The sequence below is a fragment of the Saccopteryx leptura genome, chromosome 6 (genome assembly GCF_036850995.1).
Source record: "Saccopteryx leptura isolate mSacLep1 chromosome 6, mSacLep1_pri_phased_curated, whole genome shotgun sequence".
In the NCBI taxonomy this organism is placed as follows: Eukaryota; Metazoa; Chordata; class Mammalia; order Chiroptera; family Emballonuridae; genus Saccopteryx; species Saccopteryx leptura.
The window spans coordinates 24,546,471-24,597,329 of NC_089508.1; the positions used below are offsets into that span (position 1 = coordinate 24,546,471).

The following is a 50,859-nucleotide window of genomic DNA, read 5'->3' on the forward strand; positions in this document are numbered from 1 at the left end:
TGGCTATGGGAGGGTAAGAGAGAAAGAGAGAGAAGGCGAGGAGGAAGGGTGGAGAAGCAGATTATAGCTTCTCCTATGTGCCCTGGCCTGGAATCAAACCCAGGGCATCCACACGCTGGGCTGACACTCTACCACTGATCAAACCAGCCAGGGCCTACTCAACATATTTTAAAGATCTGCTCGTGCTGTAGCATGCAGCTGTAGTTTATTCATCCATTGCTGTTGCTGTTGTTGAGCTCTGTCCTCGGCCAGCCTCCTGTCTCTGCGCATCAGAAAGTGAACGTCCAGGTGGAGCTGTAAACCACCTGGCCGAGTTTGTTTGTTTGTTTGTTTTGTTTGTTTGTTTGTTTTTTTGTATTTTTCTGAAGCTGGAAACGGGGAGAGACAGTCAGACAGACTCCCGCATGCGCCCGACGGGGATCCCCCCGGCACGCCCACCAGGGGCGACACTCTGCCCACCAGGGGGCGATGCTCTGCCCCTCCAGGGCATCGCTCTGCTGCAACCAGAGCCACTCTAGCGCCTGGGGCAGAAGCCAAGGAGCCATCCCCAGCGCCCGGGCCATCTTTGCTCTAATGGAGCCTTGGCTGTGGGAGGGGAAGAGAGAGACAGAGAGGAAGGAGGGGGGCGTGGAGAAGCAAATGGGCGCTTCCCCTATGTGCCCTGGCCGGGAATCGAACCCGGGTCCCCCGCACGCCAGGCCGACGCTCCACCGCTGAGCCAACTGGCCAGGGCCCACCTGGCTGAGTTTTGAAGGCATGCCCCCACACAAACACAGAGCCCATCTGCAAGGGCCGAGAGGCAGTCTTTCTGTTCTAGACGTTTAGAGAAACCTCTATCATATCACTAGCTGAACACAAAGCTAATGTAAGGACTTCAGTGACCACATACAATAAAAAGTGTAGATTGTACACAATTAGTTCAGAAAAGGTATTCAACACACAGGGAAGTACAATACTACTACAAGAAACAGCAACAACAAACCCTGAAGATAGGAAGAATCTGATTCCCGGAGTTGCCACGTTATTATAATATTTGAAATCTCTAGTTTTTAACAAAGTATTATGAGGCATGAAAAGAAGCGAAGTATGGCCCATATACAAGAAAATAGGTGATTAATAAAAATTGTTCCTGAAAACGCCCAGACATAGGACCACGTTAAAACAATTTTAAGTCAACCATGATAAATATGCTCAAAGAGCTAAAGAAACCATGAGAATGCGGTCTCACTAGACGGAGAATAGCAATAAAGAGATGGAAATTATGAAAAAGAACCAAATAGAAATTCTGAAGTTGAAAAGTACAATAACTGAAATTAAAGTTTCACTAGAGGGGGTCAGCAGCAGAATTGGAGGATCACAGGGTGTTGGGCATCCCTCAGCCTAAGGAGGGTGGGGACCTCTGTGGAGTGTGGCACTTCCTGGGGCATTTACAGCTCCTGAACCAGCCGTGCCGCTCTGACCAGCACCGCCACCCACCCACCTTCTACAAGCAGATGAGGATGGTCAGGGCAGTCAGTCCCGGGCGGGACATAATTTTGGGGATGCCAGTGAAAGATGAAAATGAGTGAGCCCTTGTTCAAAAATTATGAAGCATTTCAAGACAGCAGAGCAGTAGGCCATTAACATGGGTGCTTCTGAGCACGGGGCTCTATGCAACTGACTGCACAGGTGAGAGCTTCCCAGGTTAGGGCAGGGTGCTCTGGTGCCTCCCCCACTTTCTGCCAGCTGGGGAAGGGCTCCTAGAAACTTATTTGAAGAGAGTGTGAGGGGAGAGACTGGCATCCCAGTCCTCAGCTGGGTACCTGATCCACGCCAACCGGCCCCATGTCTTATAGGACGGGAGCTGGGGAGGGGAATGGGAAGAAGCAGGGGCAGTCGAGGTGACCTGTGTGCCTCTCTGTGTCCAGGCAAAGGCGCAGGAGCTTCCTGTGGCTCAGGTGACCCTGGGGAGGTCGCTCGGTGGGGGGAACTACAGTGTGGCTCTCTAGGGTTTGAGTGGTCAGGGTGAGCTGGGAAAAGTCTAGCTGGAGAAGCCCTCTCCCCAGAAAACCCAACTGCTCACCCCATTTGGAAGCCTGCCCCGCCGGAGGCACTGATCACAGGAAGTGCTGGTGGCCCGGAGAACAGGCCCGGAGAACAGAGCTGTCATCCCCCCTCTCACCCCACGTCAGACTCTGGAGGTGAAATCACTCTGGTGGAGGAGGGAGGGGAAAAGCTGCCCCTCCTCAGCCTTGTGAGGCACCGGGGAGAGGGGATCACCTTATATTTGCATATAATGTTTAACTGTTTTTTAATGTTTAACTTTTAAATTGGACTAGCCTAATCTAGATTCTTAATCAGAAAAAAAAGACACACACAAAAAAACCCCCTAGCAAATCTGATCAGAAAACTAAGAAATCTGCCAGGAAGATCGTTCAGGGCTGGAAGGAGAGATCTGACCAAGCAAGCGTGGTTGAAGGCTGTGATTACACACAAAGCAAAAAACATTTCCTGTTTGAATCCTGTCGAATTCAGACTTTTCTATAAACCAGGTCCATATGAATAGAAATATACCCAGAAGGGTATAGAGCCTAGTGTTGTTGTTTTTTTGTTTTTGTTTTTTGGGTTTTTTTTTGTATTTTTCCGAAGCTGGAAACGGGGAGAGACAGTTAGACTCCCGCATGCGGCTGACCGGGATCCACCCGGCACGCCCACCAGGAGCGATGCTCTGCCCACCAGGGGGCGATGCTCTGCCCTCCGGGGCGTCGCTCTGTTGCGACCAGAGCCACTCTAGCGCCTGGGGCAGAGGCCAAGGAGCCATCCCCAGCCCCCGGGCCATCTTCACTCCAATGGAGCCTCGGCTGCGGGAGGGGAAGAGAGAGACAGAGAAGAAGGAGAGGGGGGAGGGGTGGAGAAGCAGATGGGCGCTTCTCCTGTGTGCCCTGGCCGGAAATCGAACCCGGGACTTCTGCACGCCAGGGCGATGCTCTACCACTGAGCCAACCGGCCAGGGCGAGCCTAGTGTTAGATGACAGTCAGATGTTAGGATTTTGTTCTAAGATAAAAAGTGAATTTAAAGGAAGGAAGCATTACGTCCCCCACACAGCCAGCCCTCTTAGTCTCTAGCCGATCCAGACCCCAATCACTGACAGGCAGCCCCATATTGGGGGCCCAGCACCCACCCAGCTCTGTCAGACAACTCCATTCTCATCCTCTTGCCCCTCCGGGCACAGGGACCCGGCCTCACCCATCTCTGTGCCCCACAGCAGCAGAGAGTCTCAGAGAAGTTTGCATCAAAATACCATCTCAGAGCCAGGAAGCTTCCAGCACCTGAGAGGGGTTGGGGTGGGGTGATCGACAGGGGAACCAGACCAGGGGGCGGAGGCAGGATGAGGAGGGGCATGGAGAAGGGCAAGTAGGGTGCCCAGCCTGGCCCCCGGGCTGTCGGTCATCCTGGGCCATCCAAGATAGTGGTCCTAGGGGCAGGATCAGAACTGGACAGAGAGAGGGTGGAGAAATGGCAGCTGGGGAGGGGGGGCAGTGAGAGGGACTTTTTCTTTGTGTGGCTTTTACATTTTCTGGAGAACAAAGCCTCACTCTGCTGGGAAGGGCTCCTTTTTCTTAGGCTGGGAGGGGCGTGGTGTTTGTGTAAGTATGTGCTATGTCTGTGAGTGGTGCAAGTGAGCCTGTCCCCCCCTCTCTCTTTCTCTCTCTCTCTCCCTCTCTCTCTCTCGGCAGGCTGCCCCCTCCTTCAAGGCCCCGTGGGAATGACTCAGCAGGAAAGCCCGGCCTGCTCCTCACTCTGGCTCCAGCGCAGCTGCTAAGGCCCCCTAACGCCCCCTTAACTCACTCCCGCATGTCTTCCCTGTGGCACCCACACTGGGTGGCCAGAGGCACAAATCTCTTCGACCCCAATTACAAGAGTGAGGAACTTCCCAGGCTGAGACCCCTGCATCTAACCTTGGTGGCCCTGAGCAGGGGCAGCCTCCTGCCGGGCAGCACGGCCCTCACTCACCCAGATCCTGGGCTTCCTCCCTCAGGAGCTAACATGGATGGCTCCCGTGTGCCGGGCACTGTGCCAGGTGCTCAGCATGTCGGTTTCACGTCATCCTCACCCTCCAAGGTCCCTGCTCTGATTGTCGTCATCTACAGACTCAGAAAGTGAGCTACAGGAGGCCAAATAACTGGGCCAGGTCATCCTTCATGCCCACTGCTGACAGATATGCACGCCCACGTGGGCTACCACCGTGTGCGCACAGGCGCTCACTAAAGAACAGTATGTAGCAGCAAATAAAGCAAAATGAACAGCTGAAACATCCCATGTTCACCCAGTCAGGCACATTAAATAAATCACAGTGCGCCGGTGTGATGGGACACCAGGCCGCCATTAATAAGGCCGAGACGCTCTGTGTGGACATGACCATGAGCAGTCGCCAGGTACAGCAATCAGGCTGGGGAAGGGTTACAGGCAGCAGCTCTCAGCAGCTCAGAGCCTCATCCACATGCCCCAGAACTGCAGGTGGCCCAAAGGGTACACTTGCTCAAATAAGAACTAAAGCAGAGTGCAGAGCAGTGTGCCAGTGGGCTGCCGTGTGTGTGCGTGTGCATGTGCACGCACACACACACGCATTGAGGTAGAGGCCATCTTCTGAATACCAGCTCTGGAGGGAGACACAGTGCTGACAACAGTTGCCCCTGGGAGGGAACGAGAGACAGGGAACAGGGGTAAGAAGATGACCATGCACTTATCACATGTCCGTGTGGTTCAAGTCTCATGTACTGCCTTCTGAAATGAGAAACCATTGTTTGTTTCTTTGTTTTGACAGGCAGAGAGAGAGACAGTTAGGGACAGACAGACAGTAAGGGAGAGAGATGAGAAGCATCAATTCTTTGTTGCAGCTCCTTAGTTGTTCATTGATTGCTTTCTCATATGTGCCTTGACTAGGGGTGGGGAGGGGCTACAGCAGAGCGAGTGACCCCTTGCTCAAGCCAGTGACCTTGGGCTTCAAGCCAGCGACCTTTAGGTTCAAGCCAGCGACCAGTGACCATGGGGTCAAGTCTATGATCCCACGCTGAAGCCAGCAAACCCTCGCTCAAGCTGGATGAGCCCACGCTCAAGCTGGCGACCTTGGAGTTTCAGAGCCTGGGTCCTCTGCGTCCCAGTCCGACACTCTATCCACTGCGCCACTGCCTGGTCAGATGAGAAACCACTGTTTAAAAACTATATTGCAGAGGCCTGACCAGGCGGTGGCGCAGTGGATAGAGTGTCGGACTGGGATGCAGAGGATCCAGGCTCGAGACTCCGAGGTTGCCAGCTTGAATGCAGGCTCATCTGGTTTGAGCAAAGCTCACCAGCTTGGACCCAAGGTCGCTGGCTTGAGCAAGGGGTTACTTAGTCTGCTGAAGGCCTACGGTCAAGGCACATATGAGAAAGCAATCAATGAACAACTAAGGTGTTGCAACGAAAAACTGATAATTGATGCTTCTTATCTCTCTCCGTTCCTGTGTGTCTGTCCCTATCTATCCCTCTCTCTGACTCTCTCTCTGTCTCTGTAAAAAAAACAAAACAAACAAACAAAAAAACTATATTGCAGAGGGGAAAGGCATTTGTCTGACTTCAGAGCTCAGACTCTGAACCATAAGAGAATACTGCCTTAGCAGAATTCGGACTAAGGAGTATGTATGTGCATGTATGTTTATGCATATGTGTATTTGTGAACATTTGAGTGTCTGAGTACAAGCAGGCTGGCATGTGGGTATGGGTTTGTATGTAGAAGCAGATGCATGCATATAAGCTTTCAGAATATCCAGCTCCTGGTCCCCAAACCTATTCCAGGATGTGGGCTGAGCAGGCCTTCACCTCTAACTGCCTCCCAGTCCTCTCCCCTTCTCTCTCTCCAGATTGATGAATGGAGCTGTGTGGGGAGGACTGCATGCTTCCCGGACAGGCCTCCAGGTGCAGGACTCTCTGGGGAGCCGGCCTGCAGAGCAGGGAAGGCACCTTGCTGCTTTTAGAATCCTCTGGGAAGTTCCCTGCAGACCCTGATGTAGTGGCCCTGGGACTGAAGGACAGGGAGGGAGGAGGAGCCTCCCCCTGTGGAATGGGGGAGCTGAGGGTGGGGGTGCGAGGCCTCCCCCGCTAAGTGGAAGAATGGTCTGGGGAGTTTGGAGAGACAGGAGTGAGGGCAGAGCCCCGGTCCCTGGCGATCAGGGCTCTGAGTGCCGGGGAGCTGCCCAGGGTGCACGGGGCAGAGGGCAGGGATCAGCCAGTGGTGCCTGCAGCTTTGTTTCTCAAGTGTCCCCCCAAAACTTCAGGCTGGTCACGTGGTTATGGTTAACGTTACCAGTAAGGTCATGTTTTCTCTTCCTGCTCCAAGCTTATTTGTCCCTGAAAAGCGAGGCATAGTGGGGACAGTCAGTACTGCAAACATTTTCTTGTCCCAAATGTCTCTTCTGCCGTCTGGAAGCCTGCTTGAAATCCTGCCGGGGACAGATCACTCACGATCCTGGCCCAGGACAGATCACTCACGATCCTGCCGGGGACAGATCACTCACGATCTTGTTGTAGGCCTTCAAGTCAGAGAGCTACTTCCAGCCTCAGGGCTGCCACCTGAGAGCCGGGTGACCGGGGCCACTGGGCTAGCAGCTCTCAGGCTCAGTGGCTTCATCTGTCAAATGGGGAGGCAGCGCCTGAGACACAGGGCTGGTGTGAGGGTGCAGTGGAAACTGTGTCAAACTGTGATCTCTCATCTAGAACCCAGGGAGCCTGAGGACTCGATTTTCCCTTCTTACAGGAATGAATTGATCAGAGTATTTTATTTATTTTTTTTGTTGTTTTTTTTTTGTTTTTTTTTGTATTTTTCTGAAGCTGGAAATGGGGAGAGACAGTCAGGCAGACTCCCGCATGTGCCCTACCGGGATCCACCTGGCACGCCCACCAGCGCCGAGGCTCTGCCCACCAGGGGGCGATGCTCTGCCCCTCCGGGGCATCGCTCTGCCCGACCAGAGCCACTCTAGCGCCTGGGGCAGAGGCCAAGGAGCCATCCCCAGCGCCCGGGCCATCTCTGCTCCAATGGAGCCTTGGCTGCGGGAGGGGAAGAGAGAGACAGAGAGGAAGGAGGGGGGGGGGTGGAGAAGCAAATGGGCGCTTCTCCTATGTGCCCTGGCTGGGAATCGAACCCGGGTCCCCCGCACGCCAGGCCGACGCTCTACTGCTGAGCCAACCGGCCAGGGCCTGATCAAAGTATTTTAAAAGTGGAGGAAGAGAGACCTCAGCCCCCAAGAGGAGTCTCCTAAGCAAGAATGAGAAGGCGGGTCGGGAAAGTGCATTCAGCAGCATCCTAGAAGCCTCTTTGCCCAACTCACCCAGGCAACCGCCCCCTGCTCCCGCTGTGTGCTGTGACAGCGCGTCCCCCTCACTGCTCCCTCGGAGCTGTCAAGTCAGCCAGATTCCATTCTAGAAAGGGAGGAGGGGGCAGTGTTGGGTGAGTAGGGGGTTTGTGTCAGGGGTGATGAGGGTGGGGAGATGCGATAGCTGGACCACAAGGGTGGGACTATGGGCAGCTGAGAGCATGGAAGTTTATAGTACTGAATGTTGGCAATAATGATAATTACAGCCAAACACAAATGTCATTTATACTCAGAGAGCAAATTACCTTGTCACTGCCTTTGTGTAAATCTTGTTTTGGGATCTTAGGTTATTGGGTTATTGTCCTGGTTAATTTATGCTGAGGAGCTTGCTAGGTAGAGCCACCCCCTGGAGGCAGGAGATGGACCCTCGTAGGCAAGATGTGGTCAATAATTCTCATGGTTCTTCAGTAAACATTCTCCTTTTCTTCCCCAGGAATTGGACCTACCTGCAATAAAGAGTAATTTCTCAGCCTTCTTTATTTCTAGATAAGGTTAGGTGGCTAAGTTCTAACCAATGGAAGTATCATGAGTAATTACCAGGGAGTGACCTTAGGCAAAGAGAGTATGCCTTTGCTCGGTCTTCTTTCTTACTTCATGCTGCTGGAAGGTTGACCTGATTACTGGAGCTTGAGCAGCCATTTTGGACCATGAGGTAGAAGCTGTATGCTAAGAATGGTGAGGAAGGGATATATATATAGAAGGCGGCTTGGTCATGAATGGCTTTGCCAGCCCTAAACTGCCATCTCCACCAAGAGGATGAGAACTACATCTGAGGGATGACAGAACGGGGAACTAGAAAGAGTTCCTGACACTGTAGAGTGACCCTATTAGCTCTGGACTGTCTGCCTCTAGACTTCATTTACATGGGAGGGCAATACACATCTACCTAATTTAAGCCATTACTACTATTGGGTTTCTTGTCCCTTCAGAGCCAAACCAAATTCTAGGTGAGCCCATATAGTGTTCGTGGACTTGAGCTTTCTTCAGTAGGAGAAAGGGAGAAGAGGGAAGCCCCTCTTGGTCTGGACCTTGGAGGGTATTACAGTGGTGGGGGATCAAATATAATGTCTAGTCATTAAGTGACCCAGGAACTAGGAAGGGGGGGTTCTGGGCAAGGTTTCTTTCTCCTCAGAATCCCATAAGAATGGAATGAGGTCTGAAGATTCAGAAACAAGATGGTGACTATGCTAACTTTATTGCCCCAGTGGAACTGTAAGCAACCAGAAGAGACTGGCTAAGCCCCCAGCACATAGTAAATGCTCAATGAATATTTGTTGACTCACCAACTGACTGTACTGTACTGTATTAAGGAGACTCAAGGAAACCAAAGCAACCCCTGGGGAGGAATGGTGGTGGAGACCAGGAGAGAGATCCCTTAGAAGACGATGACCGGAGACGGCCGATGACAAAACTCGAGTCACGTGGTCTGCAGCACACGCTTGCCCAGCAGTGCGTAATATCTTCCCGTGGTCACCTGGGAAAGTCCCGTAGTTCATTAATGCAGGATACTCCTGGGCAGAGGTGCTTTACAGCTAGTGATGCACAGCCATTTTCAGGCAGGGATCGCTACTGCACTCTTTCCAAAAGAGAAAGCTGGGGTCCAGAATTGCAAGGTCATTTGCCCAAGACCACTCACTAGGAAATGCAGCAGCTGGGACCTGAACCCAGGACTTCTGATCACAAATATTACGTTCTTTGCAACAAAGGATGCCGTTGGTGACTTCTGGCCCTAATGGCTCTTTCCCTTGACGTTCCTAGACCAACACTAAGGCCCTGGGTGTTGTTTTAGAAAGACTTAAAATGAAGAGGAGGTGGGACAAGCCTGGGAAAGGGTGTCAGGCAACCTGTCAACAGATTGTAAGGCTGGCAGACAGAGAAACCCAGCACAGCCGGCTGCTCAAACAGTGCATTTGCACGGAAAAAAAAAAGTGCCTTGACCCAAGATGCTTTACTGCCATCTACTGGAAGATTGTCATAATAACCATACACGTTTGTGACGATGGAATGTGAGAAGGATGCCCCCTGGAACTGTGAGGGTGCAGAGTCTGGCCAACAGTGCAGGACAGCCCCAGATGCATCTTCTCTCATTCGAGAGAATAAAGAACGACAGGGTCCCTGTCAGCTCAAGTTCTGCCCTCACCTTTCTTGCCTGAGTCTGGGGCTCAGACAGACGGTCTATAGCAGTCTGTCTCCCAGAATTTTGTCACCTCGACCCCTAGATAGTCCATTCATTCTTCCTGCCACCCTATGCACATGTCCTGAGTACCTGTTCTAGGCCAGGTTACCTGCTGGACACTCTGGGTACCACATGGGCAGAACCTAATCCCTGCCCTTTCTTAGCTCACCGTCCAATGGAGGTCAGGGTTACAGAAATGAATCAGGGCATCCTTGCCTGTCTGGATCAAAGAAAATATGTCTGTCTATCCTGGATGATTCGAGTCCTTCCACCATTTACTAGCTGTCAGCTCTTAAATATCTCCCTCAGCCTCTGGCTCCTCTCCAGTAAGATGTGGCCAATATCTCACTGACAGTTTGAGACCTAACGGAGATAATATATTTAAAGTCCCTGGAGGTGTTCAACTTATTCTTTCCTCTCAAGTGGGGGGCTTGTTATGGTGGGGGTTCAGTGGCCAACAGTCTTGACTTGCTCCTGGTGCTGTTAAGAGTCTGAGTTGCAACACACACACACACACACACACACACACACACACACACACACACACATAGCAGAGTGACAGCTCACTCAGGGAAGACAGAGGCTCTGATGAAGTTTCCTTCAGAAACAACCAAAAAGTGATCAACATGAATGCACATCAAACACCTAGCACAGAGCCATGCCCAGAGCGGAGTGGGTTCTATGGGCCCTGCCTTTCGCCTTCTTATACCCTGCCTTTCACCTTCTTCTGCCCTGGCTGGAAACAGATGCGGGTTAAGAAGGCTCAGGAACCATGTTAGCCCCAGGGGGTTGAACAGTTGGGGTCATGGGGATTGGACCTTACAGATTTCACTTATCTGCAGAGAAAGGCTTGCAGACTGCTGCTTGACCAAACCTCTGGGGCTTCCATCAGCACTAAAAGCAAGGCTGCCTAACACTTGAGCTTATTTCCTCATCTATAAAATGAGACCAGTAATATTTACTTTGAGCCAGTGGGAGGATTAAAATGCAGGAAGTCCCTAAAGAGTCTACAACAATGCCAGGAACAAGATAGACACAAAATAAAATACAGTTATAATCACAATGATGGGATCCAGGGGGTTTGGAGCTGTCTGAAGGATGCTACTCTCAACCATCCAACTGCCAACCCCTGTGGGAGATTGAAGATGCAGGTGATAGCTGATGAGGAGCCAGGATACAATCTTGCCCCACGCTGCTCCTCTTACGGGCAGGAAGCTGGTACAAACTTTCTGGAGGGTAGTTTGGCAACAGGGATCCTTTTGACCCAGGGACTCCATTTCTAGGAATTCAGCCAAGGAAATAATCATAGAGCCCCACAGAGTTGTTTGTGCTAGGACATTCATTGCAATGTTGTTAATAATGGTGAGAAACTAGAAATAATCTCAAGCTAGAGATACACTCAATACACACTTTGGTTGGATGTCAAAGTATTAAGATCAGTATTCAGCTGAAGTCTAGATCAATGCCTGATATCGCCTTATGGAGCAAATGTCTCTGATATAAAAGGTACATCTAAAATGTTATCAGACATTTTTATCATGATAACTTCATTGCTAATGAATTTCATTGTCAAGGCTTCACAGTTTAACATCATAGCGCCAGAATAAACAAATTCCCTAGCCCCACCAGGAGCTAGCTTGCTCCTGGGTTACATATCACACACACTGTGTTAATAAATCAGTGCTTACTTTCAACTGATATGGGGCAGGCGTGTGAGCTTCACTTCCTTTATATTCCTTACAATGCTGGGTCAAATATGATTTATCATGGATATTGATTGCATGATTTTAGAGGGTTTTTTCCTTATGAAATCGGGAGGTTGGTTGACATTCTGTTTTTAGTTTATCTTTACAAGTTACAAAGAATTTACACACAGGGCTTTTTATCAAAACCTCATAGCCTAAGGCCCTGGCTGGTTGGCTCATCAGTAGAGTGTCGGCCTGGCGTGTGGAAGTCCCAGGTTGGATTCCCAGCCAGGGCACATAAGAGAGGTGCCCATCTGCTTTTCTACCCCCTCTCCTTTCTCTTTATTTCTCTCTATCTCTCTCTTCCCCTCCCGCAGTCAAAGCTCCATTGGAGCAAAGTTGGCCCAGGCACCGAGGATGGCTCCATGGCCTCTGCCTCAGGCACTAGAATGGCTTCGGTTGCGACTGGAGCAATGCCCCAGACGGGCAGAGCATTGCCCCTTAGCAGATTTGCTGGGTGGATCCTGGTCAGGCGCATGCGAGAGTCTGTCTCTCTGCCTTCCTGCTTCTCACTTCAGAAAAAAAAACAAAAACAAAACAAAAACCCTCATAGCCTAAGTAGAATAAAGTAAATAAAAATTGACTACACTTAAAAATTATTTTGTTTGGTGTTATGAATGATAGTATTCTAAATAATTCTACAAGGATTAGAACTGTGATATAATCTAATCTCTATTATTCTGCTTCATATTATTATTTTAATGTTTTATTACTGCCTCCAAAAGTATCTTCTAAAAGTGTCTGGCTGACATGCTTTCTCAGTATTTGTATTAGCCATCAATGTTTCCTTCTATATTTAAACACATGAAGTCTCTTAAAAATTACTTCTGTACATTAAGAGGCAATTTATAATTATCATGAGAGATACTGACTTTACTTTTGCAATTATATTACATACATTTAATCTTTGACTGACAAAATTTCAACAAATAGAGCAAGAAATAAGATATTCATTAAAGTTACATCTAGAAGGTTATGTATATTTGAAAGTGATTATGAATAGTAAATCCGATGTCATGCTATATGCATATAACACAGATTATGCTTCTTAGATGCAAAGGTTATGTAACAGTCACAGGATCATAGATCATATGCAAGTCCAGGGAGTCCAGAAATGATGCTGAAGTATGAACTTGGCTATTCAACCTTTCAAAGACCAAGGCTAAAGATGAAGTCACAAAGCATATTTTTGACCAGATACTAAGGCAAAGCTAATTCTGGTGCATCCTTACTAAACTGTATCCCTTCCGTAGGAGACACATACAAGCTGTTTATTAAAAACAATGTTGGTGAAATATATTTATCAACATGGTAGGATTGTCTTACTGTTGAAAGATCTAAACACTGGTTATAAAAGAGGATGAAAACATGATCCCAAATTTGTAATTAAAGGAGAAAATGATTAGATAAAGGATTGAAAGACATGTACAAACTGTTAATGATGATTATCTCTGGGTTTAGAATTAAAGGATTTCTGCCTTATTTTTAATTAAATTTTTTTTAATTTTACAAAAACATGTTATTCATATGTTTTTTTAAAAATAAAAATATTTAAAGTGTATCTTTTCTGTCTGTCCTTTCTCTTTCATCCAGGGCCAGATTTCAAATGTGCTAAGCCGGCCAGATGGTCAGGGACACTGACCACAGCTGCATGTAGTGCTCACCGCCCATGTTCATTGGAGGTCAAGGCTTTGGTAGGCGGGACTGCCTTTCCTGGGCTCGTTTCTGTGAGGAGAAATGCCTAGAGGAAGGCACGGGTCAGTGAGAGGGTGGGAAAGGGCAGGGGGTAGGAGCCCCATTTGACCAATGAAGACCTGGATTGTCAGTGAGGCTAGAAGGACCAGGAAAATCCTGTTTCTCTCTGAAGGCCTGGGGGATGATAACTTGAATGTGTCTAAACTTCTCCATAATAGAAGACTTAACTCCAAAATGGCCCCCAATTAATTTTCTTCTTCCTCTTTATCAATTCAACTCATAAGCTTTAGTTGGTTACGTAGCTACCTGTGTGGCCATGTGACCAAGTTCAGACTGATGAGAGGTAATTGGATGTGTTGTGGGCAACTTCCAGGAAATATCCTTAAAGAGAGGGTCCTGTCCTTTCCCCTTTTCCCTTTATTGCTGGTTGGAATATGGACATGATGCCTGGACAGGAGCATCCACTTTGGACCATGAAGCGACATGCTCAGGATGATGGAGCAACAAGATAGAAAGAGTTTGGGTCCCACATCATCATGGAGCCTCTACACCAGTCTTGGACTGGTGGCACCTTTGAACTTCTTTAATGTGAGAGTGAGGTAAGCTCCCATCTTAGTTTAAACCAGTGCTTTCATGGAGTTTCTGTCACATGTCTAGCACCTAATCTTAATGAATTACAATAGATATAACTTATTTCATTCTTACGATGTCAGCCGCGATTCTCAGTGCTTCACAGATGTTGTCTGGTTAGTCTATGTAACAATGTTTTGAAGGGGAAACTATAGTTAACCTTGTTCTACGAAGCAGGAACTTGAGACGCAGAGAATTTGACTAATTTACTCAAGGTTGCACGATGAGTGCCTGGCTGAGCTGAAATCTGAGCCCAGATCATCTGACCCCAGAGCCCGTCCTCTCACTGCTCTTGGGCTCCTCTCCTTCTGGTCCCGTCTGACACTTCTGCAGGCCCATTTATGTGAACTGTACTCCCCTTCCTGCCCCACTCCCAGTCTCCAGCAAAAAAACCATTTTCTCTTCACCCCACTCCACTAGAAAAGGTTCTGACTGGTTAATTTATGCTGAGGTGTAAAAGGCCAACAACTGCTAATACCTCTCCATAAGGAAAATAGGCTCTTTATTTCTATGTCCGTGCGAGGGTTGACAGGTGAAAGACACAGAAGGAAGAACATTGGGTGAGGCTTGAGCACTGAGATAAAGTGACCTGGATTTTATTTCAACTGCCAGCAAGCTTTACAATCTTGTAACCACTGTGGTCCTCTGTTGCCCCCGCCTCCCCCCCCCCCCCCCATCAAACAGGTAGAGTCAGACTTTCATTAGGCAGGGCTGTTGTAGGGTTAAATAAAATAACCAATGTGAAAGTGCTTGGCCTTCTATCAGCCTGGCACACAATGGGCGTCAGTAAATATAAATATTTAGTTGAATTCTGTTTATCTGGTGCTTCCTCTAGCTTGTCTTTTTTAAAGGTCAGATAATTGAAGTATATTTGCATACAGTAATATACACCCTTTTGAGGAGTGCAGCTCTATAATTTTGACAAACACAGTCATGCAACCACTGTCACAATCAAAATATAGATTTCCAAATTATTCCCTCATGCTCCTTTGTCCCCTAAGACTGTTTCTTACTTACCCTAATATTTACTGAGCACTCACTATGTGCCAAGCTCTTGGCTGAGTCTAGACTAAAGAAATAAAGATGACAGGTAAATACGTGCCCTTGTGGGTTTATAGCCTATCAGATACAAAGAGGCAATGAACACACCAATACATATACCAAGAAACAAAATCACCATAGAGACAGTAAGTGCTATGTGACAAGTAGCATTATTTGGTAGCTAGTAGCTGGAGGACTATTCCAGTAGAAAGAGCAGGTGCTAATGAGTTGGTATCTTTGTCTTTTAAAATCCACAACAAATTCTACAAGTTATAGCTAATATTCCCTTTACATGGAAAAGGAATTTGAAGCTCAGAGAGGCTCAGGAATTTGCTCAAGTCTACACAGCAAATGAGTGGGAAAACAGCTTAGTAGATTGCAAAGCTTACACCGAAAGCTCATGCTTTCTTCATACACCACACAGCCTCTGTCCCGGGCCTGGGCCGTCTCTGCTGGAACAGAGTGGGAGATGGAGGCTGGGGTGTGAGATCTGTGTTGCCTGTTGTCCTATGACCATAACAGTGTATTTCGGAGTCTTGTAAACAACCAAGGGCACCGCAGTGACCTCACTCTCCTGGCTCCACCGCCTTCCTCCTCTAATTGAGATGTCAACCTCCTGTCTCATTCCCGCCCTTCCTGGATGCCTGGCATTGCTGGGTTCTCAACAGACAACTGACCTCCCCCTGCGCCTCCTGTCCTCCTCCATCATGAAGGCATAAACCGAGGCTGTGTCTGATGAGCATGCATGCTCTCAGACCCCCTTTTTCTTTTCTTTTCTCTATTCATTTTCCTCTCCTCCACTCTGCTCCTCCTCTTTCCCTCTCTGTACCCCCTCCTTCTCCCTCTGCATGCTCTGAGAGGAAAGGGCCAGTTAATCTTGCTGCCACCGCCTCTGCTAAGCTGCACACTGGTCCACAGGCACAGGCTCCCTACCAGGACTGCCTGAGTGCTCCCTGGAAACCAGAGCTAATTGGTAAAATATCACATTCATTCTTTCACCGCCGGAATGCTCCAAAGGAGGCTCTGCCAAGCCAAGCCCAGATTTCTACCCTGAGGCGTCAGTCACCAGGGAGACTGCTGGGGTTACCTGCCACCCAGAGGCTGACATTCAGACCTGCTGTTTGCACCTTGACATGTGGGTTTGAATAATGAGTGAGCATCACTGCCCACGATCATGTACACACTCTTCAGCACCGCAAACCACAAAGCACTTAATGAGTTGCAGGTTTACTTTATTTATATAAATTTTACATAAATATCTTACATAAAGAGAGATCATGCAGTTCTTTTATTCTGAAGGCATAAATTATATACCTGCTTCCTCTATGCAAGTGACATGTTCTAAGAAACTTAAGTATCAATAAGATGTTCACATGTTAAATCACATTTTAATTCGAACATGAGCAATGCTTGCAAATTAATGTGTGGCAAATCTCTGAAACTCAGTTTCCTCGTAAGAAAAATGGGTTTAATCATTTTTGCCCCAACTAGCTCATAAGGCTGTGTTGAGAGACTCATGAAATTAAACTTTAATTTTGTGGATGTACTTTGTAAGGTTACAAAGCACTTTATTATATCAAAGTCATGTTATTGCTGAAATGAAGACGTTATTGGCTAGGCAAACTACCGCCTCCAAATAGAAATTCTGGGATAATCTAATTTTCATGTACTGGTTGGCTCAGATGAAGATTACGCTTGCATGGTTTTCAAATCCAGGTGGGCCAGCGGTGTCTCATTAAGCCTTCCGAGACTTGAGGAACACTTTGTGGTTTCCTCTGACTTGCTATTGGCAGTAAAGAGTATTCTGTGCAAGGAGGTCTGTTAAAATCTTAATTTCGGGGTACCAGTTATCCTTGAGACCCGAGCCTGTCCCCTCCACTCCCTACAATCAACCTGAAATCAGAGCCTTAGCATGCAGGAAAAGCCCCGGAGCTTCCTTAGCTGTGGCCCCTTGCATCTTGGAGTGTTCTCCACCCCAAACACTTGGGAAGTGATAGGGCCAGATGGACATACGTGTAGGGTTCCCCACCCAAAGGAGAAGCGTCTTCCTGCATCGTTTCTCTCTTTGTACAGAACATATGGATGCAAGGTGGAACGATTGCCACTTGGGAAGAAATTCATTTATTCAAATAACAAGATTTATGGCACATATTTCTGGGAAAGTGCTCAGCACAGTCAGATGCCTGTCTGTGTTACTGCCCCCTTGGGACAGCCTGCAGGTACAGTCATGGCTTAACTAGAAGGATATATGACAAAGACAATGGAGACTGTGGTTTATAAATTATTTTCTGATGCACAATGAGTGGCAAATGTGTCCTCACCAGACATTTAAAGACCTTGGAACACTCTTTCCTCTCAGAAAGAGACCAGTATCAACTCATCAGTCAATACACTTTAATTCAGTATCTCTTCTGGGCAAACCATCATATTAGGAGACATAGAGGAAACCCCTAAAATATTTCCAGCATAGACCAAGAGCTCTCATTTTAGTTGGAGAGATAAGACTTCCTTGTGGATAAAGATAAGAGAGATAGAAAGAGGAAGAAGCTAACACTATCTAATCTCCTGCTGTCACTGAGGCACTTAGATTACATTCTCCCATCTGATCATCATCACCACCAGGTAACATCTTCATCCCATTATACAGATGAGAATATTGAGAACAGAGAGGTTAAATGATTTGCTCAAGGTCCCGCAGCTGGTAAGTGTCATAAAGTGTTCATTCTTGGGAACATTTGAGATCTTGCTTCCCAGCATGTCATCTGTTTGTCTCAAATAAACTCAAACACTTAACATTTTTTTTGTTGTTCTTACTCTGTTGAATTCTGATGGGGCCAAAATCAAAGTGTTTAAATTGACCACCCTATTGATTATGTCAGGGGTAAGCACCAATTTTTAAAAACCAAGTAACATTTGGCTGTACTTCCTCTTATTCAATTCACTTAAGTGGAGGGGGCTGAGGAACTATGAACTCTAGATTTGACGTTTTAATGTCCTTTTATGTTGATCAACTATATTTCTAAGTAAATCATTGTTCTTGTCCATTCCACAGTCAGATCTCTGCCTGTTTCCTGGCTGAATACTCCCTTCCCCCACCGACATCTTCCCACATTCATTTAGCTTCTCTCTCTCTCTCTCTCCCCTCACACACACACAAACTCAGACACACATCTTCCCACCACACACCCATATGCAAAATAAAATTAGAAATACCACCAGAATTTCAAGGTATTTAGGGAATGGAGATCTTCAATCAATACAGACCAAAGCAAGCCCTCCAAACTCCCTGCCTCCCAAGCCAGGGTGAGAGACAGGCAGAGCTTGTGAAAAGGACCCAGCCAACAATGATCTTGATACAAAGTGGCTCTAAAGGGAAAAAGGTCACTGGGTCTGCCCTGTGGCCACTGGGACTCACAGAGCTACCAGATTCCCAGAGGCCAACACCTTGCAATCTCTCTCTCTCTCTCTCCTCTCTCTCTCTCTCTCTTTCTCTCTCTCTCTCTCTCTCTCTCTCTCTCTCTCTCGCTTATATGTAAGACCCTTTCAGAACATGAGAAGGTTTCTTAGCCCCCTTTTTATTATGATGTACACTAATAAAATACAGAGAAAAGAATATCTGATGATTCAAATATAGGCTGAGCTGCTAAAAAGATGGGTCTCATTTTAAGGAATAGCTCTTGTTTTGATCAACCAGTTGAGAAAGCAAGAATCAATTCTTGATTTATGTTTGCTGCCCAGAGGAGTAGAACAAGGCAGGTGGGTGAACCGTGGCAGCTCAGGAAACAGGTCGTGTGGTGACTCCAATGTTCCCGCAGTATTTCTAAAGCTCCCTCTGCTTCCCTCATTCCTACCCCCACGCGACACACACTGGCCCAGTGTCCCCACCCTCTCGGAGCCCCTCAGTCCCCACCTCAGAACAGTGGAGCTGGGAAAGGAAAAGGAATAGGGCTAGGGAGATGGGACAGGATGCCAGGCCGATGCTCCCGGTTCAAGCTCGGTGTCTGGATCAACCCTTCTGTTGTCCTCCCTTCTCCCAAATGAAAACTCACCCTGGGTGTCAGAGTGGTGTTGGGCTGTGTAGAAGCTGAGAGAGGGTTGCATTAGTTCAAATCCAGGCTCTGCCACTTACCCATTGCGTGACTTAGCGTCTCTGTGTTTCAACTTCCTCACCCACACAGTGGGGATCGTGAAGCTTCTGCTGAGAAAATCACCAAAGCCGCCTTATGTTAAGGCTTAGCACAGTGCCTGATTTTAAGGGCCCGATAAATAGTGTCAATAACTATGAACTAATATTCAAATAGTGCTTACCATGGGCAGGCTCTGCTTAAGGGCTTTACATGTATTGTCATGTAATCCTCACATCTCTGTTTTACAGATGAGGAAACTGTCATCTGAAGATCACACAGTAGTGAACGGTGGGTATTCAGATCCGGAAGACAGGCTCCAGGGTCGGGGTCGCGACCCCTCTGTGACAATGATGCTGATCTTCATGGGTGTTGCCCCTAGCAGGCTGAGCTCTAAAACCCTCAGGCTTCTCTCTGTCCCAGAGTGGAGAGCAGGGAGGGTGGTCAGCCATAGCGAAAAAGCGAAAAGCTGATGATGGCTAGAGCATCCACATCAGGGCTGAATCCAGATTCTAGCTGAAACCAGTGGCTGAAGTCAGGCAGGGCGCCCCAGCCCGCTCCAAGGGAACCAGGAGAGGGGTGGGGGCAAGTTCCCAGTACTGAGAGGGGTGGCCAGAGCGCCGCCCCAAAAGGGGAGGAAGGGGTGATGGGGCTGGGGGGTACCCAGCTGTCATCCCCGCCGCTTCCTGGTCCCCACTCGCTGGCGCCCAAGTGGGAGGATCGCAGCTGCCCGCTCCCTCCTCCCACAGCCCCACTACCTGCCCAGTCCCCGAAGCGAATCGCGAGGAGGCTGCGAGCCAGCGGGGCCGAGCCCACAACTTTGCAGCCTCGGGGAGGGCGAGGGCCGGCGTCCAGGGCTCCCCTTATCGGCGACTAGAGCTCGGTGAGTTCATCACCCCACCCTTCTGCGGCGGAGCGGGGGGCGGCTTCCCGGCGTCCGGGAAGCGGTGGACGAAGCCGGCGGCCGCCCGCGCTGCCTGTCTCGCTGGGGCTCCGGCTGTGCAGCCCTCCGCCGCGGGCGAGGCCGGCGCCAGTGCTGAGCGGACAGCTCCCCGGGTCCCAGGGCCGCCCCGGCGGTCTGCGCGGTCCCTTCTCCCGCGCAGGGCCCGGGCTGGGGCCGCCGGCAGAACGCCCCTCTCTGCCCCAGCCCCGGTCCTCCGCCTTCCAGGCGCCGCGGCGCATCTGGAGGCTGCTCCTGCGCCCCCCTGGCGACCGGCGTGGGGAAGACACTTGCTTCACTGGAGCCCGGGGCCGAGGGCTCTCTCTGGGGTGGGCAACGCGGCAGCCCCCGGAAGCTCATAGCCAGGGGCAATGCCAAGCCTCCAGCGACCGCCTCGGGTGTACCTCGCTCTGGACCCCACCGCGGAGAGAGGCCCGAGCTTCCCACGGCGACCGCGGGCCCCAGGGGGCATTGGCATCTTCAGAGGGGACTCCAAGGTGACCAGTAGCCCGATCGGACGGGACAGCCTGGACCAAGGCCTCGTGGCATTTGCCCATTCTGGGTGCAGCAGCCTTTCCAGAACTTTTCTCATGCCTTGGCTCCCTGATTCAGCCCTGGAAAAGTTCTCTTGAGCACCCAGAATTCTATTTCCCGGGGGCCTCCTAAGCTGGGCAGGGACCAGGGCTGGCGGTTCAAGGGTGTGGAGTGGGGATGCAACCGGGGCTGCGCTCGGCGGCGGGAGGTCGATCAGCCGAAAGGCTCGCCAAGCATCCACTCCTGCGCTCAGTGCGGGCTTGTTGGTACCGAAAGGGTTTCCGCGCCATCGGCGTTGTTTGGGTTTCTCGCTCCAGGAGGGCTGGAGGCGGGCGCGATGGGGGGGTTTAATATCGTCGCCTCAAATGTAAACGCTCTTGGAAAAAAAAAAAAAAAAAGGCGGGGCTGCCAGTGTGGAGAGGTTGGCTGACCCAAACTGGCTGCTACAGGTATTCCGGCTGCCCCCGTCCCACCCCACAGGGTGCCTGAGCGCCCGTGTGAATGTATCCATTGTTTTAATTGATTGTTTAAAAAAAGGCAGATGGCCGCGGCTGCGTGTGTGTACACAGATATACACATACACAAACACACTCAGGCACACACAGATTACACGTACAGAGTCACACACAGGGAACACCCCCTCCACACACATGCACACACATACATGAACATCATGGACTCACAAGCACACATACCTTCAAAAAGTCTTAGGTTACCGGTGAGGTCCCTGATATTGTCCAAGATGGGGTGGGCACAGAGGCAGAGAAAGGGGAGGTGAAGCAAGACTTCCGTCCTTTCCCTCGGCCCCCACCCCAGATCCTTTGCTTTCTCCTCCTGGGTGGTGGTGGTGGTGGGGGATCTGAAGGAGAAATCCCACACCTGGGCCCTTTCCTGCTGCCATAACGGAGCGGAGTCCTACCCCCTGCCCTTCCACCAGTCCTTTACAGACTGCGAACAAACCCCAGCCTCGCTCCCCTTGTGTCTGACTCCAGGGCGCCTGGGCGCCGAAGTCGCTCAAAACCCGAGGGAGCGGGCACAGCAAATAGAGCCTGACCCCCAGGGGCCGCTGTGGTCTCGGGGTAGCATGCCTGCTTGGGCCCGGGTTAGGAAAGAAAGGAGGGGTGATCGAGGGACAGAGATCGGAGAGCATGGATTTGCATGGAGCGGGACCGACAGGCGGCACCTGAGTCGCGCCCTAGGGCGCCCCCTGGACACCGCAGTAAGTCCTCCTCTCACCCTGGGCTCCTTAGGAATGTGATCGAAGATGCTGGCCCTGAGGCTGCTCAACGTGGTGGCCCCCGCCTACTTCCTGTGCATCTCCCTGGTGACCTTGGTGCTGCAGCTCTTCCTCTTCCTGCCCAGCATGCGCGAGGACCCCGCCGCCGCCCCGCTCTTCTCGCCTGCGTTGCTCCATGGAGCACTCTTCCTGTTCCTCTCCACCAACGCCCTGGGCAATTACGTCCTGGTCATCCAAAACTCCCCCGATGAAGATGACGCCTGCCAGGGGACCTCGGCCGGGAGGGCTCCGTGCCCCCCGCCCAGCACCCACTTTTGCCGAGTGTGCGCCAGGGTCACCCTGAGGCATGACCATCACTGTTTCTTCACCGGCAACTGCATTGGCAGCAGGAACATGCGCAACTTCGTCCTCTTCTGCCTCTACACCTCCCTTGCCTGCCTCTACTCCATGGTGGCAGGGGTGGCCTACATCTCTGCCGTCCTTTCTGTCTCCTTCGCCCACCCCCTGGCCTTCCTCACGCTCCTTCCCACCTCCATCAGCCAGTTCTTCTCTGGTGAGTGGGCCTTGACAACAGGCAGGTCGGGCCCTACCCAAGGACCACCCTTCCCACCTCAGACCCAAGTGTGCCAGCTTTAGCAAAATAATAATAATAATAAAACAAAACAAATACAGGATTCCCAATTAAATGATCATTTCAGATAAATAACACATACCTTTTTAGTATATAAGTGTATCTTAAATATTGCATGAGACATACTTATTGCAAAATGTTTACTGTTATCTATCTGACACTTAATTTAACTGGGTGTGCTGTATTTTATCTGGCAACCTCTCTCCCTACCCTCATCCTTAGTCAACCATAGTCAACCATAGTCAAGGTGACAGGGTGCCAGACCAGCCCCAGTGCAAGGCCGAGCTCCGCCCTCCTGCCCATGTGGCTGGGCTCAAATGTTCCTACCCCAGTGGTTCCCCCTGAAGCTGCCTCAGGCGGGGATCGCCTTGGTTGGAGCTCCAGCCGTGTTTAATGGCTGCATCCTCCCAGCACAGTCATGGGACTGGGGTGGGATCCGACCCTCCAGGAGACGCTTACACCCGCAAGAGCCAGGCATGGGGACCTGCACAGTGGCCCTCAGCTGGGCACCCTGGGGAGGACTATACAAAATGCGTCCCAAGATCATTATATATAGCTCCCTGATACCTAGCCCTGAGGGACCTGGGGGCAGTTCTCACCCCTTTACCTGCCCTTGAAATCTGTTCCTACCTCGTTCCCTTCCTTTCCATCCCTACCTTGGCTTTTGACTCCGATTGACTTGGTTTTCACGATTGATGGTGTGCATACGTGTGTGTTTGATATTATCATCTCCATTTCTCAGATGAAGAAAATGAGGCTCAAATGGGATTAAATGGCTTGCTCAGGGTCTTACTATGACTGCAAAGCATCCTGTGGCTGCCCCCACAGCAGCACTGAATACAGCATGCTTCCTCACCCACTGACCTTTCAGGGACAGAGAAAGACAGAGTGCAGCTACTTCTGTTGAGAACCTAAGAGTGTCTTTCTTGATGTGCCTGGGCTTGACATTCATAAAAATTCTGCTCCACTTTGGGGGAGCCATCATGTCAGTCTTTGTTGGGGCTTCAGCCTGGTCTTTTGCAGGCGTAGAAAACTATTGTGTCATTTGGCAGTAAGAACACAGAGACCCAGGAAGGACTGAGCTAGGGGGTTGCTTTGAGGACTAGTGTCTGAGCTGGACCCAGAACTCAGAGCTCCTGGGTTTTCTGGATCCTGGCGCTGGCATAGAGGCTGTTAGGACTGAAATAACCAGGCGGAGGGAGGGGTGGTGGGCGAGCCAGGGGGTGGAGTGTGAGCACAGGCAGGTGGAGGGATGAGGAGCGCCAGAGAACCTAATTACACTTTCTTTTCCAAGTAGTTTTATCACATAAAAATGGATGGTTCCAAAGGGAGGATCTTGAAATGGTTTGATTTGAGATAAGCCCAGGCTTAAGGCCTATCCATATGTGCTAGGTTTGGGAGGCAGGAAAGAAAGAAGGAGGGATGTATTTCTTTGAAATGATGGGAGAACAAAGCCAGTAAGTGCCTACCTTGGAGCCCAGAGCCCTGTTCCAGCAGAAAGATGAGTGTCATTATCTTTTACCTCTGTACCATACCCACCAAGAAAAGAAGGTCACGATTTTTAATCTCCAACTCCCATCTCATCTCCCTTTGCCAGCCTTCCATTGGTCCCCTGGCGAGTCCTTCTTCTCTCCCTTCCCCAACACTATACCTCACCTCTTCAGTGTCTCCCTCCCTATCTCTTCTCCCCTTATTCTTAACCCAACCCAAGTGGCTGAGAGCACTCTATCTCATCTACTCAGGAGGACAGCAGGGAGTCAGAAGGCCCCTTCCTTTCGATAGATTGAGCTATTATTTCCCAACTGTGGTACTTGCTGTCTCCAACTGTAGTACTGTCCCTGAGTCATATCTGTCAGCAGAGCATGGGATGGCTGTGAGTACGGCAGCCCTGTGAGGCAGAAGGCTGGCCTGGCGGATTTTAGAATTTGACTTTTCTTTTGGCTTCAAGGGATCAGTATAAGTGTGTCATCTCTCTGAGCCTCATTCTTCTCATCTAGGAAATGGAGACGATGTTATCTGATCTGTGTCATGGCAGTTTGTAAAAGTACACCAGCGTGGTGGATGCCACAAGAAAGTCCAGTAGAAAGGGAAGGGGATTAACATTTGTTGAGCACCTATTATGTGCTACCCACAGTGCAGGTCTCATTTCATTCAATCCTCCCCACAAGTCTGTGAGGTAAGTATTACCATTTTAAAGGCTGAGTAACCAAAAGGTCAGCCTGGTTAACTTGCTTCGAAGCCACACAGCTAGTATGATTGCAACCCGATATTTGGACTCAGGATTGCTAGCCTGCAGAGGTCATATTCCTTCCATTGCACCACACTGCCTCTCTGAAGCTGCTTCTTAATGAATGAGCCACTTAACAAGGCAAGGAGCTTCTTGTCCCTGAATGTATATTGTCTCTGAATGTATGCTAGACAATGGTTCTGTCAAAGGTATTATAAATGGTTGGAAGGAGGTGGTGGGGGAATTAGATGGTGTGATCATTCAGACCCTTTAGAAAAACTGTGATTTTTCTAAAAGAAGCAGAACTATTATTAGATAGTTCAGAGAGCTGAGGCAACCAGGTTAGGCAACTTCAAACATTTCAAGAAAAAACATGTCCCCAGAAGAGCCCTTTGTAGCTGCCACAAGGGGCCAGGAGAAGGCCACAAGGTCTTTTCCGCATGCCTTGATTTAATGCCGGGAAAAAAGCCCATGAAAACCAGGTTCCATCGGCCCAGGCTTGTCCCTGAGGCCGAGTTACAAGGCAGGCCCGCATTTGACAGCTTTGGTGTCCTCACATCCCAGGTCGAGGGCCATCTTTGCCTGTCAGATCTCCTGAGCCCAAAAGGAACCAGGTCCCTGGGTCCTTCGGTCTACTGCGGCTGCCTGAGCTAACCTGTGCTGACAGGGAGAAGTGGGTCAGAGGGGTGGCACAGCCCAGTGTGGGCCCCGGCCCACTGCTGCCCCAGCCAGCTGAGGGGCTCCTCAGGACGCCAGCTGAATGGGCTTTCTCTCCCCTGAAAAGATGACTTGTTTTTCTTCAACTTTGCAAACAGAAACCTGCTTACAAAGCACCTAGGGCTGAGGGCAAGAGGAGGCTGCTGACGAACAAACCCGAATCAGGCCCACATCCTCCTGGTGGCTGAGTCCACCACTGTTCAGACTGGACAGATTTCATTTATTTATTTTTAAAAGATTATATTTATTGGTTTTAGACAGAGAGGGGAGAGAGAGAAAGGTGGGGGTAGGAGCAGGAAGCATCAACTTGTAGTAGTTGCTTCTCATATGTGCCTTGACTGAGCAAGCACAGGGTTTCGAACCAGCGACCTCAGCATTCCTAGTCGACGCTTTATCCACTGCGTTACCACAGCTCAGGCCAGACTGGATGAGTTTTAAAAGCTCAACCATCAGGGGTCTGGAAAGTGGAGCCTGGGGAGACCAGGGAGCCATGGGAGCCAGGGCAAGCTGGAGAAGGGAGGGGCATGGCTGAGATTTGCAGAGGTCAAATAGGGTGCCAGGTAGGGTCTCTGTAGCAGGCACTGTCATCTCCCTGGAGGAGGTGGTGGGCTCGCCCTGCAGGAAGAGAGGGGCTGAAGAGGGCTTTCGGATGCTCTCCTGGGTCCGCTGCCCTGACTGCTGGTAGGTCAAGGTAAGTGTGTCTACCATGGCTGCCAAAGTTGCAGCCAGCCGGACTGCAAGCCCTGGGAAGAAGGAGGAGAAAGAGAAAAATGGATGGGCTACGGAGTTCAAGTGGAGCCTTTTCCGGGTATAGTCTGAGAGTGACCCTCAGCAGGGAGCACAGCGCTGAGTGTGAACCAGAAAGCTGGCCACTTCACACACGATATTCCTGAATCATGCACCCTATGGAACCATTTTACAGATGAGCAAACTACAACTCAGAGAGGTTAAGAAACTTGTGCAAGACCACAGAGCTGGGAGGTTCAGACTTAACATGGACTGACCACCCCAACTCTGAAAGAGAGTGTGGGATCTATTACTCAGTAGAGGTTTAAAAACCAGTAATACAGAGCTCTCATTTAGAAGGGTTTACAGGAGGTCCTGCCCAAGGCAGGGGGATGGGCTAATGACCTTGAGGGCCTCTTCCAACCTTAGCAAGCTCTGATTGATAGGACAATTCTAGTCAAATGCTCTGGTGGTCACAATGTCCTCTTGTTAACATTAATGACTGACTCACTCTCTTGGTTGGAGCTCTGCGTCGGCCGGGAGCTCGTGACTTACTCTTGATGACTAGCTCTGTTCTCCATCATGCTGTCACTCCTGTGTTCTCCCAGCCGGTGCTTCAGTCTAGATAGCTGCCCAGGTGCCAGCTCCCTCCCTAGGATCCTCAGCTCACCCCTCTCTCCTCCTAGAAAAATCCCTTCTCCCTGTGATCAGACCAGAAAGAGGAGACAGGAAAGACGGGCCTCTCTGACTAATAGAATGTTAGTGAGGCCTAGATTCTAGGCGTTGCCGGGAGAAGCTTCCTTCCCTTCTCCCCGACATTCTCTGTTCCCCTCTGGCTGCAGGAAAACTTAGGGCAACTAGTTTATCCTTCCTCTCCCTTGCTTCACCACCAAGACTGCTATAAAATGTAGCTTCAACCTCATTAATCTCTCTCGCTTCCCAGCGAAAAGCGCCTGCAGCGACGGCAGGTCCGTACGTGGCCTGGGTGTAAAGCGGTGCTGGCGTTTCCCCGCCCCCCTGCAGGAGCTGTCCTCGGTTCTGAAATGTTCGTCATCCTCATGCTCTACCTCTGGTTTGCCATTGGACTGGCCTGCGCCGGCTTCTGCTGCCATCAGCTGCTGTTGATCCTCCGGGGGCAGACCCGTCACCAGGTGCGGAAGGGGATAGCAGTAAGGGCCCGGCCCTGGCGCAAGAATTTACAGGAGGTGTTCGGCAAGAGGTGGCTGCTGGGCCTGCTCGTCCCCATGTTCAACGTCGGAGGTGAGAGTTCCAAGCAGCGGGACAAGTAGCAGGCACTCCCATCATTTCTCTCTGTGTGTGTCTTGACTCATTCCTGAACATAGGACCATGGCACCCTTGTCTCCACCCATGAACCACTACAACCTAGGGCTGAAAATGCCCTAGTGTCCACTCCTGGTCTGTGACACATAGAGAAAAACATTGGCTGGTGGATCGTGACAAGGAGGGAAAGTGGCCCCCTGGGCATTGTTACACTCCCCATGGGCCAGCCAGGTGGCTGTTAGGAGACCTCTGCTTCTATCTCTTTTCCCGGGGTCCCTGCTGTGCCCCTCTGCCTGGCTCCTCCACTCTCTACCATGTCTCACGACCTCACTGCCATCTGCTAGAGCTCTTCCTCTAAGCCCCATGTTGGGAGTGGGGAGCAAATTCTTGAGGCTGGTATGATACTCTCTGGACCTGGAGGCTGGCAAAATGTTCAAAATGACCAAGTCTGCTCTGCCAACTGCCAGTGAGGTTGGGAAAGGGTGTGTGTCCTCGTCCCCTCTGTGGAACTGTGGGCAGTGGAAAGGGGGGAAGAACTCAGTAGCCTTTTGCCCACTTCCAGCCCACCCCCAAGTTGCAAGGCCCATTTTTGGAGACACAGCAGTCAGTGATCTGGAATTTCCAGCTGCTGTTCCCTGTGCACTCTGCCCCAACTGGCCAGCCCAGCCCAGACCAGGACCTGGCTGGATGCTTCCTTTTCTTGGCACTCTTCCAACCTTTGATAGATGCTGGGAGGACAAGGAGAAGGGAGAAGGAGAGGGGACATACTGATAAACGAGAGAGGTAGGAGACTACATAACCATATAGAAGGGAATGTGTTTATGTGAGAGAGAGAGACAGAGAGAGAGAGAGGGGGAGGCAATAAGAGAGAAAGAGAGAGGAGAATGCTTAGGGGAGGGGAAGACGGAGGGTCACGCAGCAGCTGGGCCCTGGGATATTTGGGGAATGAGAATGAGAAAGGCAAATGGATGCATTTCTTCCCTGAAAAAGGGCATTCTGGCAGCTCCTGGGGATGTAGTGAGTCCCCCCAAACTGGAGGTATTCCAGCAGGGACCACGTCGTCATCTAGCAGGCACATTACGGAAGGAATTTCTGCACAGGGTCAGGGAAGAGAAAACCTCTCTCCAGTCCCAGATTCTGGTGACCCCTTTGTGATTTCGCGGCCCAGAGGCAGGGTCTGTAGAGGTGCCTGTGACTTACTTGCTTTTATAAAGGATAGGCGATGCATGGAAGAGTCTAAAAACCATGATGCAAACTTTTAGGACCCCACCCAGCCACTGAGGAGAGAGTCTCTGAGAGACAGGCTCACGTGAGTGTTAATGTTAGTACGGGGGTTGGCATTTGAGGATAGGGCGATGGAGCAGTTCAGGGGCAGGTGGAGATAACGGTGGGGAGAGCAGAGCTTGAAGGCGGTGTTCAACTCAGAAGGGTGATATTGGGAGAGTTGAGGCTCGGGAATGGGGAGACCAGTATATAGAGGTGCAATTGTCAGACCAGCCCTGTTTATCTGACTGGTTCTGTGTGATCTGGAACCCAGGGGACCAGACCCCTGGGACACGTGAGGGAGTGGGGAGGACACATGTGGCCCCTCCTGACTGGGTTTCAGAGCTAGTCTGCCACGCATGCAGACTGCAGGGCTGAAACCCACGCCTTACAGCGTCCAGCTGGTAGCCGTGGCGACCCCAACTGCTGTCACACAACCCTGAGTTCTTGAGCAGAGCTTGGAAGGACTTTACCTTGGTCAGGCCTTCACGTCCCATAGAAGACAAATATAGTAATGGCTCTATCCATGATACTTCTCCCTCCCATATGCCTTCATCCATGCATCCTACATGCATTTATTTAGTGACAACTGTGTGCTCTTCCAGGCACTGATCTACAGTGACGATCAAGACAATGCGACTCCTAGCACCAGGGGCATCTTGGCACAGCCCCCATGCAGTGACTCCCACCCCCAGAAAAAGGGTCACTCTGCCTTCCTGGTGGTCAGGAGAGCAGGAGAGCAGGTCACTTGGAGGAGGAGGATGGGGCAGAGAGGGCTGAAGGAGAGCCCAGTCTGCCTCAATGGAGGAGTCATTGGGGGGCATCTTTACCCCAGTTCCGGCCATACTTAGGTAGTGGGAGTAGAAAGGTAGAAGGTCTTGGCTCTCTCTGAACCCCAAAGCTCATGCTTTGAAGTCAGCCTGGCTCTTCCCAGCCTCCTGGCGCTTCAGCTCTGTGAGGCTGGACCATGGGGGAGGGAGCCAGTGGGAGACCGGCCGTGGGTTGGCCCCTGGCAAACTGGGCCATAGGAGGTAACGGTGGGGAGGTTGCCAGGTGTGGGACTTGAGCAGCATTTGTATACATGACTCTGTATTGTCGATGGACATCAATAAAACATGTGGTTTTAAATTTGACTGGACATGATCATATGGGCACTCTGGTTGGTAGCTGGGCCAGAATGCACTGATGCAGTCAGGCTGTTAAAATATTTAAGGTGAGTATCAAAAATACTTCTGTTCGAGTAGGTACATCATCTTTGTCCAGACTCCTGCTGCCCCAGATCATCCTGCTCCTCCCCTGGAACCTTGGCTTACCCCACAATCCAGCGATGAAAAGGGCATCTGTGTGGGACCCCCAGGACCCTGCCCCAGTCTCCCAGCCAGCGTCCACTGTGGTTGGTCAGGGCTGTGCTGTGTGGTGGGGAAGTGTGTGGATATCACCCCTGGTTGGCAGCAGATCTACAGTGCTGGGATCACTGAGCTCACGGGACCAGGACGGACTGTCTAACCTGGGGACTTACTTCCTCTTCTCCTACTCCTCCTCTCCTCCCTCTCTTCCCATGTCAGAGGACAGGAGGGGAGAGAATTAAGAACCCACTTGCTCCCCCAACACGGCTAGAGATGACCACCCCTGAGGATCAGCCAGGGCCCCCTGGCCCCTCAGCCCCTGCTTGTGACACCTGGATATCTTGGTCTGCCCAGCCCTGGGGACAGCCTGGAGGGATTGAGCCCTGCAGGAAGTGGTCCCTGAGCAGGCAAACAGGCATGACCTCGGCTGCACCATAAATATGTGCACACCCGGGCTGATGGAGACACAGCTAAGTGCTGATTCCACTTGGGCTGTTGAGGAACCTTCAGCCTAGGTGTTGGTCTGCATTCCCTGAACATACACCAGTGGGCAGCAGCTCCCAGATATGCAGGGGCAGGTGGGGAGGGATGAATGGAGCTGTGGCTAATCCCCAAAAGCTCAGTTAATGCTTAGCACACTCTAAGCATGGGCTGTCTACACTCCACAGGGCAGGCACACCTGTCTTGTTCACCGTTGTATCCTGGATACCTAGCAGAGGCCAGGGATCTAGTAGGTGTTCAATGCATATTAACCAGATGAATACCCAGATTTTGTGCTCATTCTCTCACTCTGCATCTCTTATTCCCCTCTGTGCTCAGCGTTGTGCTCTGTACATTGTGGGGCTAGAAGGCGGATGAGATGGCTCTGTCCTCAAGGGGCTCACATCCTGGCGGAGGTTCCTAGGAGTGCTCAGAGGGAGCGTAGCCAGCTTCCATTGGTGCAGGGGCCTGGGAAGGATGGATGAGCTCTCCAAGGTGGGGCTGGACAGGGAGGGCTTTCCAGGTAGAAGGAACAGGTCTGAGGCCTTGGAGTGATCATGGAACCATGAGCATGGGGACATCATGGGGCGGCACGAGGGAGTTAGGCTGAGTTGAGACCTGAGAAGAGGAACTTTGAATGCCAAGTATGAGTTCAGGAGTGAACTTGACGGGTAATAGGGAGCCACTGGCGGTTGTGAGGAAGGGAGCTACATGGTTAGAGCTAGATTTCAGACAGTGGAGCTTTGGCAGGTGGACTGGGAACGGGAGGGATCCAATTAGAGGCATTCGCTATGATCTGAGTGTGATAAGCAGGGCCCGGGTGAGAATTCTGGCTGTGGGCTGCCAGGCCAGGAGGGGAAGGTATCAGAGCCACTTCACAGACATGGAGCTTGACTGGAGGGGTGCTGGGCTGAGGGCCCAAGATGGTCCTCAGTGTTGAGATGGAATAATCAGGGTGCCCTCAAAGGGCAGGTCCTCGGGAGCACTGGGGTGGAGAGAATACCATGACCCTGGGGACAGGGCCACCCAAAACACTCTCTCTGTCAGCGACTCAGTAGTTGGCAGTTGATGGGATCATTCTGCAACCTGGCCAGGAAGAAGGGGTCAGGGTAATAGGCATGTTGTACTTTGCAGCATGACCCCTGGGCCCCTAAAACTGAGGGGAACCATCTATCTGTAGCAGTAGAGGTCATGGTCCTCTGGCCCACACACCCTGTGTCAGATGGAGTGAAATGCTTGACTCCCCAGTGCCTCAATGTTTCCATCTGGAAAGTGGGCGCTCTGCTTTGGCCCAGGCCTAGTGTTGGACTAGGCAAAATATGACACGCCCTACTCTAGGATTCAGGAACCAAAGGAGCTTTGGGAAGAGGACGGACTTGAGGGCACCTGAACCACATCCCCCTCCACTATAATGAGGACGCCCGTTCTTAGGTCCCAGGGACCAACTGTTAGTCAGTCTCCTTCCCTAAGAATATGGCTGTCCTTGTCATTTTATGCATTTGGTCCTCCAATTACCCTTCTTCTCTCTGTACCCTGTGACCTCCAGCTGCCTCATCGCTCCCATCCTCCTCCTCCTGCCCTGTCTCTGGGCATGCCCTCCGGGAGGCAGCCCTGCCTGCCTGGAAAAGGAGGGGTTGGGCAAGGAGCAAGGGTGCCTTGTTCTTCCCTGTCTGAGATGAGTTAGAAGTGAGGCGGAACCTTGGCCCTGGGCACCAGGCAGGGCGAGTCCGCTGGTGGAGCGCAGGTTGTCCGGGGGAGCTTGGATGCCTCGATGTTGACCTCAGCCTCTGCCCTCATTCCTCACTCTGTGGTGGTGCTGGCCCAGCTCCTCTAATCATTACTCAAACATTCACGGATGCTGACTTGATGCCAGGCATGATGCCAAAACCCAGGAATTCAAAGATGAATGAGACCTATTACCTGACCCAGGGAAGCTTATGGGGAGAAGAACCAATTGCAGAGGGTTGTGGCTCAGTGGTTGATGGGAGGGAGAAGGACAGGGTTCTACAGAAGTTCAGAGGAGACTACTCACTTAGCTGAAGATAGGGTGGAAGACCTCCCAGAGGAGGAGATGTCGGGGTCATGCAGGGTGAATAGGAGTGGGCCAGGCAAAAAGGCAGGGCCAGGGGTGCGAGTGGGGGTAGGAGGGACTAATGCAGAGGCAGGGATGGCGGGTGATTTCTAGGATTGCGAGTCTCCATCCAGGAGTGATGGGGACACCAGTATACATGCTGCAGCCACTGTCGAAGAAGACGTTAGTCCTCAGACCACAGTCCCCGAGAATCCTGCCTCCTCCTTCTGATCACTTCTCATAAAACCCTGACTCTCCCTGGTTCAAGATTGTTCCTCTTAGGTGAATCAAGCACAAACTGACATCAAGTTTTTCCAATGGTCAGAGGAGTCTTCCAGGTTGGAAACCGAAGGCAGGTGGTCATGTTCATCCCCTAGAAAATCAGCCTGAGCACATCAGAGACCCCCAGACCTCTCTCTGGGCCCCTAGAGGGGCCTCTGGGAGCTCCCCATCAGTCTTTCCTTCCGACACAGCTTCAGCGAATGAGGTTGGAAGGGAGCTGTTTCTACCAAGATGGCTTCCGGGAGCTGGAGTAGAACTGACAGGCTGGAGACTCCGAAGCACAGGAAGGGCATTTCACGACGTACAATCACCCCATCCCGACTGGCGAGGCCCTCTGCACCCAGGTGGACACCTCCAGCCCGGTACCTGTGGCCCTGACACGCCTCTTCCTTCAGCCTAGGCCCCTCCCCATCTCCCTCCATCCCTCCTCTCCACCGGGCCTTTCCTCCCCAGGTCCTGCCCCTGCTGGGGTCTTCCCCTCCTTGACAGCAGTCCATCACTTCGGCTCACCCTTCCTGTGTGGGTTCCATCTCTCTGCTCCACCATAAGCCATGGAGGGCAGGAAAGGCGATGGTGGGAACTTCTGGTTTCCCCATACCTAGCACACAGTGTAGGGCACAATGTTGATGCTGTAATTCTATCATGAGCAATGATGACCAACATTTACTGAGCTCATTTCATGCAAGTCTTTGTCATACACACACTTTACCTGTATTAATTATTTATTCTTTTTTTTTTTTTTTCATTTTTCTGAAGCTGGAAACAGGGAGAGACAGTCAGACAGACTCCCGCATGCGCCCGACCGGGATCCACCCGGCACGCCCACCAGGGGCGACGCTCTGCCCACCAGGGGGCGATGCTCTGCCCATCCTGGGCGTCGCCATGTTGCGACCAGAGCCACTCTAGTGCCTGAGGCAGAGGCCACAGAGCCATCCCCAGCGCGTGGGCCATCTTTGCTCCAATGGAGCCTTGGCTGCGGGAGGGGAAGAGAGAGACAGAGAGGAAAGCGCGGCGGAGGGGTGGAGAAGCAAATGGGCGCTTCTCCTGTGTGCCCTGGCCGGGAATCGAACCCGGGTCCTCCGCACGCTAGGCCGACGCTCTACCGCTGAGCCAACCAGCCAGGGCCTTAATTATTTATTCTTATAACAACCCTTGAGGTAGGCTTTATTACTACCCTTATTTTCCAGGTGAAGAAACGGAAGCACAGAGAGGTTATATAACTTTCCCAAAATCTCATGGCTATTAATGGGCAGAGCTGGGATTCAAACTCAGGCTGCCTACTCCTGGGTTTATCCTTTGAACCCAGACACTAGACTGTCTTTCTATTGTGGACTACTGTAGACAGTCAATTCCCTGCTGAAAAGTAACAAGGAGTCAAGTTTTCATTCATTAAGTCATTGAATGATTGATTCATCCAACATGTTTAGTGAGCACCTACTATAGTAGGCACTGGTGGGTACAGGGAAAGGAACCAGGCTCAGCCTCTGCAGCCTTCCCAGAGCTCACAGTCAGCTGCTTAAGGGGACTCTGCAGATGAAAACAGGCTGGCTTCCAGGTTTACGAGGTGCACCTGGTCCCTTCCAGGCAGATGGTAGTGGGCAAGTTGCCTGGCATGAAGCAGTTTCTTTCGGAGGTTGACTGTGGAGGTCGGAGGACAGTCCAGGCTGGGGACCCTTCCCCAGGGCTCAAGGAAGATGCTCGGCCCGGGAAAACGGCCTGAGCTATTTCTGGGCTGCTGCCCTCCCAGGCAGTGTCCGGGTGCCTCCAGGAGGGGACCAGAATCTGCCTGAGCCAGGCGCCCCCCAGAGGCCAGAGCAGGAGGAGCACCAAAGGTCCTAGACTGGAGTGGGCCGGCAGGAGAAAAACGCCTGCCCAAGCTCTTGTAGAACACATGGGAAAGCAGCGGCCTCTGGAGGGGCCGAAGGGATGGCTGGTGCGGCCGCCTCACATGTTAGTGTCCTCCCGCGGAAGGCAGCTTAGCACCCGCTCTGCAGGCTGGGCGCAGGGCACTGACCTGGAACCCTCAGCCCAGGGCAGAGGAGAGGAGCGCAGGCGCTGTGAGGCCTTCCACAGAGGAAGCGGTCCCTGGGCGGGCTCCTTCCCAGAGTCGCTGTCCCTGAATGCCCCACTTCTGCCTTGCTTCTGATGCCTGCAATCCCCGCCATTAATATCTCCTTTAAAATAGCATTGCACCCCCCGCCCCCAAAAGAGAAAAACTCCTCCTTTAAAATTCTGGGAGGGATTTGCTTGAGCTGCTGTCTTTTCCTGCCTGACAGCTGAGGACCCGGCTGGAAATAGTCTGAACGGGAAGGTTTAGATAGACAGGAGGGGACAGTGGCATCCAAGGCCACACTCTGGAGACACCTGAGAGGGCTCTGAGGGGAACGGGGACTCTGCATGAGTGGCGGGAAGGGTGCCAGCCCGGGGAACTCCTCCAGCATGGGGCAGGAACTAGTGCTCTGTTGGGCAGAACTGAGTGGGGGTGGGGGGATCACATATCCCCTCCCAGTAAGTGGCATCGTGAGTCCAGACTGCCCTGTGGTCCTGCCGCTGAGTCCCTATGTGACTCTGAACAAGTCACTACCATCCTTGGATACTGAACTCACTTATTAGACTTATCAAGAATTGAACACTCTTGCCTGGCCAGGCAGTGGTGCAGTGGATGGAGCCTCGGACTGGGATGCCAGGGACCCAGGTTCGAGACCCCGAGGGGCCAGCTTGAGTGCGGGCTCAAAGGCTCACCAGCTTGGACCCAGGGTCCCTGGCTCGAGCAGGGGTTGCTCGGTCTGCTGAGGGCCCGCGGTCAGGGCACGAGTGGGAGGGCGATCGATGAACAGCTAAGGTGTCGCAATGTGCAACGAAAAACTAACGATTGATGCTTCTCATCTCTCCGTTCCTGTCTGTCCCTGTCTGTCCCTCTCTCTCTGACTCTCTGTCTCTGTAAAAAAAAAAAAAAAAAAAAAAAAAAAAAAAAAAATTGAATACTCTTGCTTGACCTGTGGTGGTGCAGCAGATAAAACGTCAACCTGGAACGCTGAGGTCGCTGGTTTGAAACCCTGGGCTTGCCCCGTCAAGGCACATACGGGAGTTGATGCTTCCTGCTTCTCCCCTCCCCCCTTCTCTTGCTCTCGCTCTTGCTCTCTCTCTTGCTCTTGCTCTCTTTAAAATGAATAAAGTCTAAAAATTTTTTAAAAAAGAATAGGACACCTTTGGTCTTCAGTGGGGCACATTGTTTGAGTGGCCTCCCCAGTGGGGAGGTTCTATGGTACTTTGTTCTACTTTGCCACAGACTCCACCCTTCCCCATTGTCCTACACAGCTACTCACACTCTTCCCCTACCAGTTGGGTCCGTGGAGGCTTCTGAGTTTGTGATCCCCGAGAGACTCAGCACCAGGAGATTTGAGCTCTAGACCCCACTAAGCCCTAGTATGCTGTGTGACCTCCCACAAGCCACCGGGCCCAGTCTGCAAACCTGCTGCGCCTTGTGCCCTGGACGTCTGGGGAAAGCAGAAATAGCGCTTAAGAGAAAAAGCAGTGAGGGGTATGATTTGAGAGCTGGAAAGGCAGAGGAGGGGAAATGACACGAATTTGATTTTGATGGATTTCGAGCTGGCAGCTGTCACCAGCAGCAGGGAAGGGCCGTTCCTGCGTTTACTGGGTCTGTGAGGCTTGCCAGGTCCAGGTGCAGAGAGAGCTCCAGACCCAAGCCAGGACGGCAGCCAGCTGAGCGGGCAGTGCGGCCCATCCACCTGAGCGAGCCTGGCAGCTGAGGCCCGGAAGTCCCTCACTCGTGCTGGGTAATTAATAAACAGAGGAAGGATGGCGGCTCACCGGAGAAAGGATTTAATTAGCAACGCTTTCAGGAGAGAAAATTAAATTACAGGAAACACCGGTGCCCTCCGAGGAACGGGAACCCCCTAAACCGATTCCTCAGGCCCCCGCGCGCGCCAGGGCGGCAATTCCACGGCCAGGCCCCACCCCAAGGGACTAGGGAGGCGCAGGGCTGGGGCTCAGCCGCCTGTCCGGGTGAGTTTCCGCGTCGCGCGTGGTACACCGGCGGCCACCAGCGCCCGCTGCCGTGGCTCGCTCCGCCAGAAGGGGGCGCCGTCGGGCTGTGAGCCCCGCTTTGCTGGCGCCGATGCTCGGCGGCAAAGGTTGGGGCACCCGGGAGGATGTAAGGTGAACCAAGCCCCGATTGAAAGGGCTGCTGGGTTTCCTGCCTCGCCGAGCCACAAAAGGGTTTGGGGGACAAAGGGTGAGATCTGGGCCCCAGACTCGTGCTGCTAATAGTGGTCTTACCCAGACTCATCTACGCTTCAGAAAAGTGGGGAGAGCCAGCCTGCTTCGGGGAAATGAAGTCAGGGAGTGTGAGGACAGCAGCCTTGTCCACACCCCGGTCCCCCTCAGCTGGCTCTCATGCCTCACCCCCTTAGTGCTCAGGACCTCACTGTCATCCCTCCACCCCTCCACAGGCACCTCCATGGGCCGATGTCCCCTCCACTTCACCTCCTCCCTATCACCTGCGAGTACTTTTATTTATACCAAGAGCGACCATTCTTGAGCTCATGCTAGATCCAGGACCTGTGCAGAGTACTTGGCTTAGGGAAGTTCAGTGAATCATGGGCCCCGTGCGTGTGAGTAACCCAGATCTGCAGAAGAGGAAACTGGCGCTCAGAGAGGCCAAGGAAGTCGCCCGTGAACACACAGCTGGTAAGTGCTGATACTGACATTCACACCCGTGCGCTCTGTGCTCTTTTCCAGCAGGGGAGTGCCCTTTTGATCCCCTGTCTCTAGCACGGAGCCTGTCATATAACAGGTGCTCAGTAAGGATTTGTTGAATGAATGGCAGTCACTTTCTTCCTTTTTTTTTTTTTTTTTTTCATTTTTCCGAAGCTGGAAATGGGAAGGCAGTCAGACAAGACTCCCGCATGCGCCCGACCGGGATCCACCTGGCACGCCCACCAGGGGGCGATGCTCTGCCCCTCTGGGGCATGGCTCTGTTGCATCCAGAGCCATCCTCAGCGCCTGAGGCAGAGGCCACAGAGCCATCCTCAGCGCCCGGGGCCATCTTTGCTCCAATGGAGCCTTGGCTGCGGGCGGGGTAGAGAGAGACAGAGAGGAAGGAGAGGGGGAGGGGTGGAGAAGCAGATGGGCGCTTCTCCTGTGTGCCCTGGCCGGGAATCGAACCCGGGATTCCTGCACGCCAGGCCGACACTCTACCACTGAGCCAACCAGCCAGGGCCGCAGTCACTTTCTTGTTTGTCAGAACGGATGCTAACAGCTGAGAGGCTGCGAGGATGAAACGAGACGGTGTGTATGAAACACCTGGCACCGCACTGGAACCGCTGTGAGCATCTAGTAAAAACTGGCTTCAGTGCTTCTCAAAGTTGACAGTGTGTGGAATTCACCTGGGGACCTGGTAAACTGCAGACTCTGATCAGCTGGGCCTTTGATTCTGCATTTCTAACAAGCTCCGAGGGGGGTGGTGAAGCTACACATTGTACTATGCTATTGTCCCATCCCAAACCCAGTCCCACAGTGGGGAGCCATTGCAGTAGTTGCAGTCTCATCTGCACATTTACAATCATCTGAGGAGCTTTAAAAATTGCTGATGGGGGTTGGGTAGGGGGAGATGCTAGCTCCCAGAGAATCTGATAGAACTAGTCTGGGTGTAGCTTGGACATTGGGATTTTAAGAGGTCCCCAGAGGCTTCCACTGTGCAGCCAAGCCTAGAACTTCAGCAGCAGAGATGCTGAGGAGGGCAGTAACGTGAGCAAGCGGAGACTGATAAAGTTCGCCTGATATAGGTGTGGAGGCTAGGCCAGGTGTGAGATGAAGGGTCCTGGCTGGGGTGGGGATGACAATCAATACCCCTGATCCTCAATACTCCCCACTCCCTGGCTGGATAGCCCTGAAGATGGGTGAGGCCGGGGACAGGCTGGGGAGAGCATGCTTGCCAGTACTCCGGAGGGTGTGTGTTCCAAGGAGGGGCTCTGTCTTGGGTGCAGCAGGGTGTGGGAGGCAGGCAGGGAGCTGGGCTGCTTTGCTGCTCACTGCCTGTAAAGTACAAAGTGAAAGGCTGACCTTGGACCGAGGCCAGCTCAGCTGGCCCATCCTCACTCCTCATAGGGCTGCAATAACAATCTTATGATGACTGTTCACTGAGCATGTGAGGCCACTATTCTGGACACATTATGGCACAATCGTCTTTGAGTAGGTGGTAGCCTAACAAGCAAGGAAACAAGGTCCAGAGAGGTTATGTAACTTGCTAGGATCACACAGACACCCGATCCAGGTCCAAAGCCATGGTATTTCCATCCCCCCAGATGCCTCTACTCATGATCTTTCCTTTGGCTAAAATGCTGTTCCCATCCTCTCAGCTGACCTAAACACTCCACCACCTGTCAAAGCTGAGCTCAACTCTCAATGCGCCCTGAATTCCTTTCGAGGCTTTGGAGCGCTCCTCCGACTCTGGGCTGGAGTCGGCCTTGGCACCAGGCCATACTACCTTGAGTTTCTATTTTCCCTGTGAGTCATGTCTCCTGGCTCAGCTGTGAGGGCTCCAAGGCTGGGACCACACGTGATCTTCTGTAGGTCCTGGGCCTCAGTAAATATTTGCTGCTGCCAGGGACAGGGTTAGTGTGAGGCAAGCAAGGTGCCTATTGCAAAGCTTAGGAGGGTGCTCACGCTTGTGGGCATGTGAAGGCTTCTGCTGGCAGGAGCTGGGGGCAGGCTGAGGAACGCAGACACAGGTGCTGTTGTGAATGAGCTCAGAAGTCAGGGTGACTCATCGAACAAGATAATCCACTTTGGAGAACTCTCTCCTAGTGTGTCTGGGCGTTGAGGTGAATTAATATATTGTGTCCTTATCAACGCTTTTGTTCCTGACTTCTGGTTCAGTATGAAGGACTCTTGCCCTCATCAAAGGGGATGCTAAACCCAAAGGTTATCAAAATGTTGATATTTGAAATGAAACTAGAAGTGAGTAGTACATATCGCTTTAACCAGGCTTATAAATGCAACTTCGGATGTGTAAGGCCCGGTGAGACCCAAACCATCATAGCGGTGACTATTAGAGGGCACTGCTACCCTCCCACTGGAATATAAGCAGGAGCCATGTCAGTTTCATTGTCCATTCTATACCGAACGACTAGGTCAGCACCTGGGACATAAATGTGTCGGCAATTTTGTTACCCTGAGGCAACAATCACAACAACAATGTGGGGTCAGGTAAGCTTCAGGAATCACTGAAAGTTTCACAAGTAGGAATGATCAGGGTTTTCGAATAACACAAATTTGTGTGTGTGTGTCTGTGCAAACCAGAGTAGTGAGGACCACATAGTTGAGGCTGTTTAAAGGTCTCTAAAGAGGGACTCACCTTGAGGCAGACCTGTGTGTATCACGAGCCTGCTCAACTCCGACCCTGTGAGTCCCAGAGCCCTTCTTAATGTCCACGTGGCAGAGACATTTACCACTCAGTGCGTGCTCTCCCTGTTTCCCAATCCCCCGCAGCCGGCAGGGCCAGGAGGCCACTCCTGTCGTGTGGCTCAACCTGACTAACACAACCAGCAGCCTTAGGAACTTATTAGCTAACTAGTCACTAGCTAGGGGCTTCACAGTGTAGCTGAGGCTTAGAAAGTGCTTCAAGAATGGAAGCAGCACGTCCTTCCAAATACACCTTGACTAGACAAGCGTCGACTGGGAGGCTTTAGAAAGAGACTTTCGTCTTCTCTGTCCTGGCCTCCTTGGCCTGGCCAGGCGGAGCGCCGGGGCTGCCCGTGAAAGCTCGCAGACAGACCACGCTTGTAACTCCGGTGTCTGCTGTCGGTGTCCTGGGCTGCTGGCTCGGCGAGCTGCCCTTCCTTTCCTCTGGGTGGGCTGCTGTAGGTGTCCTGGGCTGCTGGCTCGGCGAGCTGCCCTTCGTTTCCTCTGGGTGGGCTGCTGTAGGTGTCCTGGGCTGCTGGCTCGGTGAGCTGCCCTTCCTTTCCTCTGGGTGGGCTGCTGTAGGTGTCCTGGGCTGCTGGCTCGGTGAGCTGCCCTTCCCTTCCTCTGGGTGGGCTGCTTAAGTGGACACTTCTGTGCCTTTCCCGAGCAGCACAGGGACACTCGAGGAGAAGCTCAGACGACCGGCTGGAGAGCAGAGGGGTCGGACTTCTATGTCACTAGGACCACACCTCCGGAACGAGGCTTTCCTGCATCTGTTCCGTACAAAAGCAGGGCCTGCCGAGGGGGCGGGGTTTCATTTGTGGGTATCTTTAAGCTTCTTCTTTTCCCCTGACTTGGGGACAATTTATGAATTTGTACCAGGAGTGAGCAGAAGCAGTGATTCCAACCCAGTGCTCTGCAGGGTATCATGGGTGTCACACTGTAGCAGGCCTTGGTGTTCCAGGCGCTCGCTCAGACCCAAGCAAAGGGCAGGTTCCAGGCCACGCAGCCCCGTCTGCCCACCCAGCGGCCAAGGCTCGCAGGAGCCCCTGGAGAACAGGCCCCGGCTGCCTCTGTTAGCGCGGCGTTTACCAGTACCGTGGAGCGCCGCCCAAAGCCACTGCAATTCCTGAGTCTTTGGGAAAAGGAAAGGCAGCTAATCTTACTGTCTGGCTCTCCAGCCACTCTGAAGGCCTCGCTCCGCCCGCTGGTCACACAGCCTGATGGGGGCCTCCCTCGGGCTGGCCTCGGCTCCTGCTTTCAGTTCACTCCCCTCCGGCTCCTAACAGCCCCACACCCCCACCCACCCACTCACCCACCCACCCACTCACTGTGTTAATGCCAGCCGCCACAGGCTTTTTCTCTGTCCTTGCTCCTCTCCTCCATCCGCTGTGATTTGAGGCAGGAACCACACAGACTGTTCTTTCAAGCGACTAATGTTTGGCATAACAACACTTGAGAAAAAGAGAAAGCCATGTGTTCTAAGAAAAAAAGGAGGAGTTCTGAGAAGAAAGAGCCAAAGTGGTTGGACCCACAGAATAGCTACTTCAAGAAACCAGGCAGAGGACGGGCTGAGATCTGCTCTTTTCCCATTAGCTGCAAATGAGGTTTTGGTAAAAGACAGTCTCAATTATTCCAAGCAAAGGACAACCCTGAACGGGTGGGCTGCCATCGCTTGAATGCCATCGCTGGGTTCGTGGGCAGGGAGGCAGCCTTGCTCTGTGGGGCAATTTTAAAACACTCTATAGAGTCATTACTTTTGCACTTCACCACAATCTCTGGATGTCAGTGTTACTCTCCTCCTCCCCCCGCACTCCCCGCCATTCTGACTGCAGGGTGTCGTCCCTGCAGACCTCTCCTCACCTCTAATCTCTTCCTGTGTGGATGACAGGTGACACCCAGAAGGCTGGGACCAGAATAAAGTCCTCAGAAAGTGTCAGAGCATCTACATAGGCTACGACCACCTCAGAAATAATGTTCAATCAACCTAACAGGCTCCTTATGAGACATGCGGAGACATCTTTCCTGGTTGTGGGAGAGATGTCGGGAAGGAAACGAAAGCTAAATGACATCCTCTCCGAACATAGAACCAGTTCCGTCCATCCTCTCAGCGGAGAGGAAAGAGCTGTTTGCTGATGACTGACTAGGAAGAGCCCTGATTTGATTTAACCCCAAGTTATTCTCCTTCGGGGCTAATAATTCTTTGTTTGAGAGTAGTCTTTTACATGGGAGTTAGTGAATCCATGTTAGCTGCAATGAGGTAATCATAAGAAAGGCAAAACCAATGTCGACTGGCAAAGTGGTTCTTTCAGAGTCACCTGTAATTAGTCAAAAATCTGACAGAGCACTGTAATATAGAAGCAATCTAACAGAGCACTGGAAATCTACTTTGTAGGCTAAAAAATTTTTAAATCTAGCCTGACCAGGCAGAGGCATGACCCCATTGGTCACTGGCTTGAAGCCCAAAGGTCACTGGCTTGAGCAAGGGGTCACTCGATCTGCTGTAGCCCCCTGGTGAAGGCACATATGAGAAATCAGTCAATGAACTAAAGTGCTGTAATGAATAATTGATGCTTCTCATTTCTCTCTCTTCCTTTCTGTCCTTTTCTCTGTCTTGTCTCTCCTGAAAAAAAAAATCTATTAATTTTATGGCTCACCAGTAACATCTAGAGATCTGACAAATGGTTAGAAGCTGAAAACAGTAGAAGTTGGAACCAGTTCCAACTCTTTATCATGCAACTGAGAGTAGTGACACCTAAGAGGTTCAGTGACTTATCCAAAGTCATCTAGTTAATGAGTAACAGATGTGACAGGTGCATACAGGTCTTTAGACCCCGCGCACCAGGCAACGATCTGCAGTGATACCATAGAAGGTGTGGCTTGCACAGGCACAGGCATGCGCACAGACAGGTGTCCTGAGCGGACAGTATTTCCACGTGTAGCAATCAAGCCGAGGGGCCAGGGGCAACACACTCTAACTGTTCCCCTCCTCGGTCTCACAGGTGCTTGTCTGGATTCCAAACGTGACTTAGAAGATTGTATAGGAGAGAAATAACACAGTAAGAATTAGACTATGGCAACCCTGTTGGCCTTTAAATGAGGATAAGCTTTAAATTTTCCCAATGTCTTAAAGAGCCCCGGAGGGCATCCTGACTGGCTTGGGGAGTGGGGAGGACACCACGTGTCTCCCTACTGAGACTCTGGGGGGACCTTGAGGAGGAGCAGGGGACACCATGCGTCTCCCTGCTGAGACTCTGGGGAACGCTGAGGAGGAGCGGGGGACACCGTGCGTCTCCCCGCTGAGACTCTGGGGGAACCCTGAGGAGCGGGGGACACCGTGCGTCTCCCTGCTGAGACTCTGGGGCACCTTAAGGAGGAGCAGGGGACACCGTGCGTCTCCCTGCTGAGACTCTGGGGCACCTTGAGGAGGAGCGGGGGACACCGTGCGTCTCCCTGCTGAGACTCTGGGGGACCCTGAGGAGGAGCGGGGGACACCGTGCGTCTCCCTGCTGAGACTCTGGGGCACCTTGAGGAGGAGCGGGGGACACCGTGCGTCTCCCTGCTGAGACTCTGGGGGACCCTGAGGAGGAGCGGGGGACACCGTGCGTCTCCCTGCTGAGACTCTGGGGGACCCTGAGGAGGAGCGGGGGACACCGTGCGTCTCCCTGCTGAGACTCTGGGGGACCCTGAGGAGGAGCGGGGGACACCGTGCGTCTCCCTGCTGAGACTCTGGGGGACCCTGAGGAGGGGCGGGGGACACCGTGCGTCTCCCTGCTGAGACTCTGGGGGAACCCTGAGGAGGAGCGGGGGACACCGTGCGTCTCCCTGCTGAGACTCTGGGGCACCTTGAGGAGGAGCGGGGGACACCGTGCGTCTCCCTGCAGAGACTCTGGGGCACCTTGAGGAGGAGCGGGGGACACCGTGCGTCTCCCTGCTGAGACTCTGGGGCACCTTGAGGAGCGGCACAGCAGGAATCAGCCCCAGGGAGCGTGGAAGAAGGCCTGGAGGTGCACTTGCTAAGGACCCCTCTGTTGAAGAAAGAACTTCACTTAACGTGGCTTTAGTTTATCTCAGTGGACAACCATATTAGTTTTGTCATTTAAAAATTCTATTTGCGAAGGTGTCAGATCAGATGGAAGAAATCATGAACTGTATTCTCCTCTCTTCCCAACCTACCCTATATAAACCTCCAAGCCTCTAGGGAAAACTGGACCCCTCATTTGCCTTAAGATTGCTTGCGTTTCCTTTAGGGTCACAGTGGGGACAGTCTGAATGACAAATTTCTACAAGTTCAGTATCTGCTTTCAACATGCACAGATGATATGAGTACAGATGTCTGAAACGTAATTCCAATATTTACTCTAGGTTTCACCCAGTACTTTTAAGCAGTTATAAAACAAAAAGGCCGAATAGTTTTCAAGTAAGTGATTTTTATTTTTCTGACATTTCACAGTCAATTTCTACAAAACTTCATACTTTCTCAAAAGAATTCACATTTGGTAAATAAAGCTCTAACCTAAAGAATTCCTAGCTGGAAAAACTCTTCGATATATGCACGAGTTACTTTTCTGCTGAAGGAATCAGAGTGAAGTCGGACAGTACTATAATCAATAAACAGCAATGAGAGTGTAATAAATTACAATATCATTAAACTCCATTCCCATAACCAATTCAATCAGCAGCTTTTTCTAGATGTGTTTCAATATTGCCAACAAAACCCGCCAGAAGTTCTCTTAAGGATTGGTTTGAGCTAAGAATGGCTTCTCACTTTCAGAAAACAGTAGCTCTGCCACAGGACACCACAGCAGATCAAATCATGCATCACTAAGACCACTGCTACTTACAGCTTTGTGCAACCAACAGAGATCTTTCTGGTCAACTCCACGGGTCTTCCCTTCCAGTGCTGATCTAGCTTCTGGCCCCAAAAGTCTGCTGGCTTCTGGATTCTCCTAAAATCTAGCTTTTCTACTTAGCTCCACCTGCCTATAGCTCTTCTAGGGAAAGAACACCCGGGCTAAGAGCCTAGAGCCTTCCAGCATTAGGTTGTAAGACCAGAGAAGAGCTGGGGGTGATGCTCCTTCTTCCTGCCACTTGGCAGTGAGGAGCAATGACAACTTTCATCATCTTTTACCATGACAGGAAGGGAAACGCAAACCTTAATCTAGGAAGAAGAGTCCAAGAGGCTTATAGCTCCACAGAGGGTTTTCCGATGGAATAAATTTGGTTTTCCGCAATTGTGTTCAGATTTCTGACACTCAGGAAGACTCATGACTCGTGCCCAGGCTGTTCTGCATGCACCTGTCTCTAACAGCTTCGCTGCCAAACACATTTGCCAAAAAGGGAGCTTCTAGCATGGCACAGAGCAGAGCTGCCGCAGGACGAGAGCTACTGGGAGCAGAGGGAGCAGGCAGGACAAAATGATCCCAAGGACCGAGGCTGCTTAAAGACACACTTGCTCTGACTCTTGAAACTCTTACAGAGAGCAAATGGCAGGTGTGAAGTCTGCACTCATCAGAGAGTCTAGAGGGTTTTTTCAAGTTGTTTATTTCTCAGTTGGTCTTACCTAAAGTGTAGGCAATCCAAAGCCTTGTGATTTTAAAACTGTGTTCAAGTAGCCACTACCCCGCAAATATAAGCATTAGCTTCTTTGGGGCCTCGGTAAAACTGCAAGAACATTTTCCTTGCAGAGAAGATGGTCATCTGGATGTCATTATTTATTTCCAAGAGGATGACAATATTCAATGAGAGGAGAAAAAGTCTCTTTACTATTACAAATCTAGCGTACCTCTGCAGTGAAGCTTGAAGACTGTGTACCACCTGTAAGTGCTCATCACACCCTCCATTCCCAGATGAACTTCACGTAAGCAACACTACAGCTTTGAGCTTGCTGCCAATATCCAACACACGGCGAGACGCCACCCCTCCCCGTCGCCGTGCGGCATGTGGGACAAATGAACACTTTGGAGGCGAAAAGAAAACTGATAAGAATGTCTTCCAATTTTGTGGGCTTATATTTCATAACCTCAGGATGACTGTAATCCCAGGTCAATCAAGCTTAATAATCCCGTCTTTTCTCTTTTAGAAAAACAAGAGAAGAAATGGTGCCAGCAGGGGGGTAACTTACACTACTTACTAACATGCTCTCGGGAACCATGAAGCTCTTTAAGATTTTCACACATAAACCAGGTCATATTGTTTCAAAAGGAGAAGGAAAAAGGAAAAAAAAAACACAAATTATCAGAATCTTCTAGCTACTGACCACGTCTTTCTTCAGGTTCTGAGTCAAAAGAAGCAATTCATCAGCTGTAATTGCAGATGGCGCTGAGTCTGCTGCCTGCTTTAAAAACCTGAGGTTAGTCTGCCTACCAGTGTGAGTGAAGGGGAGCCTGGCTTGTGCTCAGAGTGTAAGAGCTGAACGGCACTCTCCGTTCCCCTGGACACTCACGTTTAAGAACACAACGCTCAGAGAGGAAGTGCTGGCCCCCTAGGCCCAACCTGCGCCCTGGGCACCCCAGGTCTCCCCAGTGACGCAGCGCCTGAGGAACACAGACATACCTCCTCTCGCTTCTCTCTAGGATACCCAAGGGAAGATCCGTGAGGGGATCCTTCTGTCACCTACTCCCTGGCTTGACAGGTGTCACTCTGTACGCTCGTCCACGTCACTGCACCTCTGATCACGGCTAGGTGTGGGGTGCTGGGGGCTGACGGCCAGAAGACCCCACACACTCCTCTCTCCTGCTTTGCCCCGTGAGCCGTCTAAATGCCTGCGGCTAAGGGAAAGGGACTCAAGGACATCCCGAGTCTGAGGTCCTCAGTGGAACAGAGACATATGTAAACTGTGCATAGACCATGGTTAAGACAGCAGGCAGGTAGTGCCACGTGGCTTTGTAAGGGAACCGCTAGATACTTTAAGGGTAGAAGGAAAAGCTCTAACGTAAGCTTTGGAAACAGGAGTAAGGTAATAGCAAGAGTTAAAAAGAAGCACTCAAGTAACAGGAAAATATGTCTCTGTGCTATATGTCTGGGTGGTCAGAGAACGCGTCTAGGTCACTACCAGTGTGAATGGGCCCCGATGTCAAAGATGCCTGCAGCTTGGCCCACGCCTGAGGGGCCCTGCTCTTGGTGGCCTCTATGAACAGCTGGGTCTGCTCCTTTAGCTGCTCTAGCTCCACCTGAGTCGCCTGGTTCTGACGAATCAACTCCTTGGTTTTCAGAGTGATCTCCAGCAGGCCGGACTTGTGTAGGACTACTAGGGTATTCTGAAAGCGCCTGTGTTTGCTCTGCCGCTGCTCGGAGAAGAGGTCCGGGCTGCGGCAGAGGTGCTCTGCGGCCCACAGGGGTGAGCTGTAACTAGCCGACAGCGGCGAGAGCGGGGAGTTGCTCTCTAACCCATGCAGAGTACTGTCTGATGCACAGACAGGGCTGGCGGGGGAAGCAAAGGTCAGACTGGGAGCTTTAGCCACGTGGCTGCTGGACACTGGCTGCAGAGTCTGTGGACTTCCACCCGCCACTAAGGAGGGCACGCCCTGCGGAGCGGAGTCCTCCGCCAGCTTGGCGCTGGGGGGCGCTGCCGTCGGGGGACTGGGCGCTACAGCGCCAGTCTTGGCGGGCTCACCGGCAGGCAGGCTTGGCCCAAGTCTCTCAGTACACATTTTCTTCTGCATTCCACGTTCTCTTTCTTTTGTGCTGAGGGACAGGCCCCTTTTGCCTGGGTGTGGGGCTATTTTGGTGTAAGAATTCAGAATGGGCAAGTAGTTCCTGGAGTCCGACTTCTTCTCGCCAGCGTGACCCGGGCTGACAGGAGACGGCACAGGCGGATGGAGGAACAGGAGCTGTGGCTGAGCAGGGATCACTTCGAAGGAGGGCTGGACCGTCCACGACTGGAGCTGGGAGGAGCTGCTGCCCTGGAAGCACACAGAACGCACAGCACACTCATCAGCGGCTCAAGGACAGACGCTCCCGGCTCCTGCCAAGGGGCAAAGCTGGAATATTCCTAACAGTTTCAAATACAGAGCTTCCCTCACACAACAGCAGCCCTGTCTCAAGAATGTGATTGGAGAAGTGGCTTAAAAGTCCATTTGGGCCTGATATCATAATTTCTTTCTTTCTTCCCTTTTTTTTTTTCAACTTTTCCTAACAGAAAACTGGAAGAAACACCTATTTTTATTCAAGTGCTATCACTCAGGAAAAGAAACTGTAGGTAGATGAAGTAATGACATGGTTCAAGTCACAACAGAGGCAATAAAAATATGTATAGTACAATTTCTTGGCATTAGTTAAAATGTGCTAGATCTCAAGGCTATAAATGTGACTTTACACCTTCATTTAGTTCCATCTGGAACCTCTTTTACCTGAACACAACTCTGAACCTGTCAGGAGTCCATGGGCCCCTTTTAAGGCCGTGTCACCCAACAATCATGAGACCACTCGAGACAGTAATAGCTATCATGTACAGGCCAGCACTGTGTGTGCTGTTTTACACGGGCTGTTTCCATAACAACCCCATGAGGTAGTTATCATTTCCCTTTCAAAACAGGAAACTGAGGCAGTAAAGCTGAAATAACTTGCTTTAGGTCACCGGACACTGAATGACAGCTGGACTCCGTCCTCTGACTGCCCCTAACCCACCCTGCCATTCTGCCATACTGCCTTTGTGATATGACTCCTCAATTTTTAATTAAAGTACTGAATCAACTGGAAATCTAATAAAGAATATTCATTTCCAATATTTAAAAGCCAGTCCAGTTCTAACCTGGTCCCGAAGACCTGAGGGTCAAGGCTAGGCAGAGAGAGAGCCCCTAAGGTCTTTCTCGTGGTGGGCGGTGGTTTGATTGCACTGGAGAGCGCTACGTCACGCATGCGCACTCCGCTCTACACATCTCAGCTCTTCAGTGCGTGGTGTGGAACACGCCAGCTACCGTCCGTCTCCCGGGCAAAGGCTGGGGTGACCCGGAGAGCCCATTCCGAAGCCCTCCTGGTATTCAAATGTACTCTGGGATGAATGTAAGCAATCCAGGCTGGGCCTAGCACCACACTTCCCTCTCAGAGGAGGTCCAAGCAGGGGTCTTTTAAAGCAGACACAGCCAAGTACCGCTCAGTCAGAAGCAAAGGACCAGCTGTTCCGCTAGGCACTCATGCCCTAAGGCAGACCTAGGAGGCAAACAGTTCCAGAACATACCTAATCCACTGCTTTCCTAACTGGATTTCACTGGATTCTTCCTCATGCTGCTGTTAGGCCCACTGCTGTAACAGACACTTAGCTTACTTGTTCTAATTATTAGATTTTACAATGGGTTCTTCATGTTGAAACATCTGGGAATATGGGATGCGATTTTAGACTTGGTGACGATCTCAGAATCGTTTCACATAAAGCCTTCATGTTGAAGATGAGGAAACCGAAGCCCAGGGTGGCTAAGTAACCGTGTGCGAGATACACACTCGAGTGGCAGAGCTGGAATCAGGTTCTCAAAGAAGAAATGTCTAAAACCAACACATTACACAATATACACACATTTTCAAAAGTCTATCACTGTTTCAATCTTGGAATGTGCAGAGCAGACTCTAGGATGTGTGAAAAAACAAGAAGAAACTCCTGGACTACTCCATTAGGCCAGCCTGCCTCCCCCAGCCTCCGCGGCAGGTCTCTGCCCCGGGGAAGGCAGCTCTGCTTAAAGAGCTGCTCACTCCTCAGCTGGGACCGGAACAGCGCTGGGAGCCGCCAGCCTCGCCTGTGACAAGGGACGCACAGAAACACAGACACGCCAGAAAGAGTGACAAGGGAGCCAGAGAGGATGGCAGGGAGAGAGAGAGCCCGGGGAAAGGAGCCCTGAGAAGCATCACAGCACTGGTGGGGGCTGGTGCAGCTCATCTGGGCTCCATCCTCGTCTTTCTTCTCTCTTCATTTCAATAAGCAGAGCTGTTCCTCCCGCCCAGATGTGATTTGCTGAGCAAAAATCTTCAAAGGCTTTTTCTAGACTCACCAGGTTGCCTTGTTGAAAACCAGTTTGTGTTTGTCAGAAATAACTAGGTAATAGTTAAGACACTGGGTTTCATGTCAGGCTACAGTCACATATGTGCTTCTGCCTAAGGTGGGAAGGTCGAGAACATAAAGCCAGATTTCAAATGTCACTCGCTTCAAGCGGCCTCAACAATGGACTCATGTGAGAACTGATATCTTTAGCCCAGTTCATATGATTAAACTCTTTGTTTCAAACACAGGGACTTAGATTTTCATCTAAATCTTCTTTTCTTGTATATTTGGAAAATAATCATGTATTAAGCACAGTTATGTAATAAAGCTCCAGAGTATTTTTCAACTCTACAGCGCTGCTGCGGACTCCACCAGGAGAGCCACGCCTGAGCCCCACGGCCCTGCTGCGGACTCCACCGGGAGAGCCACGCCTGAGTCCCGCGGCCCTGCTGCGGACTCCACAGGGAGAGCCACGCCTGAGCCCCGCGGCCCTGCTGCGGACTCCACCGGGAGAGCCACGCCTGAGCCCCACGGCCCTGCTGCGGACTCCACCGGGAGAGCCACGCCTGAGCCCCACGGCCCTGCTGCGGACTCCACCGGGAGAGCCACGCCTGAGCCCCACGGCCCTGCTGCGGACTCCACCGGGAGAGCCACGCCTGAGCCCCACGGCCCTGCTGCGGACTCCACCGGGAGAGCCACGCCTGAGCCCCTCGGCCCTGCTGTGGACTCCACCGGGAGAGCCACGCCTGAGCCCCACGGCCCTGCTGTGGACTCCACCGGGAGAGCCACGCCTGAGCCCCACGGCCCTGCTGCGGACTCCACAGGGAGAGCCACGCCTGAGCCCCATGGCCCTGCTGCGGACTCCACAGGGAGAGCCACGCCTGAGCCCCACGGCCCTGCTGCGGACTCCACAGGGAGAGCCACGCCTG

General features: G+C 51.6%; 2 protein-coding genes across 3 annotated transcripts in view; one reads left to right on the forward strand and one right to left on the reverse strand.

Moving 5' to 3' along the window:
- Positions 1-19,065: 19,065 nt before the first annotated feature.
- On the forward strand, positions 19,066-28,152 carry ZDHHC22 (zinc finger DHHC-type palmitoyltransferase 22). Its single transcript, XM_066343582.1, has 4 exons — positions 19,066-19,091; positions 19,550-19,683; positions 21,525-22,064; positions 26,836-28,152. Exons 3-4 carry the CDS (start codon positions 21,539-21,541, stop codon positions 27,099-27,101), a joined length of 792 nt encoding a protein of 263 aa, XP_066199679.1. The 5' UTR covers positions 19,066-19,091; positions 19,550-19,683; positions 21,525-21,538; the 3' UTR covers positions 27,102-28,152.
- A 16,218-nt stretch (positions 28,153-44,370) lies between these two features.
- The window catches only part of CIPC (CLOCK interacting pacemaker), a 20,854-nt gene continuing 14,365 nt past the window's right edge, over positions 44,371-50,859 (reverse strand). For both annotated transcript variants that reach the window (XM_066341798.1, XM_066341799.1), the window contains exon 4: positions 44,371-47,864. In XM_066341798.1, the coding sequence (XP_066197895.1) occupies positions 46,974-47,864 (891 nt within the window). In that variant the 3' untranslated portion in view covers positions 44,371-46,973. The remainder of the gene's footprint in view (positions 47,865-50,859) is intronic.

Excerpts from the sequence above, each read along its gene's own strand:
- ZDHHC22 (XM_066343582.1), top strand. The coding sequence starts at position 21,539 with ATGCTGGCCCTGAGGCTGCTCAACGTGGTGGCCCCCGCCTACTTCCTG. Across the intron at positions 22,065-26,835 it reads CATCAGCCAGTTCTTCTCTG|GAGCTGTCCTCGGTTCTGAA; the intron begins GTGAGTGGGCCT and ends GCCCCCCTGCAG.